Genomic DNA, 72089 nt, shown 5'->3' on the forward strand with positions numbered 1-72089 from the left:
GACTCTGTTATCAGAGAAGCAGTTGACAAAGAAAGAACACAGACGAATACCTCTCGCGGTTCACCACCTGATGAAAGGCGTTGCAAGGAACGATTGATGGGGAGCACAGCAAAATCTGTAGACGTAGAGGACGTCACATCTGTATGTACCATCATGATGTAATCCAGTCAATGCCGGTCGGAGTGGCCCTGCGGTTCTAGGCGCTACAGTCTGGAACCGAAAGACCGCTACGGGCGCAGGTTCGAATCCTGCCTCGGGAATGGATGTGTGTGATGTCCTTAGGTTAGTTAAGTTTAATTAGTTCTAAGTTCTAGCCGACTGATAACGTCAGAAGTTAAGTCGCATAGTACTCAGAGCCATTTGAACCATTTAATCAAGCATAACGGATGCGGTTCTCTGGGTACAACTTTGCCAGTTCACGACAGTCAGTTTTAGTCTCTAACGAAGGTGATGAAGAATATAATCGATGCCTTGGAACTTTTTACTAGCTTACATTTTTCGTAATTCCACTCTTACTAAAGCAGATTTAGTTTTATAATATTCTCTGTAGGTCGCAATACTAGGTAATGACGTAGTTATTATACACTACTTCTGCCTCTCTTCCACTAACTACCTAATACGTTTATTCCAAATCGTTAACCTCCTTTTGCAATATTTCTGTTTACTCGATCCTAATACTTCAGTGGCTGTGTACAACTGCATTAATAATATTTCATGCTCCGTTTATATAGTTCAGTGCAAGTGCCTAGTATTCCCATGTCCCCATTTCCACACCTGACCTGCAGCCCAGGGAAAATTTATCATTAATGACTTGCTCTTTCCAAGCGTGCTTGGAGGTACTACCTAACTTAAAAGCGTATGACTTGTAATAGCTATATTTATTAGTCTGTGAAACTCGTATTTACTGACACAATGTTGTTAAGTACACCATCTTCAGTTATGAACAGATATGTATGCATGTATACGCATTACACGCTGCATGTTTAGTGTTGAGACACATACACTGTAAAATAGATACTTACAGTACACTGCTCGCAGAATATCGCGGCCTGTGAATGTGCAGTTCGCTGGGAAAAGTATGATTTTTTTTTTAAACATTACGTGGAACCCTTTGATGGCTTTATTTGCTAGAAGGCCAACCTAAAAGGTCTCCTGACACCTCTGCTTTGGTTAGTATCTAAGAAGAATTCCTCTGAGAACTTAACAAAAGTAGTGATTTACTCTCGCCTGATTGCTTTCCAATTTGTATATTTTTGATAAGGTTCTGGAGTGGTGAATTTTGAGTAAAATCTACATTTCTCTTGTTGCTGCATTAAAATGTGCTTCTTTTCCCAAGATACAGTGGAGTTTACGCAATGTCACTACACTAACATAGTGTGCAGGTGCAACTGCAGCACAATCCTGAGTCACTTTATTAAGTGCGAAACTAAGGACCGTTATGCTCAACAACTGTGAAAAAGCATATCATCGACACAAAAGTAAACGTGTAATGTATTCACTTGTGATGTTCCAAAACACACTTTAATTTCGTTTCATTGAAACAGTCACTGAATAACACAGTACATGGAGAAGTTTCGTGCATTAGTCATACAACAAAATACTATCTACGTCTGTATTACTTGCTAAGATCATATTTCCTTCTGGGTTTATCACTAGCAAGTGCAATTACAAATGAGTGTATTACATGAAATCAAATTTTTCCAGCTCAGTGACAGATAGACACCTTGTAACCTCCAAACTGAATAAAAGTTATATTAAACACTTTCCTAATAAATAGATGAAACTCATATACAAACATTGATTAATTAACTTACTGAGAATCTGAACTGGAAAATTGTGGACGCCACACTGCTCCTACTGCAGTCAACACTGCTCTTTGGTCCGAGATTCTCTTATAGCTTACATATCGCAGGCAGCGCGTGAGCAATCCAACGAAACTACATCTGCTCGAGTGCGCTAGCAATAAATTCCTTAGTCATTCGCATCTTACATAACCCTCCTGTGGGGGGTGGGGGGGGGGTCAAAAATTTGGCAGCGATGGTGAGTCAATTGGACTTCACATGAGCAACAAATTTTTCCATAATCTATTTAATTTACTAAGTTTACATTTACAGAATATATATATATATATATATATATATATATATATATATATATATATATATATATAGGTAGGTAGGTAAATGGATGAGGTCTAGTAGAAGTCCTTGGGTAAGAGAAGAAATATTGAATTTAATTGATGAAAGGAGAAAATATAAATATGCAGTAAATGAAGCAGTCAAAAAGGAATACAAACGTCTCAAAGATGAGATCGACAGGAAGTGCAAAATGACTAAGCAGGGATGGGTAGAGGACAAATGTAGGGATGTAGAGGTTTATCTCCCTAGGGGTAAGATAGATAAAGCCTACAGGAAAATTAAACAGACCCTTGGGGAAAAGAGAACCACATGTATGAATATCAAGAGCTCATATGGAAACCCAGTTCTAACCAAAGAAGGGGAAACAGAATGGTGGAAGGAGTATACAGAGGGTCCATACAAGGGCGATGTACTTGAGGACAATATTATGAAAATAGAAGAGAATGTAGATGAAGATGAAATGGGAGATGCGATACTGTGTGAAGAGTTTGACAGAGCAATGAAAGACCTGAAACGAAACAAGGCCCCGGGAGTAGTCAACATTCATTTAGAACTACTGACGGCCTTGGGAGAGCCAGTCCTGACGAAACTCTACCAATTGGTGAGCAAGATGTATGAGATAGGCGAAATACCCTCAGACTTAAAGAAGAATATAATAATGCCAATCCCAAAGAAATCAGGTGTTGACAGATGTGAAAGTTACCAAACTATCAATTTAATAAGTCACAGCTGCAAAATAACACAAATTCTTTACAGACGAATGGAAAAACTGGTAGAAGCCGACCTCGGGGAAGATCAATTTGGATTCCGTAGAAATGTTGGAACACGTCAGGCATTACTGACCTTACGACTTATCTTCGAAGAAAGATTAAGGAAAAGCAAACCTACGTTTCTAGCAATTGCAGACTTAGAGAAAGAATTTGACAATGTTGCCTGGAATACCCTCTTTCAAATTCTAAATGTGGCAAGGGTAAAATACAGGAAGCGAAAGGCTACTTACAGTTTGTACAGAAACCAGATAGTAGTTATAAGAGTCGAGGGGCACGAGAGGGGAGCAGTGGTTGGGAAGAGAGTGAGACAGGGTTGTAGCCTCTCCCCGATTTTATTCAATCTGTATATTGAGCTAGCAGTAAGGGAAACAAAAGAAAAATTCGAAATAGGTATTAAAATCCATGGAGAAGAAATAAAAACTTTGAGGTTCGCCGATGACATTGTAATTCTGTCAGAGACAGAAAAGGACTTGGAAGAGCAGTTGAACGGAATGGACAGTGTCTTGAAAGGAGGATATAAGATGAACATCAACAAAAGCAAAACGAGGATAATGGAAAGTAGTCGAATTTGGTCGGGTGATGCTGAGGGATTTAGATTAGGAAATGAGACGCTTAAAGTAGTAAAGGGGTTTTGCTATTTGGGGAGCAAAATAACTCATGATGGTCGAAGTAGAGAAGTTATGAAATGTAGACTTGCAATGGCAAGGAAAGCGTTTCTGAAGAAGAGAAATTTGTTAACATCGAGTATAGATTTAAGTGTCAGGAAGTCGTTTCTGAAAGTATTCGTATGGAGTGTAGCCATGTATGGAAGCGAAACATGGACGATAAATAGTTTGGACAGGAAGAGAATCGAAGCTTTCGAAATGTGGTGCTACAGAAGAATGCTGAAGATTAGGTGTGTAGATCACATAACTAATGAGGAGGTACTGAACAGAACTGGGGAGAAGAGGAATTTCTTTCACAAAATGACGAGAAGAAGGGACTGGTTGGTAGGACATGTTCTGAGGCATCAAGGGATCACAAATTTAGCATTGGAGGGCAGCGTGAAGGGTAATAATCGTAGAGGGAGACCAAGACATGAATACACTACGCAGATTCAGAAGGATGTATGTTGCAGTAGGTACTGGGAGATGAAGAAACTTGCAAAGGATAGGGTAGCATGGAGAGCTGCATCAAACCAGTCTCAGGACTGAAGACCACAACAACAACAACTGACTAATAATGTAAGTAAAAAATGACAAAGTGTATACACAATGAGCACAAAATATATTTACAAATGTCCAAGTGAACAAGCACTGTACAATTTTTCAACATTTTTACATGAACTGATCACATTAAGAGATGAAATAAAGTGCACACAAACTGTAAAAGTCTTTAGTATATTTAGGAGAACTGATCGTATTAACAGATGAAATGAAGTGCACACGCACTATAAAAGTCTTAAGCATTTTTTTACATAAACTGAATACATTAAGAAATGAAATAAAGTGCGTACGCACTGTATAAGTCTCTAACATTTTACGATAACTAGGAAAGGAATGGGAAGGATAGCATCATGGTTGTAGCACAGTGGGTTGCACGTAGCTGCACTGACAGTCCATATATTTCTCCAGAAGCACAACTCCAAGTGAGACAATCTGAAGTTCTCTACCCTGAAGTATTTATCAGTGTAGCCAAGACACTGAAATGTTGTATTAATTTTTTATGTTATCATTTTGGTAGTACATTAGGTACACGAAACAGTAGGACGCTAATGACATCTCCTTCGGTCAGAGTGGTGGACAGCTTGATGTCAACACCACATTCTGGTAGAATTCATTCTCTTATATCAACATGGAATTAGTGCAAAAACCAAATATAGTTCTCCATGATAATGAGGATGGACATGGCATATGGATATTGCAGTAATTGGTGGTAATTAGGTCAGAAGGTGAAGGACATTAAGTCTTATGCTAGTCGTCATACAGAATTACACTAGTGCATCAACTGATTTGAATAATTATTGGCACTCATTGGCTAGTTACTAAACAATTATCTGGTATGTATGGAGTTTTACAGAAAATTATTCATAAGTCATCTCATTACAGTAATTATTGGCATAGCATTAATGCGTAAGTCATCTCATTACAGTAATCATTAGCATTCATTGGTCAGTTATTAAATATTTATGTAGTATGTATGAGCTATCGCAGGACATTATTCATAAGTCATCTAATTACAGTAATTAATGGTATTCATTTAAAGAGTATAACAAGATATTATTAAGAACTAATGACATTGCAGTAATTATTGGCTCTCATTGGCCAGTTACAAAGCGTTTATGTAGTTAGTACGGAGTATTACAATACACTATTAATAACTCATCTCACTCCAGTAATTACTGGCACTCATTGGCCTGTTGCAAAGTATTTATATAGATTTACAAAACATTGTTCACTATTATTCACATGTCATCATTCAAAACAGGAGTAATTGAGTGTTGCATCAAGCTGCTGGTGTTTATATATGATATCATGTAAGTGGCATAAGACTTCATATTAACAGAATCTTCTGTCGGATCTTGGTAGAACAACATTAAAATAAATGAAAAGCACCAGTTTGCTTTTGTTTGTAGAAAAAAAGCAAACTGCTGCTTCTCATTTATGACATAAGACATATTTAAAGTGTAAGACATTTGAACTAGTATTCAAGGTGTTTAGTCAATAATAAATAGACATAAAGGAATCAACACACCAGAGAAATTTGCATTATATTTAGGACTAAAAATATATCTTAAACTGGGAGCATTATTTAGTTATATACTGGTAATAGCTGGGACTGGTAATTTTTTTTTGTCCTACCAATGCATTGTGTTGGAATCGATAATTAACTGCTGGGACATGAATGTATTTGCTTTTGATTTATTGTTGGAAATAAGGATTAAAAAAGTCATTCGTCATGAGTCAGCTGTAACAAGGTTATGAAACAAGTAGAGTATATGTGATCACATTCATAAATGATAGACACAACTGGGTAAATATGCAAGTACTAAAACAGGTTTAATAATTAACTGCTTATTGCATATTAATATCATGAAAAGCTTCTCCTGGAAAAAATACAAAATGGATTATTGACCTGAAAGAAAAAATGTATATTATGCAGAAAAGTAGTAAACTTCGAATTAACAGGTAATGTATGTACTCTAGCTGTCTTTCCCAAAATATTCAGTCATTATTCTATGCAACATAAGACATACTGTCAAAAAGACCTGCAACAAATACTTAAATAACTACATAGCATCTCTTAACTAAAAGTAAATACACTCCTGGAAATTGAAATAGGAACACCGTGAATTCATTGTCCCAGGAAGGGGAAACTTTATTGACACATTCCTGGGGTCAGATACATCACATGATCACACTGACAGAACCACAGGCACATAGACACAGGCAACAGAGCATGCACAATGTCGGCACTAGTACAGTGTATATCCACCTTTCGCAGCAATGCCGGCTGCTATGCTCCCATGGAGACGATCGTAGAGATGCTGGATGTAGTCCTGTGGAACAACTTGCCATGCCATTTCCACCTGGCGCCTCAGTTGGACCAGCGTTCGTGCTGGACGTGCAGACCGCGTGAGACGACGCTTCATCCAGTCCCAAACATGCTCAATGGGGAACAGATCCGGAGATCTTGCTGGCCAGGGTAGTTGACTTACACCTTCTAGAGCACGTTGGGTGGCACGGGATACATGCGGACGTGCATTGTCCTGTTGGAACAGCAAGTTCCCTTGCCGGTCTAGGAATGGTAGAACGATGGGTTCGATGACGGTTTGGATGTACCGTGCACTATTCAGTGTCCCCTCGACGATCACCAGTGGTGTACGGCCAGTGTAGGAGATCGCTCCCCACACCATGATGCCGGGTGTTGGCCCTGTGTGCCTCGGTCGTATGCAGTCCTGATTGTGGCGCTCACCTGCACGGCGCCAAACACGCATACGACCATCATTGGCACCAAGGCAGAAGCGACTCTCATCGCTGAAGACGACATGTCTCCATTCGTCCCTCCATTCACGCCTGTCGCGACACCACTGGAGGCGGGCTGCACGATGTTGGGGCGTGAGCGGAAGACGGCCTAACGGTGTGCGGGACCGTAGCCCAGCTTCATGGAGACGGTTGCAAATGGTCCTCGCCGATACCACAGGAGCAACAGTGTCCCTAATTTGCTGGGAAGTGGCGGTGCGGTCCCCTACGGCACTGCGTAGGATCCTACGGTCTTGGCGTGCATCCGTGCGTCGCTGCGGTCCGGTCCCAGGTCGACGGGCACGTGCACCTTCCGCCAACCACTGGCGACAACATCGATGTACTGTAAAGACCTCACGCCCCACGTGTTGAGCAATTTGGCGGTACGTCCACCCGGCCTCCCGCATGCCCACTATACGCCCTCGCTCAAAGTCCGTCAACTGCACATACAGTTCACGTCCACGCTGTCGCGGCGTGCTACCAGTATTAAAGACTGCGATGGAGCTCCGTATGCCACGGCAAACTGGCTGACACTGACGGCGGCGGTGCACAAATGCTGCGCAGCTAGCGCCATTCGACGGCCAACACCGCGGTTCCTGGTGTGTCCGCTGTGCTGTGCGTGTGATCATTGCTTGTACAGCCCTATCGCAGTGTCCGGAGCAAGTATGGTGGGTCTGACACACCGGTGTCAATGTGTTCTATTTTCCATTTCCAGGAGTGTGTATAAACTTCGTCATTATCATCATCTGCAAATTATAATGTCATTATTCATATTACTATATTCTTCGTATAACTATTCATCATCATTTATTATGATAGGCAAAAAATAGACACTTCATTATTCATTATTAATATTTATTACCCTTCTCTTCATACAACTACTCATTATCATTCATTACTTCATATATTATAGAGTTTCTTACTTCTAGCAAATTTCATCACTAAAATTAACATGTGTAGTTCGGTCTGACAGCCTGCATTAATCGCCTCATATTCTGAAAGTGAAATAATTAGTTAAGACTGCTATTATAAAGTGTGTACAGTATATTCTTGTTAATGCTTGTTACTTCTGATCCATTTACTCTTCATGACAAAGTATTGCATTATCTTTCGTTGATTCCAATTGCGAATTTTCCATTTCATAGTAAACCACTGTTTTGTTTAATTTATTTGTTTTACACGTTATTGCTTTCGGAAAATGATGAATATGGATTAACATCTTGCATTTAAATCATATACCCATTAAATTAAAACTTGTTCCTAGTGGTATGACCAATCATACAGCATTACATGACAGAAAACTTATTATGTCCACAACATAGACAGTTTTCAAGTGGAAAAATGCACACATAATATCATAATGTAGTAGCAAAAATGTAGGATACTGAAAATATTGAGATATCACAAGGTAAAATGTCAAAGTCGAATGGTGTTTGTTACATCTTAAAGATTTCATAGCTCATTCAGACGAAATTCTACTTTTGATATGATAACAATCATAAATACACAAAAAAATGGAAAATGTGATGGTTTGATATATAACGACAAGAAAAATGACCTGCTAACCTTACCTTGCTGGGCACTTGCCAAGAAAAAATATATTCAGCAAGAGTAAGTAGTCACATAAATATCTGGAAATGGCATAACCATGTGATAAATAGTAAAGTATGTTCGTTCAATAAACGGTTTAATATTGGAAATATGGTGATTGCCCTTGGTTTTTCTGGTTGTTAGAGATTCAACGAGTACTACTTTGGGGTGAGGGATGTTGCCATTCCTATATGGACATGAGTATAGTATTCCAAATTTACTTCATCTACTCTTTCCTCTGTTGGATAAATAATGTGTGCGTACTAATATCTTCTGTCCAATGTGAAAGTCGCGGCTTTTACAAACCTGTTTTTGCTGTCTTCTCCGCCGTTCTGCAGCACGTGTGATGTTTCTGAGCGCAATGTCAATTACTTCAGGGCGGCGTAGTCGACAAGATGTTGGAAAAGATCCTAATTCTTTAATTTTGTTAGGTGGTACAACATTTTTCAATATAACAGTCGGAGAAAGCATAGTACATTCATTTGGTATGGTGTTAATTACATCCTGGAATGAGAGAATGTGTGTATCTCAATGTATATTTTTTTAATGGCAGTATAATCTACATAGTTTACCAATTTCTTTCATCAGTCGTTCAGAAGGGTTCGAAGATGCATGATACCTAGATATATAGATCGGAGAAATATTTCTAGCTCGTAACATATTTTTCCATCCCGCAGATCGAAATTGTGGTCCATTGTCGTAAATTACTTTCAGTACATGCCCTACATGAAATAAAAAATGTTTTACAAATACATTCGAAATAGATTTAGCAGTAGCTTTGCGTAAAGGAGTGAAGATAACAAATTTCGAAGTGAGTTCAACAGCGACAAAGATGTAGCAAAAACCTCTATTAGATCTGGAAATCGGTCCAAAAATGTCTTCAGCGGCCATATGTCTCAATTTAACTGGTACAGTGGGATGTAACGGAGGAATATGTGAGGTCGTGACTGATTTAGCTTTCTGGCAGATTTTACATGACGCTAAAACTCGTCGAATACGTTTCTCAATGTTTGCAAATTAACAGTTCTGTCTCAGTATAAGAAAACATTTTCTGGCTCCATAATGTGCGTAACTTAAATGAGTATACCAAATTAATTTGTTAACAAGTTCGTCGGGAATACATAATAACCAGTTGTTGCTGTCAGGGTGAGAGCGGCGAAACAGAATGTTTTTGTGTACAGTATAATGGTTTCTAATGATTACGTTATTGCTATCTTGCCTAAGGCATTTAATTTCTTTCCATACGTTGTCTTTGCTCCGATCTTGAGCCATGTCTCGTAATGACGACGAAATGAAATTTTCAAATGCAACTTGATAAATATACATGACGCTAGAATTTACTTGGCAGAAGTTAGTTGCGATGTCTCGCTGATTGTTGCAGAGAGATAGGGGTAGCGCGTCTGCTACAATATTTTGAGTACCGGAAATGTAAACAATTGTAAAATTGAATTCCTGTAAATAAAGTTTCCATCTGCTTAATCTTTCATGTGTAAATTTAGCGGAAATCAAAAAATGTATAACTCTATGATCTGTGTAAACGGTAGTATGTCTTCCATAAAGTAAATGCCTAAATCTGGCAAATGCCCATACAAGACATAATGTTACAAGCTCTGTAACAGAATAATTGCGTTCAGCAGCTGACAGAATGCGACTTCCAATGACGATGTTTTTAATTACTGTAGTGCCATCATCTTCAATTTCCTGAAAAATGTTACGCCTAAAGCGGTGTTAGAACTGTCGGTGGCAATGGGAAAATTTCTGGTAGGATCTAGGTGTGATAAAAGTGATGAGTTTAACAAAGCTTGTTTCATATTTACAAATTCAGACTGTGCTTGGCTATACCAGGACCAAATAGTGTTTTACCCGTCAAGTGGAATGATCTAGGGGTGTCTAAAGCAGCGTAATGAGTAAATTTACGGAAAAAGATAATTCATCCCAAAAAGCTGGGTAGTTGTTTCTTTGTCGTTAGAAGAGTAATGTCACGTAAAGCTTGAAGTTTTTCCGGGTAAGGCGCAATGCCTTCTGCTGCAATTACATATCCAAGAAATGTTATGGATGTTTTGCCAAAGTGCGATTTTCTAAGATTAACTGTGAGTCCTTGTGCATGAAAAGTTTGCAACAGTTGTTCCAGACTCAAATTGTGTTCAGACCAGTTAGCTTCTGCGATAAGGATGTCGTCTTCATATCTTGTGATTCCCTAAGTTCTGCCGGAAGTATAGTCTTTAAACCGCGAATAAATGCTGCTGAAGAAATTGTTAAACCGAACGGTAATTTGAAAAACTGGTAACAATCATCAAAACAGAGAAATGCTGTGTACATTCTGCTGTTCGGATGGAGCTGAATTTGCCAAAATCCCGATTTCAAATCTAATGTGGAATAAATAGCAGTACCATGAAATTTCTGTAGAAGTTCTTCTAGTGTTTGAGGGCGATCTGTTTCTTTAATAATAATGTCATTGATGCGGGGCGAATCAAGTACAAGCCAAAGTGAACCAACCTTTTTCTTAACAATATGGAGCGGGTTTATGTACGGACTAACTGCCGGTTCAATAATTCCTTAGTCAAGCATAGCTTGCAATTCTTTCCTAACTTGTTCTATGCGTATATACGGAATAGGATAATGCTTAGCTTTAAATGTGTCATGCTGTTTAACTTGAAATTCATACATAAAACCAGACATAGTACCAGGAATGTTGTCAAAAACTGGAGCTCGCTGTAAAAGAAAATTGCGTAGCTCTGTACGTTGATTATCTGTATTTTCACTGCTCTGTTTCACCTTCTCAGAAATCATTTGCATAACGTCATAGTCGACTTCGTCTGATGTATTATAGTTGTGTACGTACGTATCTGTGAACAATGTGGAATGACAGTCTATGTTTTGTGATGTAGAAATGACCTCTGTTCGATTAATTGCTCGATCTTCTGCAGATAAAGCGTGTTGAAATTTTAATGCCATTTGTATCTTTTCATCCTTTAACATTAGATAGGAATTTTGAAAGTCAACAATTGCCACGTTTTGTTACAAAAAATTCGTACCTAAAATAACGTCTGTTGTCAGGAAGGGAACAATCCAAAAATTTGAGTGGAACGTATGACCTGCAATACAAAATGATAAGTGTGTCTGTAATTTTACATCTACTCCCTTACCAGATACTGCTCCTTTTACTTTAGTTTTGCCTAATGGTAACGTAGGATAAGTATTTTCTTTGTTAAATTCGTTGAATGTTTCTTCATTTATAACTGACATAGGTGATCCAGAATCGATTACTGCTGAATATGTGGATGATCCAATCTTTACTTCAATGACAGGGTGGGAAATAGTTTTTTGAATAACTGGTTTTTCATGCAAAAGTGTCTCAGATGTCTCCAAAAGTAATAACATTTTCGCGAACAAGATTCTGTGTCTCAAAAGTATTGCTTACGTTGCTGAAAGATGCAATCTGTACTGTACCTAGTCAAATTCTTTCTGACATGCTGCTATTTGGGGGCGGATGCTGTAGCATTTCGACTATTTGTACTGTTCTGTTATTTCGTCCTGACATATTAGGTTCGGGATGATACAGACTGTCAGGTTCATTCAAGATAATCTGTTGTTGTTGCTGATTCTGCTGCTGATAAGACCTACTGTTATTAAACGTACGCTGAAAACTGTGCTCATTACTTTTATGTCTGTCATGATAGTCATTGATATACGGCGCGTTGCGATAGGAATTGAAATGATGTGTTTTCTCTACGTTGTGATTTCCTTGTTGCTGTATGTTACTATTTGGTGGTCCTGACGCTATAAGTGTAGGCGGCGAAACATTAAAGCTTGGTTGATCTTGTACATTACATTCTTGTTTGGGTCTACCAACTGGCTGGTTTTGTTGCTGTTGTGGTGAAAACCCTCTATTGTTGCCAAAATGTGTCTGAGATTGCTGAAAACTTTGTACATACTGATGATTAAAATTTTGTCTGTTATTAAAATTATTCTGGTATTTCTAGTCATTTCGGGAGTGTCTAATGAAAACTGTCACTTTCGGTAAAACTTTTCATATCTGGTTTTCTTTACTCATTCTTAATAGATAGGTCGATAGCTGAAGAGTTGTTTTGATAGATGTAAAGGATAGTAGAAGAGTAGGCAACAGTGCAGAAAACTAAAGAAGAATCAGCACTACTATGGCTCAGGGCCCTGTGCACGCTACAGCACATATTCATCGAAGTGTTGAATCCCCTGTGGTCACTTAGGCGCTGCAAATAAATTTTAGTTTCTACGTTACAGGCCAAGCCGGTGGAAAGCTAAGCTAAATTGTTGTATCCAATTTAATGGGTGAATCTGTGTTCTGTCAATCTTAAATACCTTAAATTTTCTCAGGTAGAGAAAGTGCTTGTAGTCAAAATTATCGTCTCTGAATGTCTGAACATGTTCAGGATTTTATGATTATCTGTTAGTCTGTGTCTGTTTGGAATATAAATCACGTACTCTCTGTAAATTACCTAAATTATAATTGCTGTGTGAGTGTGAGAAACTTTCTGAATATGGCATAACATGTTTCGTGTTAGAGGCTGAAACAATTTTCATTTCTGTCACTTCTTGCTGTAAAGATGACAATTCTGTACGTAACGTATTATTGAACGAACCTATCTCACTGATTGTCTGCTGTAAATTTGGAATTCGGGTGTTTGATTGAACAAAACTGGTGACGTATCGTCTGATTTGGTGTCGTTGTTATTTTCGATAACGTCATTACGACTAGCCAATTCATCATATTTTTCCGTCAGTGTATTTACGTGATCGTCGTTTTTAGTATCACAAGCATTAATTCATTTTTGCATTTTACGTGTGGTTTTGTTTAATTTCTTAACATCTGCTTTAATGGCATCGCGATCCTGTATTAATTCTAACTTTTCAAATCTGTTGGTCATTGTCTTTTATTTTCCAAAGTCTGAATATTAGCATCTGTTTTTGTTTTTAGAACGGATATTTGACCAAGCAATTCAGTGTTCAACTGCTTGATAGTATTAATTTCGTCTGATACTGTAGCAATTTTGTTGTCTACATATGATTTTGCTTTCGTATATAACTTACGCTTATCTTCCTGTCTCTGTACAGTAGTTGTTTCCTTGACTGCTTCCATAGCATTGTTCTGTTCTGTATGAATTTACTGTAACGCGTTTCATTGTTTTGTAAGTGGTGATTAAAATGTTCGTCAATTTGGTTTTTCTGTTGTTCCAATTTCTTGTCGACTTTCGCATCCAGTGTGTGTGAAAGTTCTGCTGACATTAATTTAAACTTGTCGTGTAAGTGTGTTGCGTTTTTTGAACATTGTTTAGCAACTGCACTAATTTCATCTCTATGTCATTTTGTTGTGTCTGTATGCGTATTACGTAATTCTTGTGCAACAGATCTAATTTCTTCACTAGTAGTCCTAGCACAAGCCTTAATTTCCTCACGTAACTGTTCTTTGGTAACATGACATTGCATGGCAACGGTTGTAATCTATTCACTAAGTTGTTTGTTCTGTTCATTAAGGTTGTCGTGTTTTTCATTCAACTGTTTGAGATTATCATTAAGTTATTTGAAATTGTGGTCTTGTTTATCATTAAGTTGTTTTTTCGATTCATTAAATTGTTTGTTCGACTCATTCAACTGTTTGAGAGTTTCTTTAAGTGTTTTCTAATTGTTGTCATGTTTTTCAGTCGAGTGTTTGTTTGATTCATTAGACTGTAGCATTAATGCCACAAATTGATCCATACCACAATTAGTGAGTCTATTCACTGTACTGTGTGAAGGTGTATCTGCATTTGCCACGTTCTGTGTAACCATTTGGTCGATGTCTAATTCTTGAAAAGATCTGCCAGTTTTATATGCACTGTTGGTCACTACATCGGAATCAAATAAATCTGACTAATTTGGCTACATTGTTCATTTTCGTTGGAAACATTTATCTGTTAACTGCGTAAATTTTGCAAACCAGGTGTGTCAAATGGGGCAGAGTTCATTGTAACAGAACGTGCCGCATCATCAGTAGTCATTAAATTAAGTGTGGATATGATTGAATTTGTTTGTTCATCATTTGAAATAGAATCATGACTGGTGATCGGCACGCACCGATTATCTGTAATTTGACGAATATCATTATGAAACTGAGAGTCGTTACTATTATATGTCAAATTATTAAAGTCATCTTTTTCACTCACTGCACATCGTGATGTACTGTTACCAGTTTTTTGCGGCATTTTCACAAGTAGGCACAAAATCAAACAAATACAAAGCAAAATTGAACAAATACAATGACAACAAAGAACAATAAATTGCCGATGATCAGTGAAAGAAAGAATGACAAATTAATAAATGCATTGCGCCAGAAGCAAACTACACTTAATATGAAGTAAATGAGAGCAGGTAAATAACTACTCAGAAAATCATTAAAGGAGGACCTAATTATTGTTTCTTCCTTTTTGTCTATTAAAAACGCAGCGGCAAGCAAGCTCAACCTATTTCTCATGGGCATACACTATGTTGCAAAATCGTCTTTACAGTTTTGACCACTTGTATTGGAAAAGTGGCAACAGGTAGAAGGGTATGGTCTTATGCATATTGATCACACAAATCTAAAGGTGTCTTATTCTTGTTTTTTCCATGTTAGTTATTGACAGACCACAATCCAGCAGTTGGCACAGTGTGTAGAATGAACTGTACGTATCTGATCTGACACCCAAGTCCTGCAGAAGCCCATTAATTATTTTCTTCTGGTGGGACTTGCACACTCTCTGAGCATAAGTGCAGCAGCAGCCATCCGTGCTGCCATCACCCCCCTCCCCCCGTTTTTTCGCGACTGTCACGGTTTTTGTAGCTCTGTCCCGAAATTTTTCAAAAGTGCTTCGGAACACCTACTTGTTTCGGATTTAAAAACTATGAAACGATGTATTCCGAACTGTATGTTACTGAAATGAGCAATGTATCAAGCAGAGACACAGTACAGTTCGTTGTAGCAACTATAAAAGCACTGTTAGTGACTAGAGTGAATTACTACTAAACTTCATTTCAATGTTACCATGAGGCTGTTGATGAATACAGACATACTGAAGAAATTGTACAGCCCTGATAAATAATGTATGCCTGCTAGCAGTCCTTCATCTTAGAAGATACTAATGAAATTTGCATTAATGTACTTTTTGTAACAAATTAAAGTGACAGTTTGCATTTATTACGTTTAATTTATACTTTTTTTAAGCATTTTTTAATAAATCCCTAACGTGGCTGTAGAAAATATTGTCACCTTAAAACACTGAACTCTGTTTAATGGCTGCTTGAACCTTAGCTGTTTATGAATATAGTAGCGCAAACCACGCTTTTCCACCTATCCCCATGTCTGAAATAGGTTTGGTCAAATATATAAAGACAATTTTGGAAAACCCTGTATTTTACTTACTTCATTATTGAGACAATGAGTAGCCGCCAACGATTGGCGATCGCATAAACATCGACGCTGCATCACTTGCCAGACAACTAAATATCTTAAACGTGTATTGCCTTCTACTCACTGAGCTGTATTAAACTAATTTCATTTATGATTACCTTGAGCAAATTAGTACTAAGTCTGAATATGAACATCTGTATAATGCGTTTGACAATCCCTTATTACTCTCACGTGTAATTTATATCTGTTAATTGGCAAAATGCGCGTGCCCGCTAGCTTTGTTAAGAGTGAAACTCAAGTGAGGAATCATTACCTCTCTCACGCCCTCGCTCCCTGCGGAACATTGTGGTCGTCGACCAACTTATCGTCTAGACTGTTGGTGTCCTGGAAGATAATACGACCTGACCCACGTGTTCGGCGTTTTGGAAGCTTTCGTCTGGAGGCGACATTTCTAGTGATGGCAAGCCTGTCCCAGAGATTTGTCAGATTAATTAGTTACGCATTAATGGCACACAGAACAGTTCAATCCACAACTGCATATGAATCAGTTTTAAATGACGGAATGAAAAATTACTCCATCCAGTTCATAATTACATGAACATATATACTGTTATGTTAAATTTGGCATACTCCTGATATATGTATTCACTAGGACCATCCTCTGTCAGTATAATGTAGCACTGCTATAGTTCAGTTAATTATAGTATATCAGGCTGATTTCACTCAGAAGAATGAATGGATAGCTCGGTCAGCTAAAACACTAAAGGGCATTTTCAGTTAAAAGACTGAGTACATGGTTCAACTGAAAGAAAAACTACTGATTCTTTCACTTGAAAAGAAAGAATGGGTATTTCAATCAATATGAATTGCTACAGCAGTGTCGAAACCTTTCATTGTAATGCTCCCAGTGACTGCTTTCATTCTAAAACAATAAATAATAATCAAACCAACACTTAACGCTACAACCGACTCACACGATTGTTTTCAGTGAGTGGTTCCCGCAGAGTGGCTTCTTCGAAAGAATGAATCAGTAGTTGGGTCAACTGAACGACTGTTTTCGTTTGCTTGCTCCAACAGACTTGTTTCATTCGAAATAAAGAATGTGTGGTCCAACCGACTGATTCGATTGTTTTTCGTTCAGATGCTCCCACAGAACCCATCACTATTTTAACATAGGTTTATTTTGACCATATTACTCCAGCTAACTATTTTGCTCCAGGTCTTACTCTTTTATCTGAACAGCAAATGCACTATTTCTCAATAAAGTAAAATTCTCTGTTTCATCACATAGCATGGTCTGTTCTCTAACTAATTTTCAGTATTTCGAACCGGAATTTGGTCACGATATTCTTCAAAATACCATAGAAATTAAATGCTTTCCATACTTGATAAGACTTCTGTCCCAAAAACCATTACTGTTACCTTTCATGCAGTTCCTTTTCGTCAGTACCGCTGCCACACCCTGTCCCTACACCTTGTCGGCATACTTCTCTGTTCATAGTGTGTTACTTCTAAGAACCACGGTCACAGTCATTTCAATTTTAATGTTTTCCTTCATTAATGCCCCTTCATATGGTAAGCTAATTCATAGAATTCCAACTGCCCTTTATTGTTATAAAATAGTATTATGGGTGTTAGTGTCAGTTATTATTAGTATTATTACAGGAAAATCGTGTAATATCGTATGCATGTGTTGCCCCCAGGCAGATGTAGGCGAGGGCCTAATTTCTAGCTCCTGGAACACTATTTGCGGTTTTCTTTGAGAAAGCTTTTTTACATGTGGGATATTACACTTACTCTATACTATTTTTTGTGAGTATACCACTAGAGCTCTAGTTCTTCAATTTCACAAGATGTTAGGAGACAGCACCTTTTCCAAAATGTAACATATCTTGTGATAAAAGCTAAACAAGTTTGTTGTGGAAGAAACAGCTACCCACAACAATTTGTGTGTGAAATGTGAGTATCTGAACTGAATCATGCTACCACCTCAGCAGTAATATTTACAATAGAAATTTTAGTTGGTGTAAACTGATAATGAAAATATTGTAGTAAATTTCTCTTCCAGTTATTACTGGCATTCTGTTTAGAATGCAACCACAATAATACTACACTATAATGGTATGAAATAAATTTATAGGTTATTACGAGTTTCTCTTAAAAGTGGAAACTAAAAGTAGAAATTTTTCAATTTGAGTTTCTCTTATGACTGTGAATCATATTTCTGTACAATGTAGATGAACACTATGTTTCCCGCTACATCATTGTGTATGACATCATCATGGTTTTGTATGGAATAAAACAATGTACTTGTATAAATTTCAAAGCAGTTGGGTATTAATGTGAAATAAAGGCTTCATGCATGGACTTAAAATCTCATTTATTATTCTAAGGAATCGTAATGCACCAGCTCGCATCATGAGAATCTACTGTCCATATAAACTATTATATGTTAAAATTTAGACTCAGACACTGACATTTGGAAAGCTGTGTTCACTTTGGTCGACACTTTCGTCTTGACAGATTCAGCATGTGTGTGTGTGTGTGTCTACACAGCACATAGCATGTGATTCTGAGTAGGGAAGACTCAAGTACTTAGATATGAAACTGATCCAGCGTGATCGAAACATGTTTTATAATTTTATATATATATATATATATATATATATAACTATAATAGAACAGTCAGTGAAAATTATATTAAGAAATCTACATTTTTACAGTTTTTAAGGATCATAAAAAATATCACTTGTGAATCGTCATTGATTGAGTTTTGACTAATGTTCGTGATAAATAAATTCTATACTTTTTCAAAGACGAAACAAATGGAACTAAAAGTCAATAAAATTTCATTTTTGAAACGGTATCCCTACAGCAGCTCCACCTGAAAAAGATACAGATCATTAGATGATACACGTGACTGTCACATTGACATCAGTTCATGTGTGCAGTCTCTTCTTGTCCAAGGGAAACCCGTATGATATTAAAGACATATGAAACACGACAAGTGGATTGTGACTACTTTAGCTGTGCAGTGTATCTTTGATGGACTTATACAAACTCGTATTCAACCTTACATAAAATAAAAGTCGGTTGTTGATCCAAAGGACAACGGAAATTAGAGAAAATTTTCGTGCAATAGATGTTACTCAAGGAAAACACTACTTGATAATATCTTGTGTATTTTAAACATTATTGCTTCACACTTCCAGTTTCTTGATACTTTAATAACAGGTTAAATAAATTATCTACACAACACAATTTGGATGTAGTTCAGCATATTACCACACCATTGTTCTATCACTTTGGAAAAATTGGGGTGCAAGATGTAAAGATCAGCTTATTTTCGTGATGAAATTGTCAGATAGCTACAACAGCAGTGCTTAGAACATTATCCGGTCACTCATAAGGTGACCACCTCACGTGCTAATGCATGTAATCGTCATTGCTTACCGCAAACAACAACACTGTAGAACCTGTCTTGCACCTGATAGTCATTAATTAACATCAATCACACATACGATAATACAAACTTCGTGGATGCAAAGACATATAAGTTTGTTACACTCTGATGAACGGTTGCAGTCTTCACAATCTAGTCCATAACGGAATTAAGGTAGTATTGGAAGGAAAATCAGCATTGGCCGTATTTTGTTCTTTTATTGTCAGCAAAATCGATTTTCGGTCAGTTAGTGACCATCCTCAGTGCTGTAATATACAATTAAAATTCTTAGGCACTGATATCAAGCTATAACCACAAGCTTAGAGCGATCGCATAAACTCTTATGTGATCGCTCTAAACTTGTGGCTATAGCTTGATACCAGTGCCTACCAATTTTAATTGTATATTACAGCACTGAGGATAGTCATTAACTGAACATTGTGGTTATAGCTTGATACCAGTGCCTAACAATTTTAATTGTATATTACAGCTCTGAGGATGGTCACTAAGTGACCGAAAATCGAATTTGATGACAATATAAGAACAAAATGCGGCCAATGGTGATTTTCCTTCCGATTCTATCCACTATTTGGTCGTGGTGCACACAACACGCGATGGAGTCGCCAATCAATGGATTTAAGTTATATTCTTGGTTACCACTTGTTGTCCTTGAAGTCATCTCCTTGACTATGCTGACTGCAGAGACTTGCCACTTCACAAGGGACTCGATAACCAAAAATAACGAATAATCTCCATAAATCATCAGTTCATTGCAACTGGACCACTGGAGCATGAGTATGGAACCTTCACTATTTAATATAGCTCATCTCAATGAGTGCGATCAGTCACACATAAACGCTTGTGGACCTTTTCGTCAGCTGGATCAGTACTAAGGCGTCTTCATGTAGCATACATATTCCATGAAATAATGAAGCAAATTAATTACTAGAGGAATACTGTATATTCAGTATATGACTGTAGATGATGCTGCACACAGCCCTTTTCATCACCTGCATCAATAGTGAAGCCACTCATTTTAGCCCAGACATATCAGCGAAATAATTAAGCAAATTAATTAGTGGCCTGAGAACGTATTAAGTATATGGGAATATATTAAGTATCTGAGAATATATGAAGTATTTGATACTGTGTGTTAATGATGTGGGCTACACACGAACGATTAATCTTTACTGTTAATTCAAATTGTGCACATGTTTAATGCCACAGTGGCCTAACAAATGCTGTTAATGATATAATATAAAAACATGTAACTGGTCTGATTAATTATGCATTAGAATTAAAATTTTCTTATGCAATGACGAGAGTAAGACGATAGTGTAGAACCAAGTACATAATCACTTCTGCTGCAATCTATTCCTGAAGCCTAACCAGTGTAAACAGGTTTTTATATAACAAAAAAATTCACCACGGCTGAAATAGTGTTAGTCCTACTTTGACACTATGCCCACTAGCACTCAGAATCCTAATAGACAGTCCATGGCCATATCAATAGACATACCTTGAGTTTTTAACTTACCCCAAACTAAGGAGTTTCAAAAAGGTGCTAAGATTTACTTTAAGGCGCTTTAGTATATATATATATATATATATATATATATATATATATGTATATATATATGTATATATATTTGTGTGTGTGTGTGTGTGTGTGTGTGTGTTTGTGTGTGTGTGTGTGTGTGTGTGTGTGTGTGTGTGTGTGTGTGTATGCCTTTGTACATGTATGAAGACTCATGTGGGTAAGGGAGATTTTCTGATATCCAGTATAGGCACGACAAAAGATTCCTTTTGTGGATCTTTGATTGGCTTCAGAGGACACATGCAGTTTGATTAACCTGTGTCAGCTATCTTTCACATATCTTATCCAGTTTGATGACTATATTTTTCATAGTTTTTAATTTAGTCAGGCATCTGTTTGTTGGGCCTGATTATAATTTTGTAATGTTATTTTGTGACATAAATTCTAATGATTTTTAATGTTTTACACATTGGCTATAACTAGTACTGTGCTCCCCTTGTTTACTTTTGAGATGATGATATTTTCGTATTGAAGTTTCTTCTTAAGGTTCCTGACTGTTGCAGATACTGTAATTGTGTTGTGTATTTTTGTGTTTGTTGCGACAGTCTGGATTATTCATGTGTCTGTAAACTTCACTAATCTGGGTAGACTGTATGTGTGTGTTTTTGTTGGTTGTGTGTAGGGTTGTGTTATGACTGAATTGTTTGAATTGAGTAATCTATCATCCATTCCTTGTACAGAAGTTTTTTTTTTATGAATGTCGGTCTTGCTGGCCAGGTGGGAGAAAACTGCCACATCATAATGATGTTGGCAATTTGCAATGTGTCTTACATAATTCATAATTTTGTTCTTATAGCTTATAGCGATTTGATTTCCAATTTTAACTACACTATCTGAGTCGCAAGAAACAAATATTTCTTCGCTTGTTGCGACAGACACTTTCGTGTGATCTCTACCAGAAATTCCGAAGACTTCCCAGAACCTTCATAAAACCGTATAAAACACAAAATTCAATGCCGTAACCAAATGTAATGAACTTGTACCTAAATATATGAATGGAAAGATCAAAAACGGCTCAACCACCTTTCGAAAAGTAATAAATGCTACTCAGAAAACGTGGCTGCCGATGCGCTTTTATGACAAAAGAACAGTAGATGCCCAATGATAAATGATAAAGTTTTAGCGATAGTAAATTACTTCCAATTAATTATATTCATGTTAAGGGAGATGTATGAAACATGATTAAAATTTTTATAACATTTATAAATATGACATGAACAACTTACGTACAATTTACAAAATCGTACTCTCAGAAGTAACATCGAACAAAAGCGTCTGATATTTTCGAGATATGATAACAGAGTGATCGTTTTACTCATCCAAATTTTTATTTCTAAATTAGATAGAGATTCTATTACATTATATACTGATAGACTTAGCTATTCTTCATACATGTTACACACAAATATGTTTTTCATTAATATTTATGTTCAAAACATGTAAAGGTGGAGAGATTTCCCATCCCAAAATAATATTTCATCATTAATAGCATATTTTACACACAGAAACACATGAGGTTCTATTTGTTACTTACACAGTTCACTTGTGGTTATCATATAATTTTACTAAATTTCTTAGCCGACTTTCCAGAACACAGTACAAGTAGTATGAACTTACAACAACAACAACAACAAAAACAATAAGTGTAGCTCCATATGTTAAAAAAAGTTCATCTACAGATGGAGTGCTCTAGAGGCAGCATTATCGTCATTGTCAGAATAGGGAATTTATGTGAATACATATGTGTATATATTATTTCTGTGGTAACATAATGTATTTGTGTATTTAATTTATCCAACATAAGAAGAGTAGTTTGTTGTGAGAAGAGGTGAGCAACGAGTAACTTGTAGAATAGATTCGTTGTACATAAAGTGTCCAGTAAAGTGAAGTGAACACATCTAGTGTTTGGAATGTTAGAGAAGAGAACTGCTTTTGATATGTAAAATTTTGCAATACAGTTTCCTAACCTCTAGCTAATAACTTGTGTAATTTATAGATTGAATAATATATCAACATACGAAGATTACAACTTAGTCTCTTGTAGTTTGCACTGTTCAGTTATGATGACCTAATGCGATGTCAGAGGAAGACAAATGAGTGCTGAGACGTGTGGTAATTCTCAGCTGATCAGTAGGCCATCTGTGTGACTTTCTTAGCGGAGGTACGCAAATGTCAAGGATGCTGTCAGGCAGAATTTCGCTCGGCTACTAACAAGTTTGGGGCATTTGCCAATCTGAGAAAGGTCCAGCTGCATGTTGGCAGAGTTATGAGAGAATGAGGATAACTTTGGATCCCAGTGTTGACAGTTGCAAACTTATATGAATGGTGCACATCAAAGGTCATTAATACTGCATCTATGTTCCCAAATACTTGAATATTCTAAGTATCAGAACGTACCTCCCCATTTATCTATTTGCCTATAAAGAACCTAATTAGTGTGTCCTAGTGTGCATATGACTGCACAGATTATAGAAGTGTCACCTTAATGTTTGATGTATCACTATTCAAATTTCAAAACAGCGTAATTTTTATGTCGATGGTTTCTGAGTGCTGATCTACGTAATTTGATGTATCGCTACCAAAATTCCAAAAACAGCGCAGTTATTATCATGGTATCTAAGTGGTGATCTTGGTAACTGAAATCAAACAGAATTTCATGTTAATTATTGTGGTAGAAACTTAGATAAGGTGGTAATCTAACGAGCTGTAGAATCATTCAGCGTTTTACCTTTACAACGATCATGATAGCAAGAAAGAGAGTGATATATATAATTGTTCCCGATTTTATCTAAGAACAGCTTTATTAGCTTTACTGTTTTCTCAATTTGCCCTAAAGTCTTTCAATGTATAATTATAATGTTTATTCTCTGACATGAGATGTTTGGCAACTCATTATCCAATAATTATATGGAGTTAAGTACTTTTATAATTGTGCAGGTAACTAGATTTTTATGGGATTTGAGTCCTTTTACTGGTTTAAAAATGTCTCTCAAAAGTTTCACCATGTTGTTACTATTTATCAAACTTCAATAATATCACTTGAAGTCACATTATTATAATTAGGAGCTTTTCTTTTCTTTTCTTTTCTTTAAATAAATTTGTGTGATTTTTTGTGCCTTGTACCTGTTTGTAATTTCTTCTGAGTAGTGTAGCAAATGAAAAATAAGCCCATTCCACGATATTGCCACATCTCCCTAAGGTCTCTGTCAAAGTCATTCCTCAAAATTTCCCCCCCCCCCCCCTCCTCATCCTTCCCTCCCCTGTATCCTCCCAGAATCCTAACTTACTTCGCAAGAAAATGACTTTGGAGCCAAAACTATTAATGGTTTTAAATTAACTTTTGAGCAAGTGTACCTGTGTATAAAGGGTGTCAATTACAAAAATAACCATTTTGTAGCATTCTATGGATGTCTTACAATTGTGAGCCTGTGTCTATTCCTTCGTTATTACTTCATCTAACACAGTAATAAATTGTATATTCCTATGTCCAGGTGAGCAGTAGTAAGACAAAATAAACAGCAAGTTAGGTGAAAATAATTAACGGTCCATTCAAGAAAATGACCTAGATTCCTAGCTAGCAGCACAATCCCGAAATAAGGCAGTTATGTACAATATACGAGTAATTGGTACTCAAATAAGTGGTTGGCTGCAATCTACTGAAAGTGGACTGTCTGATGTTTCGATTGGGTCGGTTACTGTATGGTAAATGTTGTTTGTTTGGTTAAATAGTGATTTAGCTCTCATAAAGTTAGTTTATTTTATCATTGTTTATCCAAACTAAAATTAAACTGTGATTGGGATGATACAGGCTTACATTAAGGCAGTTACTCCTTACATGGGCAAAGTGTACTGTGCATCTGCTAATGTTGTTGAAAATGGTGCACTTGCTTAAGGGTTAAAAGTAAAGTCCAGTTGGTGTCGGCGTTTTCTACATACTTTATGTAGGATGTTTGGAAAGGTAAGTCATGTACATTACTCAGAAAGACTGACTGCAAGCAAATAAAAATAATTATCTTCTAATATATGCTCATGAATTTATCAGAAGGCTAATTTTTGCAAAACGAAAGCTTGTGGTGGGTGAGAAATGTCATACATAGCGTAATATATTTAAAAATTTGCGGTCGAGTGTGGTAAAGCAATAAGCCAAGAGAAGTCTACTAGTAAGGAACAGGCGCCTTCGTCTCAGGAAGAAATATCTGAGACGATAGTGAAATATGAGCTGTGTGATATCTGGAACAGAAGAAAATAGAAGGGTGTGAGATAGGGTGCTGCAGAAGAACGTTGAAAATTTCGTGGATTGATAAGCTAAGGAAAGAAGAGATAATCTGCAGAACTGGCAATGGACCCTAGAGGCAGAACACTGAGAAGAAGATGGGGTAGGATGATAGGAAATCTGTTAGAACAGAGGTCACCTTCTGTGGCTCTACAGGGATCTGTAATTGAAGATGAAGTTTGCAATTTCTATTCTCAGATGACAAGGGAGGTTCAGAGGGGGAATTTGTTGCAGGTGAGTAGAAATATTTAACTCAAATTAAATTTAAAATTCGAATGGTTGGCTATAGTCGATCACTGCCAAGTGTCAACAAATGATCTCGATAAATGTTGGTGGGTGTGTAGAGGGAGCAGAACAGTGCAATATATATATATATATATATATATATATATATATATATATATATATATATATATATATATATATATATATATACACTGTTCTGTGCCGAATTTTACTTCTAAGTGGCGAAATACACCTAAAGAGATAATTTGTCATTTTAGTTTTACAGGGAATATTATTGAGGTGATTATAGACAAAATGTTTCTCATATAACAACTGATCTGTAATTTATGATTTTGAAAATTTCATAAGGAAATTCAGCAATAATTTGAAATTGTGCAAAATACTACACCGTAGTTAATTAATACTGAAACAAAAAAAATTTTATTACAACAAAACTTACAGAAGCTTTCGAGCCACATATATCCATGTGTATTTCAACTTTTCAGAAATAACATTTTTGGAAAATAAGCTATACACAATGTGCTGTGAGAGTATATTCAATCTACCTAATTAAAATATAACAGAACATTCACTAATATACTACTTATTTATATTAATTATATTTGTTTCATGATTTTTAAACGTTATTTTACGTTTTACATTTATAGTTGTTTGGTTAATAGTTTACCATTTCACATGTATGTACGTTATTATCTGAAAATAACAAGTAGTATATTATTGTGATGGAAATAATTACAATAAAGAAAACTATACGAAAACGCTCAGAAATGTAATGTTTTGTTACAACATTCGTATGAATGAACAAAGATTCTTCAGACAATATAAAACACAGATAAAACATTTAAAACCCAATTCACCATGATTTCAAATAGTAATGGGTGATATTCTAACTAGACATATTTGTATGTGGTATATTTCAGCTAGTTTGTATGCTTTGGCCAACAGAAGTGTTAATGTACTAGTGAATGCAGTTGGATAGTACTGTTCTCCATAATCATAATCATTCAAGAGAACAATCTGAAAATTGTTTCTTCAAAGCTCTTCAAACATAGAGTGAAGTATACATTCCACAGCAGGACCCATACCATCAATCCCTTTGGGGTCACCAAATGTTCCATGTCCTCAGGCAAGATGCTCAGAAGGTTTCCACATTGAACACTCACCTTTTCATAGTTTTAAGGGAAAGTAATGGTGAGTTAAAACGAAGAACTCGAGAATCTCTTTTTGAAGTCCCAATTGACCTTGTGACCGCATTGAAATGTGGTTAACAAATATCTCACCATGTCAAAAGTTATGTGGAGTATGTTTTCTTTCCCAGTGAGAGAGAGGTATCGGTATGGTTGTTAGATTCTCGTGGTGTCAGCAGGAAAGAATTTACAGCATCATAACTGAGGACAAGGAATTGTTTACCTGGTTATCCCAAATGGCTCAATGGCAAAGGTACAGCCATGAATGTATACAGCTTTCGATTTTGGAAGACTTTCAGATCTTATTCTGTTGAGTGATTATATTGCCATTCTTCACTTGTGAAATCAACATAAACAAGCTGCAGACATTTGTACATTATCAGTTCTCTTCATCAAGGCTCACCAATGAAATGCACTTGATACAAGTCAGAATATTTAGAGGATCACCAATGACTATTTGAAAGGCTGCTGAAGTTTGTCTTATATCATCTCTCCATCAGGTATAATAACTGAAAAAATTAGCTAAATTTGACGCATTTCCTTACTGATTAACATCACTGTAATTATTTTCATTCATAATAATAGGTTACTTTGTATTTTCAAGTATCAAAATACATGTATTGAAAGGGCAATCTAAATAGAATTAAAATAACAATTTGGAGCATAATACAAATATAAGTAAAGAGAATAATTAGAATAATGATGAATGTTCAAGTATTTTAATGAGGTAAATTGAGAATGCTGTTACAGGGCACTTGAATAGCTCATTTGCTTATTTCTGGATTCAGCTTAATTTTTCAGGTGAAGCTCGAAAGCTTCTTTTATTGGTGTTGTAACACAAGTTTTAATTTTTCAGAATTAATTATTGAAGGTTAAGTACTTAGCAAAATTTCAGATTTTTACAACAGATGATTTTACAGCTTTCAAGAACATTGAAACTTATCAGTTCAATAAGAAAAACATTTTTTATGCATCATCGTTTTGAAGATATTTGCATTAAACCTAAAATGCAGAATTACCTTTTGGGGTGTATTTTATACTTTAAAAGTGAAATTGGACACAAAAAACGCACGTACTGGTCCACCTTTACATATCCAAAGAGTTTCATCAAGATCATTTATTTGCTCTTGAGAATGTTCCCGTTTTAGTGAAACTAACGAAATACATTAAATGACCATTGTGATTTTTGATACAAAATCTTATACTAAACTGAAATTATTTCACTCTGGGTTCAAAGAAGTGTACAGTGAAAGTAAAAAAGAAAAATCCATGACAATTCGAAAACATTTATGATAGTTGAAGCACCAATCACATAACATTTCCAACAGACAGGTCTCAAAGATACATCAAGCAGAAAAAGCTTTGCAGTGCTAGGTATACGTGACGTCAATGAAGTTATTGAAATAAAACATCTGAGTTCTCATGGATCGGCCTAATGTTGAAAAAGTAGACAGATGCGTGTATTTAACCGCCACACACTTCCGCAAATGAGAAATTTCACAGTAAATGTGCTGAAAAACGTTCTAGAATTCACTAAACTAAGGAGACAACAAATTCTGGCAACATTTCTATTAATTTTTAGGTGGAATTTTTAGCAGAAACGACCTATTTTCTAAATTATATATGTCGAGAATCTATCTCGCAGCAAGTGGTGATACATGACTAGATAAGAGTACATGCATTTCTAGGATAAGAAAGGGGTAAAATTACAGGTGCCGTGGCTTACAGATCAGCATTGCTGACATCTGATTTTTGCCATATACCGACCATGTTTCCGTCTTTGTAACCCCACAATGCAATAAAACGTAATAAAAGAAGAATGTTTAGCTACCATTTCAAACATACGCTCTTCAGTTCCAAATTTGTACTTATACCAATTATGTAGAACCGAAAATTAAGTAGTGAGCGGAAATAAGATATTGTGAACTTCAGAAATATTTCCTTTTTTGTGTTAGAATTCTGATTTGGCGCATATTGAAGCTCTTGGGGTGGTGACCACTCTTTGGACCCTCTTGCAGTCTGGCGCAATTCAGGGAGTCACCTGGTCACACAGTGCCATAACTATTGAATCTAATTGGCCTGCAGCCCCCATCACCATCAGGCAACACAGCCAGGGAGACTGAGCCATGGTACCAGCCACAGCAGTCTCGCAGCAGATGCTGCATTGGTCACTTGATTTCACTGTCATCAGGATTTTCATACTTAATCCAAGCAATGTTTCTTCAATGGTAATTGCCGTATCCATCACACCTTTGTTGACATACAAAGAATTAGTAATTCTGTATTTTAAATTTCCGATACGCTTCGCCAGTTTTCATTTGTATTTACACTGATCAGCCAGACCAATATCTTTCCAGACTGATATTTTAACTCTGCAGCAGAGTGTGAGCTGATATGAATCTTCCGGTCAGATTAAAACTGTGTGCCGGTCCAAGAACTTTGCCTTTAGCGTGCAAGTGCTCTACCAACTCAGCTACACAAGCGCGACTCACGCCCTGTCCTCACAACTTTCCTTCTGCCTGTACCTCGGCTCCTACCTTATCAATTTAACATGCGGTTTCTTGCGATCCTTGGAGAATTAGCACTCCTGAAAGAAAGGATACTGCAGAGACATGGCTTAGCCACAGCCACAGCCACAGCTTGGGGGATGTATCTAGAATGAGATTTTCAATCTGCAGCGGAGTGTGCGCTGATATGAAACTTCCTGTCAGATTAAATCTGTACGCCGGACAGAGACTCGGTCTCGGGACCTTTGCCTTTTGCGGGCAAGATCTCTAACAACTGAGCTATCCAAGCACGAGTCACGAACCGTCGTCTTAGCTTTACTTCTGCCAGTACCTCTTCTCCTACATTCCCAATGTTACAGAAGCTCTCCAACGAACCTTCCGAATAAGAAGTCCTGAATTAAAGGATATTGCAGAGACATGGCTTAGCCACAGCCACAGCAACAGCCTGGGGGATGTATCTAGAATGAGGTTCTTCCTCTGCAGCGGAGTGTTGCTGATATGAAACTTCCTGGCAGATTAAACAGTGTGCGGACCAAGAAATTGGCCCTTCGCGTGCAAGTGCACTGCCAACTGAGCTACACAAGCAGGACTCACGGCCCGTCCTCCCAGCTTTACGTCTGCCAGTACCTCTGCTCCTACCTCCCAAACTTTACAGAAGCTCTCCTGCGAACGTTTCAGAATAAGAACTCCTGAAAGAAGGGCTACTGCGGAGACATGGCTTAGCCACAGCCACTGCCACATTCTGGGAGTTGTTAAAAGAATGAGATTCTCCCTCTGCAGCGGTGTGTGCGCTGATATGAAGCTTCCTGTCAGACTAAAACTGTGTGCCGGACCAAGTACTTTGCCTTTCGCAGGCAAGTGCTCTGAGCTACCCTATCATGACTCACGCACCGTCCTCGCAGATTTACTTCTGCCGGCATCTTGTCTCCTACCTTCCAAACTATACAGAAGATCTCCTGCAAAACCTTACAGAATTAGCACTCGTGGAAGAAAGTATACTGCAGAGACATGGCATTGCCGCATCCTGGTGGATCTTTCTCGAATGAGATTTTCACTCTGCAGCGGAGTGTGCGCTGTTATGAAACTTCCTGGCGGAGTAAAACTGTGTGCCGGACCGAGACTCGAACTCGGGACCTTTACCTTTCGCGGGCAAGTGCTCTACTAACTCAGCTACCCAAGCGCGACTCACGCCCCGTCCTAACAGCTTTACTTCTGCCAGTACCTTGTCTCCTACCTTCCAAACTTTACAGAAGCTCTCCTGCAAATCTTGCAGATCTAGCACTCCTGAAAGAAGAGATATTACGGAGACATGGCTTAGGAACAGCCTTGGGGATGTTTCCAGAATGAGATTTTCACTCTGCAGAGGAGTGTGCACTGATATGAAACTTCCTGGCAGATTAAAACTGTGTGCCGAACCAAAACTAGATCTTGGGACCTTTGCCTTTCCTGGGCAAGTGCTCTACCAACTGAGCTACGCAAGCTCGATACACTCCCCGTCCTCACAGCTTTGATTCTGCCAGTACCTCGTATTCTACCTGCTTGGATAGCTCAGTTGGTAGAGCACTTGCCCGCGAAAGGCAAAGGTCCTGGGATCGAGTCTCACAGTTTTAATTTGACAGGATGTTTCATATCAGCGCACACTCCGCTGCAGAGGAAGAATCTCATTCTAGATACATCCCCAGGCTGTGGCTGGGGCTGTGACTAAGCCCTGTCTCTGCAGTAATCTTTCTTTCAGGAATGCGTGTTCTGGAAGTTTCGCAGGGGAGACTCTGTAGGGTTTGGAAGGTAGGAGACGAGGTACTGGCAGAAGTAAAGCTTTGAGGACGGTTCGTGAGTCATACTTGGATAGCTCAGTTGATGGAGCACTAACCAGCGAAAGCAAAGGTCCCGAGTTCTAGTCTCGGTCCGTCACAGAGTTTCTATCCGCCAGGAAGATTCATATCAGCGCACACTCCGCTGCAGTGTGAAAATCTGGTTCTGGAAACATCCCCAAGGCTGTGGCTGTGTCTAACCGATGTCTCCGCAATAGCCTTTCTTTCAGGAGTCCTTATTCTGAAAGGTTCGCAGGAGAGCTTCTGTAAAGTTTGGAAAGTAGGAGCAGAGGTACTGGCAGACGTAAAGCTGTGAGGACGGGGCTTCTGTCGCACTTGGGTAGCTGAGTTGGAAGAGCACTTGCCCGTGAAAGGCAGAGGTCGCGAATTCGAGTCTCGGTCCGGCACACAGCTTTAATCAGACATATGGTTTCATATCAGCGCAAACTCCGCTGCTGGGTGAAAATCTCATTCTGGAAATATCCCCGAGGCTGCGGATTAGCCATTCCTCCGCAATATCATTTTCTACAGGACTGCTAGTTCTGCAAGGTTTGCAAGAGAGCTACTGTAAAGTTTGGAATGTAGGATACGAAGTACTGGCAGACGTAAAGCTGGGAGGACGGGCCGTGAGTCCCGCTAGTGTAGCGCAGTTGGTAGTGCACTTGCACGCGAAGGGCAAATTTCTTGATCCGCACACTGTTTAATCTGCCAGGAAGTTTCATATCAGCAACACTCCGCTGCAGAGGAAGAATCTCATTCTAGGTACATCCCCCAAGCTGTTGCTGTGGCTGTGACTAAGCCATGTCTCTGCAATATCCTTACATTCAGGACTTCTTATTCTGCAAGATCCGAAGGAGAGCTTCTGTAACGTTTGGAATGTAGGAGACGAGGTACTGGCTGAAGTAAAGCTAAGACGACGGTTCGTGACTCGTGCTTGGATAGCTCAGTTGTTAGAGATCTTGCCCGCAAAAGGCAAAGGTCCCGAGACCGAGTCTCTGTGCGACGTACAGATTTAATCTGACAGGAAGATTCATATCAGCGCACACTACGCTGCAGAGTTAAAATCTCATTCTAGATACATCCCCCAAGCTGTGGTTGTGGCTGTGGCTAAGCCATGTCTCTGCAATATCCTTTCTTTCAGGAGTGCTAATTCTCCAAATTCGCAAGAAACCTTTTGTTAAATTTATAAGGTGGGAGACGAGGTACTGGCAGAAGGAAAGCTGTGAGGACGGGGCGTGAGTCGCGCTTGTGTAGCTGAGTTGGTAGAGCACTTGCACGCTAAAGGCGAAGGTTCCGAGTTCGAATCTCGGACCGGCACACAGTTTGAAGCAGCCTGGAAGATTTATATCATCGCACATTCCGCTACAGTTGAAAATCTCATCCTGGAAATTTCCCCAAGCCTGTGGCTGTGCCTAAGCCATGTATTCGCAATATCCTTTCTTTCAGGAGTGCTAATTCTGCAAGGTTCGCAGGTTAGCTTCTGTAAAGTTTGGAAGGTAGGAGACGAGGTACTGGCAGAAGTAAAAGTGTGAGACGGGGCGTGAATCTCGCTTGGGTAGCTGAGTTGGTAGAGCACTTTCCCGCGATAGGCATAGGTCCCGAGTTCAAGTCTCGGTCCGGCACACAGTTTTAATGAGCCCGGAAGTTTCATATCAGCACACACACCTCTGCAGGGGGAGAAATTCTTTTAACATACCCCAGGCTTTGGCTGCGGCTTTTGCTAAACCATGGTTCTGCAATTTTATTTCTTTCATTAGAGCTAGTTCTGCAAGGTTCGCAGGGGAGCTTCTGTGAAGTTTGGAAGGGAGGAGGCATGGTACTGGCAGAAGTAATGCTGTGAGGTCGGTTCGTGTGATGTCCTTGTGTAGCTCAGTTGTTAGAGAACTTACCCGCAAAAGGCAAGGGTCTCGATACCGAGTCTCGGTCTGGAACACAGTTTTAATCTGACAGTAAGTTCCATATCATCGCACACTCTGCTGCAGAATGAAAATCTCATTGTAAAAATATCCCCAAGGCTCTGGCTGTGACTAAGCCATGTGTTCGCAATATCCTTTCTTTCAGCAGTTCTAGTTCTGCAAGGTTCGCAGGACAGCTTCTGTAAAGTTTGGAATGTAGGAGACGAGGTACTGGCAGAAGTGAAGCTGTGAGGACGGTTCGTGAGTCGTGATTGGGTAGCTCATTTGGAAGAGCATTTGCCCGCGAAAGGCAAAGTTCTTAGTCCGACTCACAGTTTTAATCTTACCGGAAGATTCATATCAGTGCAGACTCCGCTGCAGAGTGAAAATTTCAGTCTGGAAACATCCCCCAGGCTGTGGCTGTGAATAAGCCATGCCTCTACAATATTTTTTTCTAGAGTTCTAGTTCTGCAACATTTGCAGGAGAGCTTCTGTAAAGTTTGGAAGGTAGGAGGCGAGGTTTCTGGCAGAAGTATAGATGTGATGACGGTTGGTGAGTTGTGCTTGTGCAGCTCAGTTGGTAGAGCACTTGCCTGCGAAGGAGAAGGTCGCGAGTTCGAGTCTCGGTTCGGCACACTGTTTTATTCTGACAGGAAGTTTCATATCAGCGCACACTCATCTGCATATTTAAAATTTCAGTCTGGAAACATCTCCCAGGCTGTGACTGTGGGTAATCCATGTCTCCGCAATATTTTTTTTCAAGAGGTCTCGTTCTGCAAGGTTTGCGGGAGAGCTTCTGTAAAGTTTGGAAGGTAGGAGACGAAGTACTATCAGAAGAATTGCTGTGAGGACGGTGCGTGAGTCGTGCGTGGGTAGCTCAGTTGGTAGAGAACTTGGTCCGGCACACAGTTTTAATCTGCCTGGTAGTTTCATATCAGCGCACACTCTGCTGCAGAGTTAAAATCTCAGTCTTGAAACATCCCCCAGGCTGTTGCTGTGTCAAATCCAGGAACGGAACAGCCTAGGTACTTGCCCATGGGTCCAGCCAAATTTTTCGAAACAGTTTGTAAAGACATACTGTTGTACTTCGTGTACTATGGGCTGGATAGCCATCACACAAGTTGCACCATCATGTTGGTAGCACAGGTTCCGCCTAGTCTTAAATGAAATATCATCTAGGTCTTTTGGGATGCTGCGGTACTTGTGCATGTTCAGTGTTCAATCTATGAAAAAGGATCCATGAGCTGTTGGTTCACTATTCCACACAACACATCTACATTCCATCGACGTAAACAGAGAAACGGAACGTACCGTAAGAAATTCATTCCTGGATGGAACCACTGGATCACTCGCCTATGTCAGAAAAATCTTAAAAAGAATACATGAAAGGTGAGCCACTATGGGCTGCTCATACCTATGCTACCTGTGACGTTGTAGGTATGAGTATCCCGTAGTGGCTCGCCTTTTCGTGTATTCTTTTTAAAATTTTTGTTACTGAAGCCTTTCTGGATTGATATTTATTTTATAAACCAGCTATGTATTTAATAACTTCAAGGGAAGTGAATACCAAGGAAAAACTACGAATCTGATGAATTATTTGAATGAAAAGGAGAGAAAATAACACAAAAAAACAAGAACACTAGCTTCACAAATGACGGTACAAAATCTTTGACACAGTTCCCGAAGCTGGGAGAAAACCGTTCCACAACATATTGAAGTTGACAGCCTCATGCGACACAATCGCCAGTCACTTATTAAGAGATTTTATTCTTCAAGCAGAGACTGAAATTGCTCGTCTAGAAGGAAATAACTTACTAAACTCACGAAATGTCTCGCATTTAACCCAGAATTCTCTTACCATTTCTGATCACTGAACTGGTGATAAATGTTAGCGAAACTAAGTGCAGACAAGCTGCAGTTGCAGATGGGCTTCACCCTGAGTTGTCGGTGTACAGTGGACCTAAAACGTGAAAGTGCCTAATTCGACTTTTAAATGAATTTCTTCCCACAGGAGCATTAACAGAAAAATTTAATAGAACTAGAATACTTCCCGTCTAACATTCAGAGAAATAAAGATAAGGCTACTGAACACTATCTTACAATATCTCTACCTTTGCTGTCTCGTAGGGTCTGAAAAGTTGGATGTATACAACGTAGAAATTCCTGTGAGCAAGTGCTGTTCTTGAGTACCCATGTAGAAACTGGCTACAATTTGAAAGGACTGTGGTAGTTTTAGTTGACCTGTTAGCAATTTTTGACACGGTATGGCGCGAGAGTCAATCAGATTCTGGCTTGTATAATCAACATGCGTATATTGACTAATTAACAGCCTTAACCTCAAGAAAATATTTATTTACAGTGGCTACGGGTTTTGGGCCGAACGAAGCAATCTTCAGACCTTTTATACTGTAATATGAATACAGGACGGATTTAAAGGAAACTTCTGGTAATAGTAGGAAAATATAAAACATCAGATGTATAACAAAAATTAAAAGAAGGCGGTGGTGGTGAACGGAAATGCGTTGTGACTCCACGAACATTAACTGTTAAGGAGATCATCGTAGTTGTTGATTAAACATGCGATGCTTTGCCCACCGCTTACCCAGTTCTGTCAGCGATAGTCAATCAGGCACACTGGGTGTAAAACGGTAGTTACAATAAGGTGTATACAGAGTGTATACATAAGAGCTAATAATACGTGAAGAAAAATGTGTATTACACTATGTTAAGTAGCTGCTACAAAAAGCATTTCGTCAGTATTTGATAAAAATATATATAGATTCGACAACAAATAATAATCGGCTGTGAGAACAGGTGTAGGCAAGTATGGGGATTTGTCGATAAACGTAGATCGTGTGCCAGCAAAGCTAGTGCGTAAGCGACGATAATGTTTCCTTTGAAATCGATATGGATGTACCGATAAGCGCCATTCAGCGGAGGACGGTTTTATAATTGCAGAGGGAACGACTGTTAAATATGTAAGCCATGTAGGCTGGTGTGTGGAACCACGTGCTAAACGTATTAGACTGCTCCTCAGTCGTAGTTCCAGTGAAAACATTGCTTGAGTGACGCCATTATTTACCATGGAAGCGGAGTGGAGACATCTGTGTGAAGTTTGAGTGGAAGACGATTTCAAAGTTGTGACAGTGACTAGCTGTTACAGAATACGGGCATGCAAGTAAGACAAATGTCGTAATATACATCAGATTTCCCAGATGACAGTGTCGTAATAGCAAGTGAAATAGACGCACATAGTACCCGTGCACGGAAAAAAAGATTACATCAAAGGAACTATGATACAAAATGTCACAGACGCATCGAGGTATTCGAAATATAACACAGAAAGCATAAGCAATCAAAATTTAAAATACACTGTGGAATAGTGGAACTCCCTAAAATAGACGTACGTAATGTTACATAAACGGAAATACATATGGGTTACATCACTACGATGTAGTGCCACATGGAAACACGTAGGTATTCACAAATATAAAACAAACTCATAAACAGTCAGACGTTAAGAGATACTACGAATATGGCTGTGTATAGCTACAAAAAATGCATAAAAAACAACAAACACGAAATTAAAAAAATTATTTGGCGATATTAAAAAGGAAGTAAGATCGGACATATGAGAAACCGTGTTCCTAAGTAGTCCTAGAACACAATCATCATATAACATGAAAAGAGGCACTGCGACCGTAATTGTGATAAGTAATATCGGGTTAACAGGAGTAAACAGCTGAAAACATAAACAACCTAAGGTATAAAATGCACTTAACTAGCCAGGAGGCGTAGAACTGCCGGAGAGGGCACACACAGCAGTTTCCATGGCGCTAGTCACAGACTGAAGAGGGCCACTGGCGCAACCGGGGTGTGGCGTGTACATAACGCGAAGGGACGTGTTAGCGAAACACAGGTATGCAGCCGAGTATAAATAGGTGTCGTTTCCTAACGTGATTCATCCAGGTGTGGCAGCTCTCCTGGACGGCGGGGCGTGACACTCCGCGGGCTACATGCAGCAACAGGTGGGACAACAATGTCCCCGTCCACGGCGGGTCGTTTGTTTGTGCTCTACCAACTGAGCTACGCAAGCTCGATTCACTCCCCGTCCTCACAGCTTTGATTCTGCCAGTACCTCGTATTCTACCTGCTTGGATAGCTCAGTTGATAGATAACTTGCCCGCGAAAGGCAAAAGTCCTGGGATCGAGTCTCACAGTTTTAATTTGACAGGATGTTTCATATCAGCGCACACTCCGCTGCAATGGAAGAATCTTATTCTAGATACATCCCCCAGGCTGTGGCTGTGGCTGTGGCTAAGCCCTGTCTCAGCAATAACCTTTCTTTCAGGAGTGCTAGTTCTGAGAGGTTCGCAAGAGACCTTCTGTTAAATTTATAAGGTAGGAGAAGAGGTACTGGAAGAAGTAAAGCTGTGAGGACGGGGCGTAAGTCGCGCTTTTGTAGCTGAGTTGGTAGAGCACTTGCCCACGAGAAGCAAAGGTCCCGAGTGTGAGTCTCGGTCCGGCACAGAGTTTTAATCAGCCTGGAAGTTTTATATCATGGCACACTCCGCAACAGAGGGAATATCTCATTCTGGAAACTTTCCCAAGGCCGTGGCTGTGGCTCAGCCATGTATCCGCAATAGCCTCTCTTTCAGAAGTGCTAGTACTGCAAGGTTTGCAGGAGAGCTTCTGTAAAATTTGGAAGATAGGAGAAGAGGCACTGGCAAAAGTAAAGTTGTGAGGACGGGGCGTGAGTCTCACTTGGGTAGCTGAGTTTGTAGAGCACTTGCCCGCGAAAGGCAAATGTCCCGATTGCGAGTCTTGGTCCATCGCACAGTTTTAATCTGCCATGAAGTTGCATATCAGCGCACACTCCGCTGCAGAGTGAAAATCTCGTCTTCATCATCATCTACCTTTCTGCGACCACGAGTACCTAATACAAATGCTTGCACAGGAACTAAATGTGAAACCAATTAATATGAACTATTACCACCTACAACGTCACTAAAATGAAAATACGATAACAGATTACATTCCTACGAGGAAAACAGTTATGGCCACCGTAGTCACCAACGCCTGCACGTCTAGCAAACGCAGCAATTAACCAACTATTGCGATTACCAGGACGAATAGTATAAGCCTGACTTACAGCAAAATCAAACCTACAATCTAAAACACACATTCGAATCAGAAACGCCTGCATACAGTTATGAGGCCCGGTTTAAACTGAGCACTAATGGCCAGCGAAGGCGTTTCTGGCTTCGCCAAGGACAGTGATGGGGAACCTACAAGACAGTCGCCTTCTAGGAGGCCAAACAGCCAGGAGTGAGGATCTGGTGTGCCATTTATTTTCATAGCAGGACTCTTTATTTTCATCCACAGCGTCGTTACAGCACTGTAGAACGTCGATAATGTTCTTAGATCCATTTCATTACCTTCCACGGCAAGCCATCCTGTAATTATACTTTAGCGAGATAATGCCCACCTGCACACGGTGAGAGATTGTACCGCTTACCTTCGTCCTTTTGAAACCGTACCTTGGCCAGTAAGTTCACGAGATCTCTCCCAAAGTAGAATCTCTGGAGCGCTGTGGGCAGTGTCCTCCAAATCGTTCGAGATTTTGACGATTGAAGGCACCAATTAGACAGAATTTCGAACCATATCCCTCAGGAGGACGTCCACCAACTCTATAAGACAATTCCAAGACGAATAAATGCTTGCATAAAGTGATAGAGGAGGACCAACGCGTTGTTAACATACTCAGTTTGTGATGTTCTTTCTGTTCAATAATACTTCCAATCTCTCTGAAATTTTAATAATTTGTTTGTCTGTACATGAAACACATAACATCCACCAGTATCCATCCAATTTGGATAAATCCTTCGTGGGGCGATTTTTTTTGACTTAACGTATAAATCTGGTGGCGAACAAAAATGGTACTATCTTGCATTTTAGTGATTTCCCAAAGTATTCAACTTAGAGTGAATCTTCTCACTTCTGTCGTGGGGGATGAGTTCTGCATTTCACCTTCTATACTGGAGCGGTGGGCCTCGGAGTAGATGCTGGTGGCTATTATCCGCAGTAGCGAGCAGACATTTGCCATCCGAGCAGTTTGGCGGCATGGACACTGCCAAAGCACGACCCGGAATTTTGTACAAAATGTTAAAGGAAGACGCATTCGAATCTATAATATCCGAGAATATACCTTTAAAAAGCACACACTTTTAAAAATTAGGGCAAATAGTACTTGTCCTCAAACTTATGTTAGAAGTTGTTTAAACATGTGTCAGGGAACTGCGATATCTGAAACGGAGACAGGATTATTTAAACATGCAGGCTGAGAAAAACCACAGACTTTTAAGTTTTCTGCCATTTTAAATCTAGATTAGAATTCTGAGCTTAGAGCAAGTGGTTGGGTGACCACATCAACCGATCTAGTTACCCCATGTTCGACGTCTTGGATTCTTACATGGGACAACTCAGGCATCTTCCAATCAAATAAACAGTCCCAAAGTCAACTATCTTGGTATTTATACTACGCCAAGAGAGCTAAATCTGCCATCTTGTATAAGATTGTGGTCCTGGGTTTATACTAATTACAGCTAGGCTAGATCAACCATTTTACATTTTCTGCATTTCCTGCCATTTTATACATATGACAATTTGTCTGTGATTTGAGAGTGGTGGAGGCGACAACGTTGGCATTCTGTCAACACTGCGTGGTTATGTCATTGATGACATCATTGCAAATCTGCCAATGATTCAGGGTATCCTGAAACGAACACAGGTCTGCTACTTTCTGATACCGAGTTTAAAATGGATTCATGTTAGGTATTATGGTGCAATTTAATTGTTCCCTAACTTCAAGAGTAAGTTCTATGTTTTTCCCATATCATCTTCCTCAACTGAACGAAGACTTTCACAGATCGATCAAAGTGCATCGTCGGCGACAAAGTAGGAATCACAATACACGACGTCGACGAAAACTGTCAAACACCAACGGGTACTTACTACCTAAGCCAGGTACAGCCTACTACATTGAAGCCATCACAATTAACGAAAGAGTAAAATGAAGCAGATGTTTCGCACGATGTGCAGATGTGGCGCTAAACGACTTCAAAAACATGAATGGATCAAAAAGGTCATCGTAATCATCACCGTCGTCAAGGGTTAGACTTTTTCCAGACCAAAGTTGTTCAAGCCATTTCTTTAAAAGACGTCTTACGTTCCTCTTGCCGATTGGGTTATGTTCTACATCCACATCTACATCTACATCCATACTCCTCAAGCCACCTGACGGTGTGTGGCGGAGGGTACCTTGAGTACCTCTATCGGTTCTCCCTTCTATTCCAGTCTAGTATTGTTCGTGGAAAGAAGGATTGTCGGTACGCCTCAGTGTGGGCTCCAATCTCTCTGATTTTATCCTCATGGTCTCTTCGCGAGATATACGTAAGACGGAGCTATATACTGCTTGACTCATCGGTGAAGGTATGTTCTCGGACATACCGAGCTACTGAGCGTCTCTCCTGCAGAGTCTTCCACTGGAGTTCATCTCCGTAAAGCTTTCGCGATTAGTAAATGATCCTGTAATAAAGCGCGCTGCTCTCCGTTGGATCTTCTCTGTCTCTTCTGTCAACCCTATCTGGTACGGATCCCACACTGCTGAGCAGTATTCAAGCAGTGGGCGAATAAGCGTACTGTAACCTATTTCCTTTGTTTTCGGATTGTATTTCCTTACGATTCTTCCGATGAATTTCAGTCCGGCATCTGCTTCACTGACGATCAACTCTATATGATCATTCCATTTTGAATCACTCCTAATGCGTACTCCCAGATAATTTATGGAATTAACTGCTTCCAGTTGCTGACCTGCTATATTGTAGCTAAATGATAAGGGATCTTTCTTTCTATGTATTCGCAGCACATTATACTTGCCTACATTGTGATTCAATTGCCATTCCCTGCACCATGCGTTAATTCGCTGCAGATCCTCCTACATTTCAGTACAATTTTCCATTGTTACAACCTCTCGATATACCACAGCGTCATCCGCAAAAAAGCCTCAGTGAGCTTCCGATGTCATCCACAAGATCATTTATGTATATTGAGAATAGCAACGGTGCTAGGACATTCCCCTGCGGCACACCTGAAATCACTCTTACTTCGGATGACTTCTCTCCATTGAGAATGACATGCTGCGTTCTATTATCTAGAAACTCTTCAGTCCAATCACACAATTGGTCTGATAGTCCATATGCTCTTACTCTGTTCATTAAACGACTGTGGGGAACTGTATCGAACGCCTTGCGGAAGTCATGAAACACGGCATCTATCTGGGAACCCGTGTCTATGGCTCGCTGAGACTCGTGGACCAATAGCGCGAGCTAGGTTACACCCGATCGTCTTTTCCCAAACCCATGCTGATTCCTACAGAGTAGATTTCTGGTCTCCAGAAAAGTCATTATACTCGAACATAATACGTGTTCAAAATTCTACAACTGATCGACGTTAGAGATATAGGTTTATTGTTCTGCACATCTGTGCGACGTCCCTTCTTTAAAACGGGGATGACCTGTGCCCTTTTCCAATCCTTTGGAACGCTACGCTCTTCTAGAGATCTACGGTACATCACTGCAAGAAGGGGGCCAAGCTCCTTTGCGTACTTTGTGTAAAATCGAACAGGTATTCCATCGGGTCCAGCGGCCTTTCCTCTTTTGAGGGATTTTAATTGTTTCTCTATCCCTATGTCGTCTATTTCGATATCTACCATTTTGTCATCTGTGCGACAATCTAGAGAAGGATCTACAGTGCAGTCCTCTGTGAAACTGCTTTGGAAAAAGACATTTAGTATTTCGGCCTTTAGTCTGTCATCCTCTGTTTCAGTACCATTTTGGTCACAGAGTGTCTGGACATTTTGTTTTGATCCACCTACCGCTTGCACATAAGACCAAAATTTCTTAGGATTTTCTGCCAAGTTAGTACACAGAACCTCACTTTCCATATTGTAGTGCAGTCTTCCTCTCGTCGGTAAGGGTATATTGTAGTGCAACCTTAGTTATCCTATCATTAGACATAGAGTATTCTGGACATGGTCATTACAGTTTAGTAAAAATTATTCAATGATATTAATCTATTAGACGCAACAATTCGTTCTTGTTTAATATCGATTTTTTGTTCACGGTTCAACAAAGAATATCACGTTAAAAGACGGAGGATCATCATCTCTGATGATTCGATTTGTCGTAATCGATCACATGTGAGGACCAACAGTCCATACGGTTAAGCAGTAAAGGCACGCTGTTGCTTTGTAACGTCTAAGTACTGATTCATTTCACACTTTACGTTCCACAGAACTGCCTGAAACTGGCTCTACGTCATCTGACTTGTAAAATTTCAGTCTCCACCGTAAATATTTGCTCATACTTGTTCAGCTCTTTGAGCATCCAGTCCTTGAAATGCAACCTTTAATTAATCTGTTGGCACTGTCATTCTATATTTAATAGCAATTTGAGCCAATTTATCTAATGAATTGTGAATATTGTCTTCAGATTCTCCTGTTATAATCTGATCATCAGGAACAGGTATCACCATAAAATTACACTTATCTCTTGTTAACTTTGCGTTTTATTACATTTAATATAACAAACCTTTTACGGATTCTATCGTTAGTAGAAACATTGAGACGGCTTGGTTCAGTGGACAGTCTTCTCTGTCTCCTTCATTAAAGTCTGCAGATCTTGTCCCATTCTTTGCAGTAAAAATACTTATTTTATTATTTTTGTACAGTTACTGAATTGCCATTGTAGCACGTGCTGGAACTTCCATTTCCTTAAGAGATTGCCATAACATTTTCGGCTTTAGGCAGTCAAAGCCCGTTCATAGCCGGTAAAAGCATAAGAAGTTCGCCATCTAAAGTCTCTTCCCTTCTTAGTTACTTATGCCAATGTTAAAAGATAATCAGAAGATTGCCTACCTGTTCTAAAATCATGTTGCACCTCTAACATAGGTGCATCCCCGTTCTTGGAATTAATCTCTTCATTATATTTTGAGGGTACCGTTTACAATAGCAGTTTTGCAGGCTTATTCATTGGTGATTTGCGCACTGTAATTAATTGCCATTTTTCTAAACATTTCATGTCGCAGTTCATTCCATTCGTCTCACACACGACAGCGTAGCCAGGGAACATTCGTAAAATCACAGCATTAAAGACACATCATGGGTATTCACGGGACACGTGGCATGTAATTGAAAAGTATTTTGATGATTTTTCCGTTGACAAAATATTCCGGATTAGTCACGTATTCGGATCTTCTGGAGTGCACGGCCAAGAGGGAGATGACTGTGAGAAAAAGACTGAATAACCAAATAAAGGATAAAGTTCTACATTTCAGGGCGTAGAATGTCAGAAATTTGAACGTGGTACAGAAGCCAGATAACGTGAAAAAGTAAATGCTAAGCCTGACTTTGGCAGTCAGTGAAGTGAAATGGAGAAACGATCAAGGATATCAGTCAGATGAGTGTAGGGTAATATAAACAGGAGTAGAGAACATATAATAGGAGTAGGATTCCTTGTAAACTGGAAGCTGAGGCAAAGAAGAGGGTTACTCTGAACAATTCAGTGATATGATTCTTCTCGTCAGAATCGACAGGAAACCAACACCAGGAACGATAGTTCAAGTATGCATCCCGACGTCGTAAGCGGAAGGTGAAAAGATAGAGAAAGTATATTAAGATATTGAAAGAGTAATTCCGTACAAGAAGGGAGAAGACATTCTAACAGTCGTGAGGGCCTGGAATATGGTTGTAGGATAAGGAGTAGAAGGAAAGAATTTTAGGAATTAATGAACGAATGACAACGGAGAAAGACATTGAGTTCTGCAATCAGTTTCACCTAGTAACAGCGAATACTCTAATAAAAAACCACAAGAGGAGGAGGTATACTTGGAAGCGCCCGGGAGACACGGGGAGATTTCAGTTACAATACATCATGGTCACGCAGATATTTCGAAATCAGATATTGGATTGTAGGTAATATCCCGGAGCAGATATAGACTCGTGTCACAATTTATAATTGATATGGAGTAGGATGAAGCTTGAGATACTAAGCGGAAAAGAATGTATCGTGGTCAGGCACAGAGCCCAAAATCATATACTGGATTATAAAGTGTACCCTCTAGCAGATATAGACTCAGGTCAGAATTTATCAGTGATATAGAGTAGAATTAAGTTTAAGACACTAGTCAGAAAAAATTAATTACCAGAGAAGCAGGATACGGATGTGCTAAGGACTGAAGAGATACGTTTGATGTTCTCCAAGCTGTAGACACTGCCGTAAGGAAAAGCTCATTAGACAGTTCAGTCGAAGAGATATGGACGTATGTAAAAAGCCCAATCACGAAAGCGTGAAAGGAAAACATATGTACAATGATGGTAACTACGAGGAAGACATAGATGATCGATGAGAGACCAAAGTAAGAAATGTCAAACAAAATTCAGGAATACACTTAGGATTAAAATTAATATATATTAAATTTTAACTGGAGTCCGAAAATAAATGTGCAGGGAATGTAAGGCGAAATGATGTAATATCGCACGTCATTAAGGAAATAACTGCATCAGATTCTATGTTATGTGTAGGAACCATATATGTTACTACTTGCATAAGAAAACAGAACATTATCAGTTGCATTATAGCCGATTTTTATTATCTTTGTTGTTGAACGTATGTGTATGGTTAAAACAAAACAGTAGACTAGAATGGCGCGAGAGACGGAAGAAAATGTTTAGCTGGCGGTGAACGCACAGGAGGTCGCTGATCCGTTAACATTAATGTTGGTGCGTATTGAGCAGATGTTAGTGCAATGAAAACCGAATGTCTGAATAGTCAGGCGGAATTACAGACAGAATTACAGGCCACTAAGACAGGACTACAAGGTCAGGACATAGAATCGCAGACGGTACTTAACATTGTCATTGTATAGATTTCAAGTACACAGAAAAGTTAATCTGACGATTTCGGTCAGTTACGCAGTCAGCAGGAAAATATGTCAGACGCATCTGATACTTCAATGTTGGAGTTCGAAAATATAAAGATACGACAAGATGAATTAACTAACACCGTTGCCCAATGTAATATTATCAGTACTCATGTCACACAAGGAGCCGAACAGTTTACGGAGGCTTTCCACCACTGGTTGGAACAGAACATACACAAGTCATTACTTGAACAAAATATTAAGTCAGCTCTCAGTGAAGTAATGTCAGATAATGATTTTGCTAACCAAGGTTTTCAAGAAAATTTAAGCGAACAATTTTCTGAGTGTGGTGTAACCACAGAAAAACAGATGGAAGATGTCAATAAACAGATCAATACGCCACACATACGTAGCAGGGTACTTACTCAGTCACTGCTGACAACACATGATGAAGAGAGCTAGTCCCGGCCACACATTGCAATCTTTTAAACAATATGAGCAGGTAATGACACCAACCTCACCATATGGAAATGTAATGGCGGATAGTGTGTGTCATATGTATTATTACGTATTGAAGAGAAGTTAATTAAGCATAGACAATACCTGTCTTTTAATCGTGAGAAGAAAACCGTACACCTATTCGTTTTCATGGGGTCATTAAAGGGGTTTTACCCAGACTCTGGAGAGAAAGTCAAAGTTACATGGATGGATATATCTTTGGTGCCAAAGCCCTTCGGTCAGTTGAAGCTGCAGAAACTTGTGATACATATGCCGAATTTGAGAATGCATTTATAAGAAAGTATTGGTCATCTGCGAAACAAAAGAGAATGGGTAAGTAGATTTACAGTCCAGAACTATACAAGTCAAGTTTAGGTACAGTAAACTAGTACCATAATAAGGCGAAATACTTATCGGAATCAGTAACTGCCAAAGACTTTGTTGGCATATTAAAAGCTAAGCTGCTATGTGACACTGTAAATGAATTACAGCGTGTCACTGACGTCTATTTGGACGAACATTCCTGCGTACTCACAGCAATAAATAAGTTGTTGGAAGACGTAAATGTCAGAGGTTATAATGACAATCACCTATATGTTTCTAAGAAAAAGAATTAATCAAATAGGGATACAAATAATTTTCGGCAGTAACCGAGTTCGGATGAGAATTAACAATGTGGTTACCAGAATACTATGTACAGTAATGTGAATAGCTCAAGAGATGGAAACGGGAATAATTTTGGCAATAAATACAGGAACAGAATCTTAAGGTAAGTAATGACTAGGAAATCAGTAGACTTATTATTATTGACATTACTGATTAACAACCTGTACCATCCAATCAACGTCAGGAAAACTAAACGCGACCAACTTTAGCCCTGAAATAATAGAATAAGAGGAAGGGATTGTGACAGTAATATTAGGATGACGTGGTATAACCATGCAGCTGGCATTAGGAACAAACTATTGCTTGGTGACCAACCGTGTAATTATGAACCGAAAAACATACACAGTCGGCTTTGACTGTTATTATTATAGGATTGAATATTTTGGCAATCTTAGACGATGGAGCAAGTGTGAATGCTGTGTTTACAGCTCTTATGAAGCCATTACAGGAACGTGCAAATTTGTTGACATTGCCCGTGGCGAAATGCAAGATACTTGGTGCTATCATAAGACGCCACCGTTCAATCAAACTACAAACAGAATTAAAATAGACCTCGGTAATGAAGCTATTGATTGCACGTGCATAATAGTATCGAATGCTCTTCTGGGGCATGAACTAGTGAGAAACCTGATTCCAATAATAGACTTCACCTCCAGTAAACTCATGTTAACTAAAGGTGGAGTTCCTCTAACAACCAATGACGATCAAAGAATCACATGGACGCTATTGTCGAAGAATTGGATTTAATATTATACTCTTCATAGTGACAGTAGCACCACCAACCCACTGATCTGTTTTCCAGCTTAAAAATATCATAACAAGTTAACCAAAAGGGAAATGAATCTAATGACTTAATGCCTTAATGCAACAGAAAAAGAAATACGACAATTGCTACAAGAATATGCTATGGTATTCGATAAGTAGCCACGCATAATGAAAGTATATGAATTTTATCCATAGCGGATGCTGTAGAACTCCGTTACTATTCCTTTATAGGGCTTAGAAAAGTTCCGCTACCAGTCACAATAAAATATTATTTATCTGTCACACGACCGGTTACGGGCTTACGCCCATCCTCAGGTGTTCATACATTCATGTACATGTTTGTATTGCTGGAGATCACGGTGTGATGTAACACCATTGTGCTTCCTAGATCTAAGTTCTCGGACAAAAATGTGGATCAAAAAATTTCAAAATGTGTATCAAAAAACTTCACAGTCTATAATAGCTTCTTAAGTTTCTATATGTGCAACATCCTTACACTTCATAAGTCTAAGTTCATTGACGATAACCAACATATTTCTGTATGAGCAACATCTTTACACGTGCTACGCCTAAGGACTTTGACTACAGCCCATGTGTTTGTATGTAAACACAGTGTATTTCACGAGTGTACGTCGTAATAGTGAAATATGTAGCTAAATTTTAAAAAAACTGAAATATGGTGGTGAAAATGATAATAGTCGTGCAACTAAGTGGAAAAACTGTCACTACAGAGTAACTATAAGAATGATGGTTCATCTTTATGTAAGTGCGGATATATTTTCTATAAATGCTGCCTTACAACTTACAATTGTCCCACTTGTATCTGTTTAGGCACCTGGAAATAATTTTTTTTCTATTCTACAGTGATCTCCAGCAATATAAACATGTACTTGAATGTATAAAAACCTGAGGATGGGCAAAATCCCGAAACCGGTCGTTTGACAAATAAATAACCTTTTATGGTGACTGGTAGCGGAAATTTTTCTACACCTATGAAAGGATATCTATGTGGTGTAAATGTGAAGCTGCATAAAGCGTACTGTCAAAGGTAATACCGTTCCACTGGCGCGAAGGTCAGCCACCGATCACAAAATACAGAGAATGCTAAGCTCAGGCTTTATAAAACCATCTGGCACTCATATTGCAGTTCATCACTCGTGGTACCCAAATCGTATGGGAGCATTCGTTTAGTTCTGGACGACAGAGCAATGAACAAAATAGTTCTTCCAGTGCGCACATAAGCTACAAATATATAAGATTTATTTCATAAGCTTTGTCAAGACTTTCACCACAACACATTTAAGATCATCGTTTTGGCAAATAGCACGTGACTGCGAATCATGAAAGTATATAGCATTCCTTTACTGTGGACGCAGTTATCAAAATTACAGAATTGCCATTTCGTTTTAATATTAGCTCAGATAAATTTATTTCAGCCCTAGACACTGTCTTCGTGCAGCAGTAGGCGCTGTGTTGCTACATAAGTAGCGTGATTAGGTTTCACAGTTGGCAAATTATACATTAAATGCGACACCTATTCCACTGCACCACTGACAGGTATCAGCCTCCTCCCACATTTAACCTAGGAGAAAACACTTGTGCAATAGGGAATGCACCAACACCTCACAATAAAACGTAGTTCAAGGCATTTTTAGGATTAGCCCGATTTTACTGTTGCTTTATACAAAATCAAGTCTTTAATTCAGAGGAATTACTACATTTAGTAAGGAATAACGTTTCATAGCAATGGGCTCTTGAGTGCCAGACACCATTTAAAGCTAAAAAATTACTCTTTAATTCACCGATATTACATCATAGATGTGATAGTTGATTTTGGATTAATGACAGATGCATCGTACAGTTAGTGGCTGGATTACGTACTTTTAGCGCATAGTTTTTGAAAGTCGAACGCTTACAAACTGTGAACGAGCATACACGACTTGAAAATTGGAAGTATTGGGAGCGATACGGAAGTTTCAATTGTAGGTTTGCATACTTAAGGTTACCTGTAATAAAGAATGTAAGGACATGCACGTATAGAAATGATTGTGGGACTCCTCGTATTCTAAAAACATGTGTTATCATAGAAAAATTTTCTGATGTGATCTTCCTTGCTATGATTTTCAAAGATACATTATGATGTGTATGAATTTCATGCAGTGATTTACAAGAACTTTGTATTGAAACTGGTCTTTTAACTAGACAATTCAGTTTGTAATTTTGTGATACGTTGTGTTACTAAATGATGCGATGTGATCTGTCATGAACGCTAAATCAATGTCGTGAACTGTGATCAAGTATATTTCCACAACTGGTAACGATCTGCCATGTCCGAAGGGATCATTACATTTCCACAACTGGTGTTCTACATTTATTGAATAAAACAGTTACTAATGAGATTTCTTGTTATTATTACAATCAAAAGAACATCGTGTTCTGAAATTTTCGCTAAGTTATGCAGACCTGTGGCTACATATTAGTTGTGTTAACAATTCCTAAAATTCTCGGGAAAACCCGAATTCGGATCTGTAAAGAGCACGGATTCGTCGTGTTAGAATAAACTGCAAATAAGTTATGCACACTTTCAGAAATCCCCTGTTAAAATTCCAATACACTATTACGACGATTAATCTATGTTCCACCGTCGAACTGTTCCCTTTACCAGCTCGTGGAAGGCTACAGTCCATGTCCAATGCAAATCCGGAACCCATCTTCCTACAATCGAGATTTAAGCCGACAATCTTTCGAACTTCGTCATCATCAGTCACCGTTACGACTATGGACAGACGTTGCGCGGTGGTTAGCACACTGGACTCATATTTGAGACGCTCCAAACCCGCCCAACCTGATTTAGATTTTCAGTATTTTCCCTAAATCACTTGAGGCAAATGCCGGGATGGTTCCTTTGAAAGGGCATGACCCGTTTTCTTCCATATCCTTCCCTAATCCTGTGGGGTTGACAACCTCACTGTAGGGTCCCCTCCCCCTAATCAACCAACCAACCCACCGAAATGACAACTGAAGACAACAACTGCATATTCAGCAAAATGCTCAATAGATGAGATATCAGACATTTATCTGACTGACTTGGCTGAGACTAGGACACTCAAAGGTTTATCGAACTTTATTAAGCAAACATAATTAGTTCAATCAACATGTAATGACACAAGCACTGCAATTCTCAATGCTTAAAGCTTCCCTCGTTTTCCCTTTTATCCAAGTTCGAATGAAGAGGCAGTTTGTAATTCAGGATACTTTTTCCGGTGTTAGAAACTGTAATGAAACATAGTGTCCATCACAAAACATTTAAACCTATATGACTACAAGCGAATACTAATGCAGGTCAATTCATAATTATTGTCGTGACATACACAAACAACGTTTAATTCGATATTTTAATGTAAACGTACTAACTTATTACCAGTGATGTATTGTGAGCGCATTAAAGAATGTCGCATTCACTAACTGAAATGTGAGATTTGATCTGTATGATGCAGGAGTTCAACATCGATTTATAACTCTCTCTGCTGTGGTACTGGGGAGCCCATTGTAATATAACATATTACTATGGGAAAAAAATGTGCCAGTTGAGCTGCGTGTAGGTACCAAAGGGGTTAATCCTTACATAAGAAAAGCGAATATTATCATTGAATTACGTCTGATTTTCATTATTTCTTTCACTGAATACGGTGTTAATGACTTCGAGTTTGATAAAGACGAAGGGAATTTACAGTTGTGAATATTACGAATTAAAACTTTATAGTAAGAGTGGAAGTAACCTTAAATGAAGAAATAAAATATTCAGGTGAGACTCCAACCTAAATATTACTCTTTCTAGTCATTCTAACTACTACAGAAAGATTCAGCCACACTACATCGACGTGGAGTTGGAGAGACGCTGTGGAGATCGGAGAACGCACCGGCAAATGAAGACGACGACTATCAACGGACCTAAGAGCACACAGAACGAAATCTGCCTCAGATCTTTCCAACTTATTGCCACGCACGACAAAATACACACAAAGCAAGTTTAGTTTCAACGAATATTTCATTACAAAATTTTCACACCAGAAACATATGCCAGTCTTGTCTATAAAACCATAAAATACAATACTGGCGCTTAGGAATGAGATAAATAAGAATTACTGGGAGTCTAGGGCGAAACTGCTCCATGAAAAATGTGTAGATATCGCAAAAGGAACGGTTGTCGTAAGAACAGACTCACCATACAGCAAAGTGAAAACAACCTACCGTAAAATTAAAGGCAATGGTGGTAACATTTAGAGCGTAATGGAAATTCCACTCTTAAATGCAGAGGAGAGAGCAGATAGGTGGAAAGAGTAAGTTCAGTGCCTCTAAGAGGTGGAAGACTTGCCTGATGACGTGATAGAAGAAGAGGCAGGAGGTGATATAGAAGATATAGGGGATACAGTATTGTAGTCAGAATTTAAAAGCGCTTTGGAATATTTAAGTTCTAACGATGCTGGAGTGGTAGATAATATTCCACCAGAATTTGTAAAATCATCGGGGAAAGCGGAAACTAAAGGACCATTCACGTTGTTCTGGGAGTCTGGCGATATACCGTCTCACCTTCGGGACAACATCATCCACACAGTTCCCAAGTGCGCAAGGGCCAAATAGCACCCAACTGCCGGGGGGGAATTTCGCGAAGCTTAAGGCAATTTTCTAAAATACTTGCATTAATGTTTCACCTGCTAATAGATGGAAGGGTGGATCACATTATCACACCGTCTGTTTATTCTTAATATTTACATCAGATGAAATAGGTTCTTGATAAAGGTAACGTCATTGGGTGAGAGATATCTGGTGGCATTCGTTCGTAAATGATTTTGTCAATTTCCGTTAACTTCCACTACGAAAACCGTAACGTACGATCATATCACTGGAAGTGCCTTTTGGAGTAACGAACTATCAAGTAACGATACTTTAGCGACGAGTGAAGTGGCAATATTCTTCTGTATGAACCCCGATTTCTTCTCGTCTTCGGGGTACCAACATGAGGCGTATGCGTGTGGCAGTAAGTCGCTCAGCGTTCTATCGCGGCTGTAGGCTCTAACTAGTTCAGCAATTACTTGTGAAAAGAAGTTCAGCACATCTCTCAATTACATCGATATAGCCCTCCCACAAGGACGGATGGAGCGTCCCACGGGTTTGCTCAGTGCGTACCCCTTCTGTAGTCGTCAGAGCATGCACGTCATGTTGTCACATGGCGCCTCTCGCCTGCAACGACACCTGCCTTTGCTATCTCATGTCAGCTACCACAAACTGCCCTAGCATTCATCTGGCAGAGGGCAACTGAGTATTGCGTCTAGTACTGCTGGCAGCTTTCAATCTCAGAACGCTGCACATAACTTGGTGATGCCTAACATTCTAACATGAGGTATTTTCAGCAAATTTGGATAACTGCATATCGTCTGGTTTGATTTTCTCTCACCGTGGCGAATATGCCGTGGGAGAATATACGTTTAACACTTTTTGACAGAATTGGGTTTTGGCGAAACGGAAGACAGGATGTGTTTTACGTTAGAGGGTCTCGTGAAGTTGCAGAAAAGGTGTCAATCTCAAGGGGTGCAGGACGAAGACTGGGATAGGCTGGTCATAGGCACAATCAAAATTGTAGTTGTAAACTCTTGTAACTGTGTTAGAAAGGAAGAGTGCCCCAGTCGCTAACAGGATGCACTGAAAGTCAAATCGTTATAGGTACGGAAATATGGGTAAAGCATAAAAAAAGTTCAGTTGAAATTTTTACGAAAGGAGCGAATCATGTTCAGATATGATCGTTTATTGCTGTCAAAAGTAGGTTACCTTGTAGCGAAATTGAAACAGGGGTAGAAGTTATACTTGACAACTGGAATTCTTTAGTAATTACTCCCTTTCACCGATTGGCTTCCACACCCTCCGAACTAGATAACACAGTAGCTGAAAATATAGGGTCCTTTCAGATAGGTATCCCACTCATACTACTAAAGTAGGTAGTGACTTCACTGTGCCCTCGATGTGGTGGCGATAATACATGTTTAAAGTCGTTGTTAGTCATGAAATATTGTCCGAAATGGAACGGTATGCCTCCTCAGAATATTATTTGGAAAAACTAATAAATGCTTTCGAAAACGTATTTGATCTTAGTAATAAATAATAAAACGTAGAATACATCTATTTAAAAAAAAGAAGATGCCAGTTTGGTTGACTCCTTCCTAAGAGACAGTCTCCAATCCTTCTAATCTGACTGTATAGGCGTACAACAGATGTGGTTTCAATTCAAAGAAATGGTATCGATGGCAGTTGAGATAGGTATGGTCAATAAATTTTTAGGAGATCGTCTTTATCACCCACAGTACACAAAACAGGTCAGAACACTATTGTATAAGCAGTGAAAAAACCATGGTAAATTTGAAAGAAGGCAAAAATCCCAAGATCTTCCTGGTTTCACAGAAGCTCGAAATTTTGGAATGAACTGCAGTGTGAAATGCTTTTAATGGTTTCCACAAGGAAACTCTCTCAAAATCTGGCATAAAACCCAAAGAGATTCTGCTCCTATGTAAAAAACGCCTGCGGCAAGACACAATCAGTATTTGGCTATGTTATTGATGACAGTGCCACCAAAGCTGTTTTACTAAACACAGTTTTCTGAAACCACTCCCAAATAAGATGATGTATATGTTCCAGAATTTGAATCACGAGCGACTACCAACATGAGTAAATTAAAGGTTGGTATCCTATGTCTAGTGAAGCAGCTTAAAACACTTACGAAAATGATGGCTTCCGGTCCAGATTGTATAGCAATCAGGTTCCTGTCAGAGTATGTTAATACAATAGCTCGATATTTAGCAATCATGTACAACTGCTCACTCCTAAAAAGATCTTTACCAAAAACTAGGAAATTGCACAAGTCGCTCCAATACAAAGAGAGGAAACTGTATTAATCTGTTGAATTATAGACCCATATCACTGACGTCAATTTACAGCAGAATTTTGGAATGCGTACTACCGTCAAACATAACGAATCACGCCGGAGCAAAAGGTTTATTGACAAATCGCCAACATGGACTCAAAAAAATGTCGACCTAGTGAAACGCGAACTAATGAGTGCTATCGACAGGAGTGTCAGACTGATTGCATATTTTTGGATTTGTTGAAGGCTTATGACACCGTTCCTCACAAGCAACTTTTGAATAGCGTTCCTATGAAATGTCGCCTCAGTTGTGTGGCTGCATTCGCGACTTCCTGTCAGAAAGGTCACAGTTCGTAATAGCCGACGGAGAGTCATCGAGTAAAACAGAACTAATATCTGGCGTTCCCCAAGATATGTTATACACCCCCTGTTGTTACTGAACTACACAAACCATTTGGGAGACAACTGAGTATCTCTCTCTTATATTGTTTGCATTTACTGACATTTAACGTCAGCAGATGATCACAACTAATTACAGAATGATTGAGACAAGATATATGTTGGGTACAAAGGTGACAATTGACTGTAATTAACTAAAACTGTAAAGTCATCCACATGACCCCTTAAAGGAGCTGTTGAATTTCACTTACACAATGAATCACAGAAATCTAAACGCTGTAATGTGAACGAAATATTTATAGTTAACAGTTATGAATGACTTAAATTACAGCGGTCACATAGAAAATGTTGTGGAAAAAGCGAACAAACCCTGTTATTTATTGGCAGAACACTTAGAACACGTAACAGTTCTACTAAAGAGGCTGCTTAAACTACACTTGTAGGTCCTCTTCTGGAGTATAGCAGTGCGGGATGGGATCTGCATTAGAAACGATTGACGGAAGACATCGAAAAAGTACAAAGAAGTGTGGCTCACTCTGTATTATCGCGAAACAGGGGAGAGAATACCACGGATATGATACACTAATGGCCGTGACAGCAATTAAAGCAAAGACGTTATAGCTGTGTCAGAATCTGCTCGTGAAATTTCAATCACCAACTTTCTCCTCAGAGCGTGAAAATATTTTATTGGAATCCACCTACAGAGGAAGAAATGACATTAGAATAAAATAAGAGATACTAAAACTCTCACGAAAAGGTTTATGTGTTCATTTACACCGCGCTCTATTCGAGATTGGAAAGGTAGAAAATAGCTTAACGATGGTTCGTAGAACCCACTGCCCAGCTCTAATTGTGAATTGCAGAATAATCATGTGGATGCAGAAGTCTGGTCTGCCATCTTGGACCACAATCTGAGACTCTAATGTAACTGACTTTGTCCTAGAGGACACAATCTAGGACAAATGGACTATATCAGTCATCTTAGATTTTCTGGGTGTCCCGCCATGATGCACACAGAGAAACTTGCTTGTGAATAGGAGCTGGCAATGACAACATTGCATGATGACATCACTGGTGTCTCTGTTGACATCACAAATCTGCCAACAACGCAGACTGTCCCAAAACGAACTCAGTCTTAGTGGCTTCTACTACACAGTCTAAAATGTACCAGTTTTCGATTATGTGGCACTATTTAACGAGTGTCTAGACTTGAAGATTATATACAACGTTTTCTGAGAATCACCTTCCTCAGGTCGATGTACAACGATGAATCAGAGTGAATTCTCAGCGAGATAGTAGGACTGACAACATAAAACCCGCTATGAAAACTGTCGAACATCATATTCACTACCTCAGGAAGTAACAGTTTACTACTTTACCACATACAATCCACCACAATTAAAAATGCAGCAAAATACTGAAGATATTCCCCCATGAACCATGGAAGGCTTGCGTGCCTCAACGATACAGATAGTTGTACCGTTGGTGCAACCACAATGGAGGGGTATCTGTTGAGAGGCCAGACAAACGTGTGGTTCCTGAAGAGGGTCAGCAGCCTTTTCAGTACTTGCAGGGGCAACAGTCTGGATGATTGACTGATCTGGCCTTGTAACACTAACCAAAATGGCCTTGCTGTTCTGGTACTGCTAACGGCTGAAAGCAAGGGGAAACTACAGCCGTAATTTTTCCCGAGGGCATGCAGCTTTACTGTATGATTAAATGATGATGACGTCCTCTTCGGTAAAATATTCCGGAGGTAAAATATTCCTCCACTCGGATCTCCGGGCGGGGACTACTCAAGAGGGCGTCGTTATCAGGAGAAAGAAAACTAGCTTTCTACGTATCGGAGCGAGGAATGTCAGATCCCTTAATCGGTCAGGTAGGTTAGAAAATTTAAAAAGGGAAATGGATAGGTTAAAGTTAGATATAGTGGGAATTAGTGAAGTTCGGTGGCAGGAGGAACAAGACTTTTCGTCAGGAGAATACAGGGTTATAAATACAAAATCAAATAGGGGTAATGCAGGAGTAGGTTTAATAATGAAAGAAAATAGGAGTACGTGTAAGCTATTACAAACAGAATAGTGAACGCCAAGATGGACACGAAACCCACGCCTACTGCAGTAGTACAAGTTTATATGCCAACTAGCTTTGCAGATGATGAAGAAATTGATAAAATGTATGATGAGATAAAAGAAATTATTCAGATAGTGAAGGGAGACGAAAATTTAATAGTCATAGGTGACTGGAATTCGAGAGTAGGAAAAGGGAGAGAAGGAAGCATAGTAGGTGAATATGGATTGGGTCTAAGAAATGAAAGAGGAAGCTGCCTGGTAGAATTATGCACAGAGGATAACTTAATCATAGCTAACACTTGGTTCAAGAACCATGAAAGAAGGCAGTATACATGGGAACACCCTGGAGATACTAAAAGCTATCAGATAGATTATATAATGGTAAGACAGAGATTTAGGAACCAGGTTTTAAACTGTAAGACATTTCCAGGGGCAGATGTGGATCGGACCACAATCTATTGGTCATGAACTGTAGATTAAAACTGAAGAAACTGCTAAAAATGTGGGAATTTAGGGAGGTGGGACCTGGATAAACTGAAATAACCAGAGGTTGTACAGAGTTTCAGGGTGAGCATAAGGGAACAATTGACAGGAATTAGGGAAATAAATACAGTAGAAGATAAATAGGTAACTTTGAGGGATGAAATAGTGAAGGCAGCAGAGGATCAAATAGGTAAAACGACGAGGGCTAGTAGAAACCCTTGGATAACAGAAGAAATATTGAATTTACTTGAAGAAATGAGAAAATATAAAAGTGCAGTAAACGAAGCAGACAAAAAGGAATACAAACCTCTCGAAAATGCGATCGACAGGAAGTGCAAAATGGCTAAGCTGGGATGGCTAGAAGACAAATGTAAGGATGTACAGGCTTATCTCACTAGGGGTAAGATAGAATCTGCCTACACGAAAATTAAAGAGACCTTTGGAGAAAGGAGAACCACTTGCATGAGTATCAAGAGCTTTGATGGAGACACAGTTCTAGGCAAAGAAGGGAAAGCAGAAAGTTGGAAGGAGTATATTGAGGTTCTATACAAGGGCGATGTGCTTGAGGACAATATTATGGAATTGGATGAGGATGTAGATGAAGATGAAATGGGAGATATGATACTGCGTGAAGAGTCTGACACAGCACTGAAAGACCTGAGGCGAAAAAAGGCCCCCGCAGTAGACAACATTCCATTAGAACTTCTGACAGCCTTGGGAGGGACAGTCCTGACAAAACTCTACCATCTCGATAGCAAGATGTATGAGATAGGCGAAATACCCTCAGACTTCAAGAAGAATATAATAATTCCAATCCCAAAGAAAGAAGGTGTTGACAGATGTGAAAATTACCGAACTCTCAGTTTAATAAGTCACAGCTGCAAAGTACTAACGCGAATTCTTTACACACAAATGGAAAAACTGATAGAAGCCGACCTCGGGGAAGATCAGTATGGATTCCGTAGAAATTTTGGAACACGTGAGGCAATAATGACCCTATGACTTTTCTTAGAAAGTAGATTATGGAAAGGCAAAACTACGTTTCTAGCATTTGTAGACTTAGAGAAAGCTGTTGACAATGTTAATTGTCTTTCAAATTCTGAAGGGGCAGGGGTAAAATACAGTGAGCGAAAGGATTTTTACAATTTGTACAGAAACCAGATGGCAGCTATAAGAATGGAGGGGTATGCAAGGGAAGCAGTGGTTGGGAAGGGAGTGAGACAGGGTTGTAGCCTATCCCCGATTTTATTCAATCTGTATATTGAGCTAGCGGTAAGGGAAACAAAAGAAAATTTCGAAATAGGTATTAAAATCCATGGAGATGAAATAAAAACTTTGAGGTTCGCCGATGACATTGTAATTCTGTCAGAGACAGAAAAGGACTTGGAAGAGCAGTTGAACGGAATGGACAGTGTCTTGAAAGGAGGATATAAGATGAACATCAACAAAAGCAAAACGAGGATAATGGAATGTAGTCGAATTTGGTCGGGTGATGCTGAGGGAATTAGATTAGGAAGTGAGCCACTTACATTAGTGAAGGAGTTTTGCTACTTGGGGAGCAAAATAACTCATGATGGTCGAAGTAGAAGTATATAAAATGTAGACTGGCAATGTCAAGGAAAGCGTTTCTGAATAATAAAAATTTGTTATCATCGGGTATAGATTCACGTGTCAGGAAATTGTTTCTGAAACAATTTGTATGGAATGTAGCCATGTACGGAAGTGAAACGTGGACGATAAATAATTTAGACAAGAAGTGAGTGGAAACTTTCGAAATGTGGTGCTACTGAAGAATGCTGAAGATTAGATGGGTAGATTACATAACTAATGAGGAGGTATTGAATAGAATTGGGGCTGAAGATGAGCCTGTGGCACAACTTGACTAGAGGAAGGGATCGGTTGGTAGGACATATTCTGAGACATCGAGGGATCACCAATTTAGCGATGGAGGGCAGTGTGGAGGGTAAAAATCGTAGAGGGATACCAAGAGATGAATACGCTAAGCAGTTTCGGCAGGATGTAGGTTGCAGTAGGTACTGGGAGATGAAGAAGCTTGCTCAGGATAGAGCCGCATGGAGAGGTGAATCAAACCAGTCTCAGGACTGAAGACCACAACAACAACATTTGACATACCGCACAATGGCAATGCTAAACAGCTGCATAAAAGCAAACTGGTTCAAAAACGTCATCATCATCTTCATCGTCTAGAATAAATAGTATTTTCAGCCTGATCTGCTTCAGACTTGTTCACGTGATGTCCTATACGTCGTCCAACGTTCCTCCTGACGATTGGGTTGCATTGTGTTACAGCTCTAGTTATCCTCTCATTAGACATGAGCTGGACTTGGCGTTTCCAGTTTAGTCACTATTTTTCGGTAATACTTTTGTAATGGGTTCAACATTTCGTTCTTTTCTAGTACTGATTATTTAATTAATGGGGTCGAACAATGAATATCACGCCATAAAGTGTAGGACCTTCATCTCTCGTGATTCGATTCATTGTAATCAATCAGATGTTAGGGTCAACATTCGCTAACATACACCAATAAAGGCAGTGCTATTGTTTTGAAAACTGTAAGTAACGATTCTTTCAGCACATTATGCTCACGTTATCCAGAGTTCCAGCAATTAATAACACTCTTTGCGAGTGTGTTTGGAGTTACGTGGACCAGTCTATGTGGACGGTTCAAATTTCTGTGTCGATCATCAAAGTCACCATAAATACAGGATTTTTGATGGATCAGCGGTGGCTGAGTACAGCCCGTTAGATACGTACAAGATTTAGTTTGAACAAACAAGAATACCGGCACACACATCAAAGTATTCCGTCTCTGTGATCAGAAAAGCAATTGAAATTAGACTTTATGAAAACTATTTCAATAGACAAACCGGTATGCACTTGGCAATGCATGGCAGCATGCACATGACAAGCAACGCTAGATTGGACACAGAGGACGTCACATCAATATGTGCCATCATGATGAAATCCAGCCAAATGGATGCGGTTCTGTCTTAGTCCTTGAATGAGGAGGTGGAGGATATCAACGAAAGCTTGGAACCCGTTTCCCCCTTTAATCTTTTGTATTTCTTATTTCTTTCTTTACCAAGGCAGATTTACGTTTGTAATATACTCTGTAAGTCAAATTATTAGCTAATGACATATTTTTTAAATACGGCTTCAGTTTCTCGTCTACTAATTTCCTAATATGGTCATTCGAAATCGTTAAGCCCCTCTTAGATTACTTCTTTATACTGAATCCTATTGCTGCTGTGGCTGCGTACGTTAGAGTTGCTTAAATAACATTTCATTCTCCGTTTATATTGTTATGTAAAAGTTTCGTTATACATCTCCTGTTTGGTCTTCTTATATGTTAGTCCGAGATTACATTCTTGGAGTAGGTGCACGTTATAAGTTCTTATATCTGATTTTGTGTTTTTTTTTAAAAAAGAGGTGTCATTAAAAAAGTTACCACGAATAATGAAACCATCTCTTGTGGATTCCAGAGCACAATACCCTCATTCATAAGGAAATACCGGACAAATTACAGACGTGAACAATGAATTGAAGATGATAATATAAACGATTACAAAGAAAACTTAGTCGGTGAGAAATCCACAAACGCATCTATAACGCAGTGGGATCGACCAAGAATCAAGATTTCAAAAAGAGTGCTTCATTGCCAGTGGCAGTTCAATACCGTCTTTTCTCTGATGGTTCACATCAACGATAACATGCAAATACTTCAGTGACGGCACGCTTTGAAACCAGGTGTTTCAAATAGGAGTGAAAAATTCTCCTGTATGTGGCTTATGCGATGAGGAAAAAGACGTGAACTATCCACTACTACCGCAAGCAGGATAAAAAACAGAAGACGTTAATCAGAACTTCCATTCACGCAAGGCTAAGCTTCCAACATGTGTGCGTTGTTGGCATCATAACATAGAAGTGAACCATTAATAAATCTGATGCTCAACCACAGCAATATATTTGATCTCTCTGGATGTAGGTTGTAAATTATGTATGGAAGTTTTTATACTCCTTTTTTATTTTCATACAATTACTTCGTTAGTGTTTCCTGGTGGTGTCATGTATCAATCAATTATTCAAATCCTATGTCTATTTGTAAATAGTAATTAACGAACTAAATAGCAAAACAACCATTAAGAAAGATTGTACTAAAGAGTGAGGTATGACTTCATGGCGATGAGCAAACGAAAATAAACAACAAAGGAAAAAGTTACCATAACATCGGTTCTAAAGTGTTCTCCATTAATCAAATTACGGTTTCCACTCAGACAAATTAAACTGACGTGTAATATTTATACAAAGTGCAGCCCATTAAGATGCAGCTTTTCCTCTGTAAATGTTCAGTGCGTAGCAAACTTTCTTGCTACGATATTGGTTTTCCTTTGTGCTCTAATTTTTAGCACCTTCACTAAACATCTAAATGTATTAATTTGCTTTATAGTTCCCATTTCTAATCGTATCAGTGACAGTATCCCGAAACTTTCTTCCGACATGAAATATGAGATGGATGGCTACACTTTCTTCAGAGCTATGAAACCACTCTATTACCTTAGCAAACCGTTTGGTTTGGCACCTTTCACGATAAATCAACATTCAAACAAATTTTCGACATCTCCTTATGAGAGCATATACTCGGTGTTCGTGCTTACATTAGAGGTCACAATGATCATTTTTATGGTAAATGAACGCTTACGTTCAGTCCACTTCATGGCCACCGTAAAACTAAGTGACATAGCTGAGTTTGTGCTAACTACCTCTTCTGCCGTCCTGACGCTCATCTGTCTATGTTTCTTCTCTCTCAAAAATCTTATCCAAATTCTAAACAAGCTCCTTGAGATTGATAGGCTAATTATGCCAAATCCAAGCGATGAGTACAAAAAAGTGTTCAAAAAACAGGTGGCACAAGTACTTACACTTGTTCAGCTGCTTATTACTTTGTTTATCGCTGATGGAATTTTATGGGGAAGGGTCGACAAACAGTATATCTTCCATTATGCCAGTGTTTATCCGTTCTATGCAGCAGTTGCAATTGCTTGTGCCCAGTTCTCCTATCTGGTGTTATGGTTGAGGAAACGCGTATGTCTGGTGAATGAAAGACTTCTCGCCGTATGGCAGCGGAGGCAGGTTTCGGTGGCGCTATGTCCGCCGCTGCACAACCTGCAAGTGGCTGCTGCACTTGGAAGAGCACAGTATGACGTCAGTACTGAAGGCGACAGTGTAAGTTACCTTCAGGCATGCATCGCATCTGTGAACTTGTTAATACTTCTATTGACAGCCTTTGCTGCACTTCCATATATTTCACACTATTGTCAAGTAAACTGGGGGTGGGGGGAGATGGGAAGCAGAATTTGTATGTATGTCACTCCCCAGTTTACATTAATTTGACTATCTTTAAAGCTACATCTACATGCTTTGAAATAACTGTGATTTACATTTGGTCACAGTTTTCGCCTCGTTCCAGTGAATCATTTTGAGTTATCTGAAACATAGGTACTTGTTTACTTTAATTTTTTTATGTTTCGTTTTCTGTAACAGTATATTATTTCTTGTGATTTGTGTTTATTTGTGTGTGTGTGTGTGTGTGTGTGTGTGTGTGTGTGTGTGCACGCGCGCGCGTGTATGTGTGTGAGACGTGCAGGAAGTTGGTGATAAAGTGTTACAAATCCGAATGAAAGTATTTCTCAATTTTGTGTTGAGACAGTACATAATTCGAACATGAACTCTCTGATACCCCACTTTTAGAAATTTAGATGACTATATTCTTAGTAATACCATTTAAGCTACGTTTGAGTAGGGAGAAGAAAGTGGTCTGTTTGTCTGTGATATATGTCAAACACCATCTCAGTATTGCCTCTTTGTTTCACATACATTTAAGGTAAAAACAGTAATCTAAATAGTGTTATAGGTAGCTTATGAGTTGATTGCTTGTAACTCAGATTATAAGTACTTTTCACCATAAAATCTCTGAAAAGATGTGGTGTCTGAAATATCACTGGAGTAAGAAATTTTCATCTAAATCTTCAGATAGGCCCGGAAAGGAGACGTAACACAAACTCTATTAAAATTTCGGGTTTATATGATCACAACACAGGTACATGATATGTCGAAACAAAAATATGGGAAAACTAAACATCATAGTCATACATGCAGTAAGGTTTCGTACTCAGAACGTATTGTTGCAAAATGTAAAAGCTCTGTCAGTAAGGCAGAAGGCACTGAATAAATAATATTTCCCTCAAACTCAACATTTAAGCTATCTAAACATTGACACCGAAATTATTACTGATCATGGTTTGGCAGTGTGAGCATTATGACCGGAAAATAGGAACTTTTCCTGAAATTCAAGAAAATAATGCAGTTATGGTAAAATAATAACCATTTGTAATTGATAAATGTTGTCAAGTTTCATTAGGAAAGTTTTAAGCATAATTTGGGAAAACGTATTTCTTAGAAGTAAACAGATATTTTGGTGTTACATCTTCCGTACCATAATGATAACTCAAAGAAGAAGGAAGTCAGCAATCAGTCACGATTGAATCAGTAGTGTGCTAAAGATATAGATGTCACCTATTGTAAATTCTACATCTTTACATATGATGTGTTGACACCAAGAATGTTCAATTACTTTATAGGAGTAACGAAAGGTTAATGTCTAACTGTAAGTTGCTTTCGTTGTTAGACATTCTTTGTGGGTACGTTGTTATTTGACTGATATTTGCTCTGTGCTATATCACTTTAACCAACTTCCATATCGAAGGTGGTTGTGGTTTTGACACATTGGACTTTTTGATTTTGTTCATACCTAACTTGTCAACAGGTTGGCCATTTTTATAATTCTTGGTGTTCTTGATGTAAGTTGCATCAAGGATGTTGCCGTATCATCGAGAGTTGGCAATGGTTCTAGTACAAACAGATACTACTTTTACCTTTTCCACAGGCTGAGATGCAAAACACATATCTACTGATAATTGGTCACACAAGAACGTTCAACTTCGTACTGCTGTAACGTGCATAGGAATGATTTCAAGTCACTAAATGTGTCCTCTATCAGATGTTTCGTTGTTTATTTTGCGACTATAGTTCTGAATCTTGGTAATTTTACATAAATTTAGTTTTGCAGCAATATTTATTAAGAACCTTCATTTATCGAATGACAGTTATGATCATTAGTCTGATTTAAAAGTTGCTCATGTACGAAACTGACTCAGTAGTACGTTGTTCAGCAAGCTCACGTCTTTCACTAAGTACACTGGGCACACTCTTCCATCTTTAATTTCTCATTGTAACCTAAAAGTTACACAGTTGTGCTGTCCTGAGGAAATCCTTTGTCACCTCATGGAGTTACATCATACGCAAAGTTTCACTGCTTGATTTCATTGCATTTAAATTCATACCTTTCTCATGTGCTTTATTTCATATGGGGGCTTCTTTTTTTATATACATTAGGGTCTAGTTCCCCTGGCGTTGTAGCGGACTTATCCTTCTAAGTAAAAGCAATCAAAACATATTGCCATTTACGCCACCCATTGTGACACTCACAAATCCGCTCGTTAAAACGTACTGTGTATCTCACGTTGACCTATAATGAAGGAATCTGGCGAGAAGCAAGGTTTCACAGTACAAGAACAGAAAAGAATCAGAACGTTAATCTATAGCAATGTTGCACGAAAGAAACATTTCTTGACATTCGTTATCTAACTTAGGACTTTAAATTAAAACATTCTCGAGAATCATGAAATTCCTGGAACCGATAGCCTGCCAGTTTCAAGGCCGGTAACGCAAAAATCATCGAGACTCCCGATTGCTGTTAAGGATGAACTGTCTACATATATAACTAGGTTTGTACAGTGCCCTCAGAGCGCTGGTCCTACTTGTCCCTAGCCAGTTTTATATAATATGTGTTTTATTTCGAAGCTTAAGTATAGATTCAAGTGTCAGGAATCCGTTTCTGAAAGTATTTGTATGGAGTGTAGCCATGTATGGAAGTGAAACATGGTCGATAAATAGTTTTGATACGAAGAGAATAGAAGCTTTCGAAATGTGGTGCTACAGAAGAATGCTGAAGATTAGATGGGTAGATCACATAACTAATGAGGACGTATGGAACAGGATTGGGGAGAAGGGAAGTTTGTGGCACAACTTGACTAGAAGAAGGGATCAGTTTTTATGACATGCTCTGAGGCATCAAGGGATCACCAATTTAGTATTGGAGGGCAGCGTGGAGGGTAGAAATCGAAGAGGGAGACCAAAACATGAATACACTAAACAGATTAAAAGGATGTAGGTTGCAGTGACCTAGTAGATCGTGTCGGAAGTTCAATGCCGCTTTTCGCGGATGATGCTGTAGTATACAGAGAAGTTGCAGCATCAGAAAATTGCAGCGAAATTCAGGAAGATCTGCATCGGATAAGCACTTGGTGCAGGGAGTGGCAACTGACCCTTAACATAGACAAATATAATATATTGCGAATACATAGAAAGAAGGATCTTTTACTGTATGATTATATGATAGCGGAACAAACGCTGGTAGCAGTTACTTTTGTAAAATATCTGGGAGTATGCGTGCGGAACGATTTGAAGTGGAATGAGCATATAAAATTAATTATTGGTAAGGCGGGTACCAGGCTGAGATTCATTGGGAGAGTCCTTAGAAAATGTAGTCCATCAACAAAGGAGGTGGCTTACAAAACACTTGTTCGAACTATACTTGAGTATTGCTCATCAGTGTGGGATCCGTATCCGGTCGGGTTGATGGAAGAGATAGAGAAGATCCAAAGAAGAGCGGCGCGTTTCGTCACAGGATTATTTGGTAATCGTGATGGCGTTACAGAGATGTTTAGGATACTCAAGTGGCAGATTCTGCGAGAAAGGCGCTCTGCATCGCGTTGTAGCTTGCTGTCCAGGTTTAGAGAGGGTGCGTTTCTGGATGAAGAATCGAATATATTGCTTCCCCCTACTTATACCACCCGAGGAGATCGCGAATGTAAAATTAGAGAGATTCGAGCGCCCACGGAGACTTTCCGGCAGTCGTCGTTCCCGCGAACCATACGCGACTGGAACAGGAAAGGGAGGTAATGATAGTGGCACGTAAAGTGTCCTCCGCCACACACCGTTGGGTGGCTTGCGGAGTATACATGTAGATGTACTGGGAGATGAAGAAGCTAGCACAGGATAGAGTAGCATGGAGAGCTGCATCAAACAAGTCTCAGGAGTGAAGACCACAACAACAACAACAACAACAAGCCCCTGCTGACCAGAAAATCTATTAGTATCAGCTACCACTCCGCCCTCTCAGGCCCATGTTATTTAAATCTACATAAACTGACACAAATTTGACTGCTTGTGGCGTGAACGACATTTGATATATAAACACTTTGAAAGTAATTTTACTAATTTAAAGTTAACTGTTTAAAAAACACAATTTTTGTACTTTTAATGGTGGCTCTACAGATAATAGCAGAAATATCCCAAAATGAATGTTTTGTGGACTTATAACATGTAATTTGACTTTTTCCACCCTCCATCCATCCTATGCATTACCACATGTTCTCCATTTCTTAGCTGTGGTTTCAAAGCTTTTCCTGGATCCACTGCTACTAATGAACTTGTTGACTTCCTTTCTCAAATTGGTGGCGAAATTTATTGGTAGCCAGCATCGTCCAACATTCACCATGTTGAAGAAAACCTCCAAGGGCCAGCACATTGTTGTTCTTATCACACTGTAGCACCACATCTTCTGGTCCATGGTGTCAGCGTCACTCTTTGTGGAATTGTATTTCTAAATACCTTAAAACTACTTGGGACGATAACACCATTGATTGGTCATTAAGAGAGATAAGCGTTGTAACAACTTTGTTTTTCTTAGGAACGTAAGAGGTTATCATCACATTTGATGATAACCAAATAACATAGGCTGCACTTCATTTCCTTTAGGTGTAATAAATCAGCTCACAGTTCGACTTTGATTTTCGGATAGCACCGACCATTGTCAGAACTTTTGACGAAAAATAATGAGCAAAATCGTGAGAAGTAAAAAAATTATCACAGGTGTTATTACAACCATACCTTTCAGGTTCCATCAGTAGGGTTTTCACATTCTCTCCAAGTCACGCGGCTCTGGTTTCTTCTTTCTTACTCAAATATACTTCATCTTCCAACAGTAAGTTGTCGGTCTGTCACAAATTGCCCCGAATGTTAATCTGTATCTACTAGGTATTGATGGGATATATTGTCGAAGTCGAGAATAACCTCGTAATGTGCCCAACTGTTCATTCACAGTCATGCACTATACTGGAATGTAGGCATCCAAAAGGGTAATTTCCCACATTTAAAGAAGTTTTCAAATTGGTTCCAGTTATTCAGTTGATCTATGTTCACGTTGGGCTGCTGTAGTGCCAAAGCGCAACACCTTCAGAATAGCATGGAAGCAGATGCGAGACATAAGTTCACCGAAAAGTGGTCGGTCATTCTCAACACTCCAAAGCTCACTGATATCTCCATTTCCTAAATTTTAAACTCCAGACAGGATCAGAACACCTAGAAACTTTTTCATTTCACCCATATCCATATCACCCAGTGCTAACAATCACTTCAACTTTCCTTATTGGGACGAGCTGTTCTAGGCACTTCAGTCTGAAACTGTGCGACTGCTATGGTCACAGGTTCGAATCCTGCCTTGGGCATGGATGTGTGTAATGTCCTTAGGTTAGTTAGGTTTAAGTAGTTCTAAGCTCTAGGGGACTGATGACCTCAGATGTTAAGTCCTGTAGTGCTGAGAGCCATTTGAACCATTGTTTTCCTTATTGGTAAAGATACACATTTTGTCAATGAGGGCACATCGAACATCAACATAAAACAAAATTCTTCATTATCACACATTCTTTTTTCTCCACCCAGCAAAAATTCCAATCTGAGGAGCTGTAACGAATATTTCATCCTCATAACAAGGAAAAATTGGTGACACAATACCAGAATTTGCACTAAATTGTCTTTCTCCGTCTTCATAAAGGATTACTTCTAGATCGTCGTGTAGTTTCTAGTTTTCAGCGATATCTACCTCATTATCATCATTACTAGACGATTCACGTTTACTAGACGAATTTTGAGAATCAGAAGACTGCTCCAATAATTCCCTGATATTATCATTTGATAGTCCTCTTCACTGTACCATTCTTAGTTTGCAGAACAAGCAACTGTTATGTCACAGTGCACCAAAATAAATATGGGCATATCACAATGGGGACAGTTAAACACAGAAAGGAAAACAGCGAGAGTCAGCAATGGAAAATGATGTAACAAATCTGGGGAGAAAGACATCTGGTTGTCGAAAACTTGTTTCTAACGGCACTGGCCTATGAGATCGGTACAGGGAGAAACGTGCACCAGCACTTTAAAATAAAGCCATAGGTAAATATTTGAAACTTTTTCAGAATTATAAATAACTTGACAGATTAAGAAAAGTTACAAAATTTCATTATAATACAATGTGTAGTTACTAAGAGGGAAGACATTTAACAAAATGGACGGACCTCTGAGTGCCGATGGAGGTAAAGGGTTAGCTGTTAATAATAACATAATATGCTTCTTCATTTCTTGGATGGTGCGCTGAGTATCATGCTGCCACGTTCAGGTTTTTAAAAACATATTATGTCTTCACATCTGCTCCTTGACAATTCCAACAGCATTTTTGCCTCTCATTCAGAAATTGTAAACAGAGATCTAAAACAAGAAGTTCTGTCTTGTGGACAAAAGTTCAACATTGTCTTGTTATGTGAAATTCATGGTTTACAATCGACTGATTAACAATGAACAATACGAAAGCTGCCATCATATGAGCGTGATTTTATCTGTAAATGCCATTTCACGTTTTTGTAGAGTATGTACCTGTCGACAAAATAGAACACAATCTTCACGAGATGTTTTGTACCAGTCACTACAGATGATGAGGCTCTCCTGCTAATGGTATTATCCAAGTTAGTAAGCAGCAATCGATCAAGTGCAAAATGACCTCTTCACCATAGCAAAATAATGTGGGGTATGTCGTGCTTACTAGTGTCGTATGTAGACAGATTTCCAGTGATATGTTTGGAATAATCCATCCCATAAGATTATACATTTTCCCATGTTCCTTTGTTTTCCTGCTGTTACTTCCAGTCACGGTGTTACAGAAGTACATGCAGTGAGGCAGCTGCTTGGCAATCACATGCATTTGTCATATTATCACAACATGCTGCCAGGATTCTGGTACCCCACAGCCATTTTCCCTCGTAATCTACGCTTACTTCAGGATTTCAGTAGCCTCTACCAATTCCCGTTTACGCATTCTGCTGTGTGTAGAACGATATCGATCAGGCTTTCTTGGTTAGCACCATTGCTTGAATCTTGCCACAGGCGAATGTGGTTTCTCTCCCAAGCGAGTGTTCATCTGCACACACATGGTGGCGTAAGGCACACTCATGGTCAGCACGTGATTTAAGAGAAGAATTATGCTATTTTGTCTTACACATGCTTAGACTGATTATGAACAGTGTCAGCCACAGCCAGCAGAGTGTTGAGAGAGGAAGTTGTGCTCAGCGACCTGCCTGGAAATGAAGATAAGGTTATTCATCTGCCAGCTTACATGCAAGAAATTATAGTGAGTCTGCTGAGACGAGCCATTTGGAGATACAATAATCTGTGACTGACGAAATTATTGATGTTTATATCATGTTTGGCCTACATTCCACCCATGCATTATTCTGAGGCCACATTGTGATTATTTTTTTTAATAGGTACTGTCATCATTTAGGGTCAACAGCAAATGTAGTTAATAACCATTCAGGTAATCAATATAGTTGTTAATAACTGATTCTTTTTATTACCCTCCACCCTGCACCCCATGTTTTTATGTGTTCTGTATAATCTCATGCAACTTGTACCAAGTATGTTCAAAGTGTACAGCTGTCTTGCTACATATCACTCGTATTGTCTTTGTCAACATACTATATTTTGAATTGGTTATCTTCATGGGGACCCACAGTATAAAATGTTTGTTTTGTAGCGCTACAGAGGTCGTGTGGGATAAAGCATTTTACTTTCTGTAGTATGAGTAAGGGAACCTATGCAACCCCTAACTTGTTTCTTACAGACAGCACATTCACAATACTGAGCTGTTTCATGTCAGGTATTCTGGGATACCTTGCAACTTGTAGTTGCTGGAGGACTGAGGCTCCAGTACCAAGTTCTATGTAATAGTACCCTTAATTATTCTCTTTACAGAATTTGTTACATAATTGGTGTCAATTGGTTGAGTGTATGCAAAATTAACAATGATGCTTTTTACTCAGTGGTGTTCCATGCTTGCCACGCTACCTTGTATCCTTTGATACAGTACCAACTGTTTTAATGAAGTTTAATAAAACAGTTTGAGAAGTGTCCATTGTCACATGTTGTTTGAGTACTGTTATTCAAAAATTAAATTGGTCACTGTTCCGGTTTGTGGTTTCATGCTATGATAGTGGTTATGGTACAAAATTTTAGATTAAATATTCTGTCCCTGCTGTTGTTTTAATTTTGCGATTATTGTTTTCATTAAATTAATTATTCTAACTTATCCTTAAGGACAAGATGGAATTGTAGTATTATCAATAAATGAGTAATAGTTCGACTGTTCACTAAATCTATATATTTATAAATTTGGTTTGACCAAACCTGCATGCTACATTATTCACAGCTGCTTTACCATTCATTCGTTAATCTTGAAACTTGATAGATGGTCCACAATCGCGATGGTAGTTCATCGAACTCCTCTGTTGTGCTGATCTAACCGAACAGCCATCAATACTTCCTCAACATAGACTGCTCCACACTCACTCCGAAAACTATCTGGTATCTACAACATCCCGGAGCTGGGGACCACTCTTGAATAAAAGTCTGAAGGCTCCTCAGCGAAATAGATTGTGTATTTAATCATTGGTGCTCTTGACATAAGGTAAAGGTTCCTCTGAGCCCTCTCTTAGTATTTCATTCTGATTTCAACCTTCTCCGAGTTCATCATCTTATAGTTTTAGGGTCGTAACAATTGAAATGAAAGATGTTCCACAGCTCTCTCTATTCTATTTACTTATTGTTTTATCACACATTACTTGATCTCATCCTGTCACCGTTTGTCAGATGGAATACTTCTGAGCTGGATAATGATAGGATTCGTCGCATCTTTACCGGTTGGTGTGGGTAGTTTAATGCTGCTCCTTGTGACCCAATTTGCCGTTCGAATACCTGTAGACATCGACGTCCACAAACATAACTGTAGCGTTACTTTCATTTTCTAGTGCTAAACTGCTTGTTCTTATCAAAGGTCTGTATATGTTGATGAAACTTATATAGCTTCATTCCTCCGTACAAACAAATTACAAATGTGACCAATATATTGCAGCCAGCTGCACAGGTAGAGCCATATGGAACTTAAAGCAGTTCTCTGCAATACTAGCATGTTGATGTGAATTACTATTGAAGAGGAGTTGGGGTCTCATTACCATACTGCCTGCTTGTTCTTAATATTCACTACGTCAGCCGAAATAGGATTACGAAAAACGTAATTGTATTTGATCAGAGATATCAAGTGGTACTCGTTCTTGAATGATGTTAACACAATCTAGTGTTGGCGTGTTGGTGATGAATCTATGTGTCAAAGCTAACCAACGCCTCATTCTGTTGTTCCTGTATACGACAAAAGAAGTAAAGTGAATCCATCGCATACCATGCTGTGCATCTCAGGAGGAAACCAGGTACTTGTCCAGGACAAGCCCTCTTCATAAACTTCGTTATTAAATCTGTTTGAAGCTCATTTTCGACGTTGATTATTATCCATTACCACCATGGTGGTTCCTTCATCCATCTACAGAATGACTTTGTCCCGGAAGTGCTTTTGTGGTGTGATTTTTTTTCTGACAGATGCATATTTGTAGGATTATGACAGTTTCTTGACTTATCTTTTCGGCTTTGACTTAAGAAACGTATTAAACAACCACTATAACTGACTGAATACTTTCTTCCGAAGAGATCCTTGTAAACCATAATGTCAAACGAATTTTAATGTTTGAAACATAGTGGATTTGTTGTATAGCCAAAGAGCTGGCAACCTATTTGTGACAGAAGGAACAACGTCCTGATCACCAAACGACAAATTGTTTTAAGGTTCCCACGCTTACCTCTACTTAAAATAATCAGATGACATGATATTTTGCTTTCAGTGAGTGAGATCGAATTTCTGGCCGCCATTACCAACTTTTGTATTGTGCACCCCACCTGCTGACTTCCGTATCGACAGAAACGTTACGTAGAGCTATCAATAACACTTCTCGTATTTGTGTTGTCCTATTCAAAAGATATATTAGGATCGTGCACTTCCTTAACCTGTTATGCTTAAAATGTTTCTTTTAACCAACTT

The sequence above is a fragment of the Schistocerca piceifrons genome, chromosome 4 (assembly GCF_021461385.2).
Source record: "Schistocerca piceifrons isolate TAMUIC-IGC-003096 chromosome 4, iqSchPice1.1, whole genome shotgun sequence".
Classification (NCBI taxonomy): domain Eukaryota; kingdom Metazoa; phylum Arthropoda; class Insecta; order Orthoptera; family Acrididae; genus Schistocerca; species Schistocerca piceifrons.